General features: G+C 39.9%; 3 protein-coding genes across 3 annotated transcripts in view; 2 read left to right on the forward strand and 1 right to left on the reverse strand.

Annotated features, from left to right (window-relative positions):
- Positions 1-23,470: 23,470 nt before the first annotated feature.
- On the reverse strand, positions 23,471-50,415 carry LOC113201282 (vomeronasal type-2 receptor 116-like). Its single transcript, XM_026414937.2, is given in 7 exon segments — positions 23,471-24,393; positions 26,959-27,082; positions 28,542-28,769; positions 29,675-29,895; positions 29,898-30,432; positions 30,834-31,125; positions 50,345-50,415. Coding segments are annotated over 7 exon segments (2,394 nt in total).
- LOC113201277 (vomeronasal type-2 receptor 116-like) lies at positions 50,414-58,899 on the forward strand. Its single transcript, XM_026414932.2, is given in 8 exon segments — positions 50,414-50,538; positions 51,037-51,109; positions 51,112-51,336; positions 51,718-52,524; positions 53,214-53,441; positions 54,008-54,131; positions 56,843-56,845; positions 58,016-58,899. Coding segments are annotated over 8 exon segments (2,469 nt in total).
- A 7,996-nt stretch (positions 58,900-66,895) lies between these two features.
- Positions 66,896-72,089, forward strand: part of LOC113201279 (vomeronasal type-2 receptor 116-like) — a 13,965-nt gene continuing 8,771 nt past the window's right edge. Inside the window, exons 1-3 of the mRNA XM_077796594.1 lie at positions 66,896-67,201; positions 67,982-68,782; positions 70,425-70,652. Of these exons, the coding sequence (XP_077652720.1) occupies positions 67,079-67,201; positions 67,982-68,782; positions 70,425-70,652 (1,152 nt within the window). The 5' untranslated portion in view covers positions 66,896-67,078. The remainder of the gene's footprint in view (positions 67,202-67,981; positions 68,783-70,424; positions 70,653-72,089) is intronic.

Consider the following 72,089-nt stretch of genomic DNA (forward strand, 5'->3'; position numbering starts at 1 on the left):
ACAGGATGGAGGCGTTATTGGATGGGGCTCCACCTGCCCCTAGTTGGGGAGAGCCACTTCTGGAGTTCTGCTTGTATATACTGTTGGTGTACGCTGGGTGGGTCAGTGGGCTTGGGCTCCCCATTCTCTGGTGTCGAGGGGCAGTTGGAGAGAGTCACTTAGGGAGCTGTTATTATTTATAGTGTTGGAAGTAGCTCTTTATTTAGAAGTATTTTAGACTTAAAAGTTGCAAAACTGTACAGGATTGTTTTATAAAGTCAATATTCTTGAATTTTATGGTTCCTGCTGATTTTCAGTCATTGCTGGAGTTGTTTCCATATGAGATTGTTTTCCTTCAACCCAAAGAACTATACTGTTTCTTGATACAGTTACGTTGGTGATTACTTTGGCTCTCTGAAAAGATCCTTTGGAAGCCATCTTCATTTCTAATGGACATTTTCTCAAGTTATAGAATTTAAGATTTGTGGAGTTTTTTCCACTCTTAGATGCCATTCATTGTCCTCTTGCTTTGTTTCTTCTGAAAAGACATCATTAGTCTAACTGATGTGTCCTCTTTTTTGGGGGGTTGTTTTGAAGATTTGCAGTTTGTCTTTCATTTTTCACAATCCCCCCCTTTGTCCATTTTGACAAATCATCATAGTTATTTTGAAGTTCTTGTCTGTTAGCTTCAATACCTGAATTGTCTGGGTCTGCCTCTATTGATTTATATATTCACAACAGGCAACTTTTCCCTATTCTCTTTAGTATCTCATAATTTTTTGTGTTTGATATTGTGACTATACATTATAGAGCCTCCCAATTTTGCTACTATCATTCTTGAAAGATTAAGTTTTGTCATGGCAGGCAATGATACTGCTAATGAACACACCGAGGCTGTTAAGGCTAGGTTTCTGATTTTATAATGAAAGACCTATTTTAGTTTTGTGCTTAGTCCTGCATCTTTTACTCTTAGTGTATGATACTTGTTCTGAGGGTGTGGCATTTCCAGGATCTTAGTTAAAACAATTTGTTACCAAGGTCAGTCTATTCCAGATAAGCGCCCCAATAATAATCTCCATCTCTCCAGGATATGTGGCCTCTGATATTCCTGTACAACTTTTCAGCTTTCAGTAGCTATTCCCTATAAGGCTCTCAGTCTTTGCCTGGACATACATACTTCAGGTATCATCCACAGACCTGAGCGGAATTTTTAGGCATATTTTTGGAACTTCTTTTCTGTGACCCTTTATTCTTCAAATTAGAGGACCACTCAGGTTAGCTTGTGCTTTCAAAAAGATCCCATCATTTTTTAGCATTCCTTACTTTTTTGGCTCTATCAGATTTTCCAGGATCATCTTAAATTTTTCCTGAACTGGCCCTGAAGTCAACCTTCTTAAAGGAGCTCTGGTTCCTTCTTTTGGGGTAATGGTATTTAGAAACTGAGGTCTGAATGCTACAAATCTCATGTAACTGGGGTGTCATTATTCCTAGGCCTCCTCAACTGACAAATTTAACCTACGGCAGCATTCAATCTGTGTCGTACAGTTCTGTAGTTTTTGGGAAAAGCATAGATGTGTTTATCCACCAACATATTCATGATAAAGAAGTGTCCTATTACTTCTCAATTTCTTTGTGTTGCCCTTTTATAATCATCTCCCTTCCTTTACCCTGGGCAATCATTGATTTGTTGTTCTTCACTGTGACTTTGCATTCTCTGGAACGTCAAGCAATGTGATCATACGACAAAGAGCTTTTTGTCTTGGCTTCTTTCATTCATTCCAAATGAGGCATGAGGAATACAACTGGCCTCACTGCCATCCAGGACTATGCTTCTGTCATAAATCTCGGTACGACCCAGCATCTCTCTGCTTGTTTTACTGGTTTTATGCCACCTTGGGGTTGGTCCTCAGACGCTGGGACCAGGCTGTTTTGGAACACAAACCAGACGTGTAGCTGCCCTCTATTCCTGCTTTGGCACCTGGCATCGTGTTGAATTCTTCTACATTCCATTCCATGCTCCCCTTCCTCTCTGCCAAACCCTTATCTGAATAGTGTTCTTTACTTGAAAGAGTAATCTGAACTCAGGCCAGGTTTTCTAGAAACAGATTTTTCAATGGGAGTTTTGTTTATTGGGGAAAAACTCTTAAGGAGAGAAGGGCAGAAGAGTTTAACCTGTGATTAGCTGAGGTGGCAGTCAATCCTATGGGGAAATATGGAGCTGAGGTTGCTCTTTAGGGTTCTTGAGTTGAGAAAAGCGGCTGGATCTTTGTATCTCCTGCATCAAACAGTCATTGGAAACAGGCCACCCTGGGAAGATGCATATTTTTATGTGTGGCAGTTTCTTTGGCCTAAGACAATTCACAAAGAAGGTGGAAGCACAAGCCATTAACAGTCAATATATCCAGCAGGTGAGGAAAGAATAATCTAGAAAGCACACCACCGCATCCACTACAGTCCATCTTGCATGCCACTCAGATGCACTTGCCTCTTAAAATAAGTGCACCTAGGATATGGGATGGTCCTGTTGCCTGGAGAAACTCAGAAGAGCAGTGGGACAAGTTATAGGCAATAAGAACCAAGAAAGACAGTGCTGTATTTCCAGTCCAAGCTGAAAGGCCTGAGAACCAGGGAGGCCAATGGTGTAAGCCAAACATCTGAGAATGAAAGGGCCAATGGTACAAGGCCAAGTCTGAGTCTAAAGCTTGGAGGGCCAGGAACACCAGTGTCTGAAGACAGTGAAGATGGATATCCCATCTCAAGTGCTTTTGGTGGTTTCCCCACATTCTTTCCAGTAGGCCCTTCATGAAAACTCAAATTGTCCTAATTGAAGTGTGTCAAAAGTTACCTGTGGGATGTTGACATCCCAACTCATTGAAATTACAAGGACAAGTCCTTAACAATAATCCATGTACCCCATCAAGATCAGAATCTATACCTCTTATCATATTTTCATCTATCCTTCCCTCATCACTCCCCACCTGTTCCATCCCAAATTCACATGACTCACCACCTCATTAAGGTCTCTGCTCAATGTCCCTTATTTGAGGGGCTTTCCTTTCCTATTGCATATAAAATACTAAGATCCCAGCCCCCATTAACTCTCCTACAATGATTTATTTTCTCATTAAACATAATAACCTATTGTTGATTTCCTACAAGCTGTTCCTCTCCAGTAGGATATAAATGTCTGAATGACAACTTGAGTCTGATCCATTACTGCAGCTATGGTATCTCAAACTATTTGGACACACAGAATGGACTCAGTGAACAGGGGTTATGGTTATGTGCATGGACTGTCTGGCTTCAAATCAAGCTCTGCAACTTGATAGCTGGTGAAGTTAGGCCAAGTAACTTAACCATCCCATTCCGATTTTCTTATCCTTAAAATGAAGATAATAGTACATACCCCCAAATTCTAAATGAGTATTTAGTTAATATTCATAAGCACTTAGAGGAGTGCATGGTGTATGGGAGTGACAGCAAAGTTTGATTGTTACTGTATTAAAATTCTATGCCATGGGAAAAATGGTCCCTATTGAAAAGGAGTGATTTCCAAGAAAATGTGTAAAGCTGTTTGTATTTCGTTACATTACATGAAAAAAAAATAAAGTGAAAGTGACATAACTACAGAAAGAATTTGTTAATCCACAATCTTAAATGTAAGACTTTAATACACCTCTAGCACTATGTCAGGTCAAGAGAAAAAAAGGAAGTGCACATTATGTGGGGAAACACAATTAATTAGCTTGAGTAGTTGGACATATACTCTGAATGCAAGAAAGAATATACATTGCTTTCATAGGAACACGTAGCATTTATAAAAATGGATCAGTTAATAGACTAATCAGCTATCACACTCAGCTGCAAAATAATAAAACAGCCGCTGAAACACACACTCTCTTTCTCACTCTCTTTCTGTCACACCCCCACTCCCACACATGTTTTGGATTCAACCAGTTTTGGGTTACTTCTAATCATGGAAGAAGAAGTCTACCAATAAACAGTCCAGAGCTGATGCAATAAAATGCTCCCTATTGTGATTATTTTTTTGCATTGTGGTTTCTGTCATCATAGTTATAAATAAAAGGTTCTCCACTTTATGCCCTGTGTCCATGTTCCAAAAGAAGGAATGAAAATAGGTGTGGCAAACAAGACAGATGGTGTCTCCCTAGTGATTTCTACCTTATTATCATGGCCAGAGAGTGGGTCAAAACCCATCCTGGCTTCAGAAAAGTCTGGTACACTGAGTATTTTCAATATTGTTCATAGACATCTTGAATTAATTTGTGGATTTTTTTGCCTTAAATAAATAAATAGGGGAAAATGGACATTGGGAAAGAAACTATCAGTATTCACCACACTAGAATACAAAGAGAAACAGAACCAATATCATAAAGTCCATGCACTCTTACAAAAAACTATTACATTAGAAAAATTTATATTGTAAATATTGCCTAATTTCCATTATGACAAATTAAGCCACTCAAGAGTTATTTGAAAACACCTTTTTGAATATGCAATATTTAAGTTAACTTCAACTAATATGTTGCATGTAAAGTCATGTTAGGTAATTTTAGATGTGGAAGATACCCATGGCCATGAATGTTTATCTACTAAAACAAAAAATGTTAATATACTAAAACTAAAGTTTAATGAGCTAGTGACCTAACTTAAGGATGAGCCACGGACAAAGGTAATCCCACATTCTTAACATTTATAGCCCTTTGTTATTAGTATAATTTATTCTGTGGCCACTTACTGAAGAGCTGAAATCAAGAAACTGCATATTGATTGCATTAGGGTGTCCCGCCAGTATGAGTTCTCATATCTGTAATGAAGGGAGAAATCAGCAAAAGACTTTCCAGAACTAATATACTCATGGGTGTTACATCCAGGGATAATTTTCATATTTTTTCCTAATGTTTTTAATTTTTTTTATTTATGTGGTACTGGGAATTGAATTCAGGGGTGCTTGACCACTAAGCCACAACCCCAGCCTTATTTGTATTTTATTTAGAGACAGGGTCTCACTGAGTTGCTTAGCACCTTGCTTTTGCTGAAGCTGACTTTGAACTTGCAATACTCCTCCTCAGCCTCCCAAGTCATTGAGATTACAGGTGTGCACTACCATGATTCACTTTTTTTCCTAATGTTAAGAGACATCACTGAAAACTTATCATCCTTTCTATTTCCTGGTTCCTTTTCAGTATGAATTCCCAAATTTCTAAGAAACATGGGAAAGTGAAAGACTTTCCAATGCTGACCATTCAATAGGTCTTTCTCTCTCATATGAATTCTCATGTCTGAAACATTGAGAGAGCATTTGAGGCTCTCAATTTTGGGACTGTCCTCCTGGAAGGTCTCCTGCTAGATTAGTCAGCTTTCTTTTACTATAATGAAATTACTGGCACAGGCTATTTATAGCATGGAAAGAGACTTATTTTGGCTCATGGATCTGGAGCTTCAAGTCCAAGACTGGGTGGACACATGGATTTGGGCCTTTGGCGAGGGCAGCATATCATGGCTGGAGTATGTGTCAGAGTGAGTGGTCACATATCAAGCCCAAAATCAGGGTGAGAGAGAGGATAGGTAGGGATCCCACAACCTCTTTTGAGGACACACCCCAAAGACCTAACTACCTCTCATAAGGCTTCACCTCTTAAAGGCTCCACAACATTTCCCAATACCACCACTCTGGTACTATACCTTTAACACAGACTTTTTGGAGAAATTCAAATTGCACTAAAAACCACAGTACCTGTAAACAAGTGGCACTGACTCTCTAGGCATGCAAGTGAGAGGTTCTGGAAATGAACCCTTCATCAGTAAAGACCTCTTCTGACTGAATTCCTGCTGGACATCTGGGATAAAACCTTATAAGAGACCTTGATCTAGGACTCAGAGCTAAGCCATCCCCAGTTCCTGACTTGCAGAAATTGTGAGAAAACAAATATTTCTTATTTGAAGCTGTAAAGTGTGGGGTAATAATTCATTATGCAGAATATGAGTTCTCTCATATTATCCAAAGGATGAGAGTCCAATGAGTGCTGTTCTGTTGTTAATGCATTCACTTCTACCGATTACACATTCCCTTATGCACAGAGAATTAATACTGGCCAAAGATTTTCCACAATGATTGTATTTGTAGGATTTTTCTCTGGTGTGAGCTCTCAAGTGCTTCTTAGCAGATGAGAGATTATTAAAGGCTTTCCCACAATCACTGCATTGGGATAGGATTTTTCTCCAACATGTATTTTCTTGTGCACAGTTAGAGAAAAGGTACTGTTAAAAGATTTCCTACACTTGTTACATTCATAGAATTTTTCTCCCATATGAGTTCTCACGTGTTGTGTCAGATGTGAGCATTTTCTGAAGACTTTCCCACACTCATGGCACTCTTAAGGTTTCTCTCTTACATGAATTCTATTGTGCATAGTAAGGAGAACTTGTGCCGAAGGTCTTTCCACACTGATTACATTCATAATGACTCTTCCTTGTATGAATGCTCTTGTGCCTTTGGAGAATACCTTGATTGCAGAAGATATGGAAACCTGGTTACATTCATAGGGTTTTTCTCCAGTGTTCACAGCAGCACTACTCAAATAGCCAAAAGTTGGAAACAACCCAAATGCCCATCAATTTATGAAAGGATACATGAATATTGGAATAGTATTCAGCCCCGAAAATGAATGAAATTCTGACACATAATAGAATATGAACCTTGAAAACATACTATACAAAGGAAGGTAGGCACAAGCTACACACACAGATACATGCACACACATATGCACACACACATATGCAATATCCAGAATAGGTAAACCCATTGACAATGCATTAAGTGGTTGCCAGTAGCAGTGGGTAGGGAACAGAATGTGTATCAACTGCTGAATGGGGCTGATATTTCTTTTGAAGTGATGAAAACATTCTAAAATTAGGTATTGATGAGTGCATAATAATGGAAATATACTAAATGCTTCCAATTGTACACCTTAAAATGGCTAAAATGTCTCATGGTCTTGTGAATTTGATGTCAATAAAATAAATTGAAAGGAAAGTATTGCTACTTGAGTGGTTAAATAAATGCAGGGATGACACTGGGCTTACCAAGTAAGGCCAGGTTCCTGCAGTTTAGCATCATGTTCCTGTACAGAGTTCTTTGAGATAGGTCCAGCAATGGCCACTCTTTCTGGGAGAACTCCACAACCACATCCTTGAAGTTCACCAAGTCCTAGACCATCACAAACATTATGGCTTAGCTACAGGCCCTGACAACAACAGAAAAAGGATCCCGGACAACAGACCTGTGGAGGGATGAGGAACTTGAAAGGAACCAGACACAGTAGGTCACATATTGTATGATTGATGTCTATGAGCCATCCAGAATAAGTAAGTGCCCCAAGTAGAGGAAAATTGATGGTTGTGTGATCTGAGGGTCAGGATTTGCAAGTGATGCTTAATGGAGAAGGATTTTGATCATGAGGTGATGGAAATGATTTGGAACTGGATGGATATGATGCCTGAACACCAGAGTGAATGTACTACATACATTGTGAATGTGAAGGTACCAGATGCTGTTGATTCATTATCTTTAAAATGGTTCCTATTTGTTATTTGAATTTCACCATAATAAAAAATCATTCTCTAAGTGTGGAATTAGAAAAAGTAAACTTAAAACAAAAAAACAATAAGCCATTAAAACACATGAATTAAGAATATCCCTGCATAAAAGTGCAAATTATATATATATTATATATATATTATTATAATAAATATAGCTTTTCAAAAACATTTGGGAAGTGATGACAGCAGTTTATGGATGTTAAGAGCTATCCAGATAAAAACAGTGAACTTGAACTCGACTAACTATTTTAATCAGGAAAAAAATCCTAATGAATTATGATGTAAACAATAAAATAACCAGCTCTAAAAAGAGTAAAACAGAAAATTAAGCAGGTGTAATGATACATCTTATCAAAATATAAATATGTATAGTGTCTGCCAATTAAAGAATAAAATGTAGCAATTAGTTCAGTACCCACAATTTCAGGGACAGTGATGAATGCAAGATAGCATTTACTGTTTGTACTCTTGAGGGAAGTTTTACATGACTCTTTTAAAAAGTAGGTGGGCCAAAAAGTAAATCAGTCTCATTTCCTTTAGAATAGAAGAAATCAAAATTAGTTTTTTTTCCCCAAAATTCAAGTTCAGAAAGCAAACTGAGAAGCTTGCAGGGCATCGTGAGTGGGTGAGGTGACATTTGCTTGGGTCATACAGTTGCCCAGTGGGCAGATTTGGTTTTCAGTGTTCTATAAATGGGAGGTGCATCATCATATGCACAAGACAGCAAGGTGTCCTCCTCTGTGGATGCAAGTGAGGGCTGCACTCTCCTCTTGGCAAACCCTTTGGCAAAGGCCGTGGTGCTTTCCAACCTGTGGTCTTGAGTCTATTTAGAGGCAGATGCCAAGACACAAGCACTTGGACTCCATATGTCTGCAAGTGTTTAAAAAGGACCGGATTTTCTAGGAACAGCATCTTCTGTAGCCATGGTTACCTGAGCCATTTGGAGTTAGCCCTTTGCCACTCCCAACCAGTGCAGGCAGCTGAACTTAAGATTGCTTGTGTAAATTTGCAGGGGCACCAAATAAAACACAGACACAATTTACCTTTACATAGGCTTCAGGACGGCTTCCCTGCTCTCGGCCTCAGGTGCCCCAAGAGGGAGAGCAAGGGAAAGTCATGAGAGGTTGGCGAGAGACAGAGTACATTTGGAAGTGAGCTTTTATTGGGGGACTCTTGTTCTTAGAAAGTTCTATCCAAAAAGGGGAAGAAGGGAAGGACTACAAGGGACAGGTGAGTGTAACTCAAACCTAGGGGCACATCCCACAAAGAAGATTTTCTTACTATCCGAGCTAGACCCTGCCCAAACCGGAGCGAATACAGTGGTTGGTCAGAATCTGAGGTATCAGGACTGGAAGAGTGTGGTCATTCATTGTGGCTTCCCACATATTACCCCCTTTTTTTTTGTAAAAGCAGGTGATGGGTCACTATTTTGAGTCCTCGAATTCTTGTTCTGAGGGCAAACATCCTTCAGTTACAATATGCTGAGGGCCATTGCCAAGTAGGAATGATATTTCCTTGCCAGCATACCCTATGTTAAATGGACTTGCCTTGGAAATTTGCTGTGACCTTGCATGTGTGTTTGAGAAAGGTGACCCTGCTCAAAGACCACGGCGGATCCGGGTTTAGAGATGATCAGGTTTGAGGAAGTTTTCCACTCCTTGAGTTTAAGGCGTTCCCGGTTTAAGACAAGTTTAGGGCGTTCCCGGTCTGAGACAATACGGGTTTTAGGGAAGTTGGAGGTTGAAGATTATTGCTGCTGGGATTAGGGTGTTCCTGCTGCTTGTTCCTGTTGAGTTCTCGTGAGATTCAAATGGGATTTGGAAAAAAGCCTCGTGGAGTAGGTGATTTTGGGGCGGCGGCTTATTGGAGATTTCACCAGAACGTTGGTAGAGGCCGGTGTGAGTTTGGGAATAAAGGATTGCTGTTTGAATCTACAAGGTGTGTGGTGGCTCGTGATTCTGTGCCAAGCCGAGACCTTGGCAACAATAAAAGGGAGAATTAGTAGCAAAGAGAACAATACAAGGATATACCATGCAGAGTGTTTTAGGATGTTTCCAGGGGTAAAGTCATTCAATTCTCTAAGTATTTGATCAGCTAAAGAAGTAGGATCTGAAAAATCAATCTTACTTTTTTGTATATCTTGAATATGATGACGTAATTCCAAAAGATCCAAGCTGTTATTACTATTTTGCCAAATACCTAATGATTTTTAACCTTCTCCCAATCCTATTAGGAAGCATTGTAATTGGCAGCAGTAACACACACATACTTATAGTCAGCATGCCATTTAAGTCTTTCCTTGAATTTCAGAGCTGAAAGTTCATTACCAATATTTATGACAGTAGCTTCTAAGGCATTTATCTTAGTCTCAATCCTTTCATCAGTGTTTATTTGATTATGAAGAGCCTTGGAAGTATTCTGAGCCAAATTATTAAGAAAATCTGCATGTTGAATATTTTGAGATAGGGCCACTGAAGCTATGACCATGGAAGCAATAAATGAAACTAAAGCAATAACTCCCAATATTACAAATCCAAGAGCATGTTTGGGTCTCACTAGCTGGGTATGTATTTGTTGTAAGACTTGAAAACCAGCATCAGCATACCATGGTTCTGGAATATTAGCTGGCAATAAGACAAAAGAGGGCTGATGAAGTATCAGCATTCCTTTCCCTCTATTGTATCTGGTGATACAATTAGTTAAATTACATTTATTACATGTTACAAGATATCTATCATCTTTCTTTTTTTAAAAAATATTTTTTAGTTACAGACAGATGTAATATCTTTATTTTGTTTATTCATTTTTATGTGGTACTGAGGGTTGAACCCAGTGCCTCACATGTGCGAGGCAAGCGCTATGCCACTGAGCCACAACCCCAGCCCCTCATCTTTCTTTTTAACTTTCACATTTCCAGTAATTAAAATTCATGGAGATTGAACACAGGCCTGTAGGCCATAACAGGAACCCTCCTTACAGTTTTTGCCTACAAAGTCTGGTAGAGGTTTGTCAGTAAAATGTAAGAATTCTGAGGCACCAATTAAGCGCTAAACATCTTTTTGAATGCCACCTTCGCTGAAGGTCAAGATGTTACTAACAGATCCTCTAGGGGTCATGGCAATATCCTTGCACAATTGCTTTTTGTCAATTCTAGGAGACCAGTCCGTAATGTACCTACTATTTCTAGACACCTTATGTTGTACTGGGAAAGTATACAATCCATCCATTTAGGGATTGTTCTGATTTCTATCACAGAATGGTTAGGACAATGAGGTATTGGTGGACGTTCTGCAGAGATGACTGGTTTGCTATGAGAAAGTCCCATTTTAATAACTGATCTGATATAAGGCTTTGAGTCTCCAGGAACAGTACAATTCACTGGTCTAGGTCCTCCAACTGCTGTCTTTCCCCTAAAGGATGCTTTTAGACAGCCAGCATGTTTACTGCAGGACCAACACAAAGGTAATTGAGGACTGTAGCCAGAATAATTAAATACAATCACATGGATGAGAGCAATATGGGTGTCTGTAAATCCTCCCATCATACATGAGTCATTAGTAAATACTGGGATTCTTCAGTCCATACTGCTGGGTGTGCTAAAGGTAGATCTGGAAAATATGTCCAATAGGATTCTCCCTGATTCCCATTTACCTAATATTGCAGCTAATATTGCAGCAAGCATCATCATTGGAGATTTAGCTTTTCCTTTCTGTCGAATCATTTGTTCAGCCTGCAGTGTTAGATTCTTCAATTCTTTCCATGAGCTGGGTCTCTCTGGGCCATCTTCTTTCCTCTCTTCCTTTGAGAGTTCCTCTTTTGGTGGGGTCAGGTCTGGCATCTCTGGGTCGATCCTTAGTCGTTTGAATCTTGGTTCTAGGTCCTCCATGCCTAATGGCGTGTTCAGGTATCCAAACAGGACAAAAAGCACCTTCTGGGAAAATACAAGCATGACCTCTACTCACATAAAAACTGCATCTGGTCCTCTCCATTGGCCAGTGTCCAAATCCTGCCACCAAACTTGGGCTAAAGGGTCTGTTGCTGTGGAAGACATGTGTCACTCAGCTGCAGTGGGCCTTCTGAATCACAGTTTAGAAAATTTAAAATTAACAGGGCATGATTGAGGTTATTTTGGGGGGTCCTAGTTCTACCTCTCCCTTTTTGTTTTTGTAATTGTAGCTTAATATATAAACGAGCTCATTCTACAATAGCTTGACCTTGAGGGCTATAAGGAATACCTGTATTATGGTCAATATAAAACTCTCGGCAATTGTTGAAAACAAGAGCTAACAGAAGCTGGTACATTATCAGTTTTAATCTGTAAAGGACATCCAATATTGCAAAAGCAGCTAAATAATGAGAAATAACATGTTGAGTATTTTCTTTTGCACGGGCTGAGGCAAAGATAAATCTAGAATAAGTATCTACAATTACGTGTACATAACATTGTTCACCAAATTGAGGAATCTGAGTTACATGCATTTGCCATAATTGATTTGGTTTTAATTTATGGGGATTTACCCAAGATGGTAAAGATGGAGTGTGTCTAACACACTGGGGACAGTGACGTACAATTCGATAGGTTTGCTCTCTAGTAATATTAAATTTTTCATGTAAATTAGAAGCATTTTGCTGGTGCAAAAAATGTGAAGCTTGTACACAGTCATACAAAGACATTTGTTTACAAACAGCAACTAATTTATCGATCTTATTATCTGATGTTAAAGGCCTTGGAAGATTAGTGTGGGCCCATATGTGGCCTATAAAACATGGGTGCTTTCGAATTTGCACTATCCTTTGTAAGGTATAAAACAAGTGGAATAGCTCTTGTGATGATGTATACCCAATAATTGAAATTTCAATATTTTTCATAACTCCAACTGCATATAAGCTGTCAGAATAAATATTGATGGGCGATGGGCTCATTTGCAAATTGACTTAAAGCACAAATGAGCTCCTGAAGTTCTGCTCATTGGGCAGAAGTATATGAAGTTTGTATCACCTTTGTATGAGTGTGACTGTAAAAACTGGCTTTACCTGAGCTTGAGCCATCAGTGAATACTGTTAATCTGCCATATATTGGTTGTGCACTTACAATCTTTGGAAAAATAAATGCAGATTGAATAATTTTATCACAAGGATAATGACTTTCTATCTGACTAGGAAAATTACCAGAAGCTACTTGCCAAGTATTAGGAGTTTGAAAAAGCCAATCATTTTGTTGAGCAGAAAATGGAATGATTATAATATTAGGTTCTGAGCCAACCAGCTGTAAAACTCATGCTCTGCCCTTGATAACTAATTGAGCAACAAAATCATGAAAAGGAATTAATGACGTTTGAGGAGAGTGGGCTAAATGAATGCACTCAGTAACTGCCAATATTTGCCATATTGCCCCTGTAGGAGAGTAAGCAGTTGGGAATATCAATAAATATATAGGCTCTTATGGGTTAATTCTAGTAAGTTGAGCATTTTTTAATAGCAGTTTCAACTTTTCTCAAAGCTGTTCTTGCTCTTCCTGTGAGCTAACGCAAAGAAATTGGAGAAGGATATCCCTGTAATATCTGAAATAAAGGACTTATATCTGAAGTAGTTAGCTTTAAAGATGATCTCAGCCAATTAATATCTCATAATAATTTTTGAAAATCATTGAGGGTGTGCAGCTCCTCAAATTGTAAAATTTGAGGACAAATTGTATGTCCTTCAATCACATGACCTAGATATTGAAAAGGAGATGTCTTCTGTACCTTTTGAGGTTCAATGCACCAACCCATTGCTGTGAGTGAAGTCTCTAATTGGGCAAAGATTTTTAAGAGTATATCTGGATTAGCATGAGCTAAAAGTATGTCATCCATAAAATGAATAATATATACAATGAGGAATTTCTCCCTGACAGGCATGATGACCTGTGCCACAAAATTTAGACATAGGGTAGGCTGTTACACATTCCCTGAGGCAACACTTTCCAGCAATATCTTTTAACTGGTTCTTTAAAATTTATTGCTGGGACACTAAAGGCAAATCTTTAGTGCAAAGGTATAGAAAAGAAACAATCTTTCTGAGTGCAAAGATATAGAAAAGAAACAATCTTTTGAATCTATTACTATCAAATGGTAATCCAAAGGGATAGCTGAAGGAAAAGGAAGCCTTGGTTGTAAGGCTCCCATGGGCTCAATAACACGATTTATAGCCCTAAGATCTTGTAATAATCTCTAGCTGCCAGATTTTTTTCTTAATTACAAAGATGGGTGTATTCCAAGGACTGAGCATAGGTTGTAAATGGCCTGGCTGAAGTTGTTACTGAACTAACATGTAGGCTATTTTAAGTTTTTTCCCTGTGAGGGGCCACTGACTAACCCAGATTGGCTCTTCTGTGAGCCAGTTAATTTTTTCTTTTTTTTTTAAAATTTTTTTTTAAAGAGAGAGGAGAGACAGTGAGAGAGAGAGAATTTTTTAAAAATATTTATTTATTTTAGTTATTGGCGGACACAACATCTTTGTTGGTATGTGGTGCTGAGGATCGAACCCGGGCCGCACGCATGCCAGGCGAGCGCGCTACCGCTTGAGCCACATCCCCAGCCCCAGTTAATTTTTTCTGATGTTCTCTGGGGATAACGTCTGGGCTCCTACCAAAAATTTTGGTTGGGTGCATTAGTTAATCTCTGTTGGGAAGATTGGGTTATAGGTAGGTATCCTTCTTGTAAATTTCCCTTGGAATAAATTTTTTATTAAGTCTCTCAGATGACATGATAGAATTTGGAGTTACTAATAACAAACCTAGGCTGCTTAGAATATCATGGCCCCACAAACTCACTGGCAAAGTGTCTAAGACATAAATCTTGAAATTCCAGAATTACCATCTTTATCTTCCCAGTGAAGATGCTGAGCACTTTGTGCCGCTTAAAAAATTTGACCTATCCTCTCCAAGTTGGCAGGTGTGATATGTAAAGGCCAGCTTTTGGGCCAGAATCTACTAGATAGAACAGATCTATCAGCTCCAGTATCTATGATACCCTGAAATTTTTTATGATTGATTTAAAGATCCAGTAGAGGGCGTTCCTGCCAAACTAATTGAGCCCAGTACACTCTATCCGGGGAATTGGAAGTTGAGGTCTCATCTGGGCCATCTGCGGAGCAGCAATTTAGGAGTACTAGCTGTGCCAATACATCTCCTGTAGAGTGCTGAATGGCATGGCCTGTTTGTACAGTGATTTCAATCTCATCTCTAAAATTTGAATCCATCACTCCTGGCAGTACCTGAATTCCCTTTTTTAAATTGTTTTGTCCTGAAGTTAGGCCTATGGTATTTGGGGGTAACGGCCTACAGATCCCAGTAGGGACTCGTTGTGGCCCCATTTCAGGTGGTAAAGTCACTGCTAGGACTGGTTGTAAGAGCACAGTCTTGGTGGAGCCGGCTGGTAGTAGTGACAAGCTGGCATGGCCAGCCCTGATGATGTCGGAGTCTGTGACTCCTCTTCCAATCAGAAGTTGAGGTCTTCCAGCATGTATTGCAGCGCCCCTACTGTTTGGCTGGCTTGGGGCAGGCCCTGCATCCAGTTTGATGAATGTATGATATATCAAAATACATTCTACTATCATGTATAGCTAAAAAGAACAAATAGATTATTATTTTTTTTTACTGGGTGTATTGGCACATGGCTATAATCTCAGTGCCTCAGGAAGCTGAGGCAGGAGGATTACATGTTCAAAGCCAGTCTCAGCCACTTAGGGAGAAGCTAAGAACTTAGAGAGATCCTGTCTCAAAATACAAAAAAGGTTGAGGATGTGGCTCAGTGGTTAAGTGTCCCTGGGTTCAGTCCCTAGTATCGCCACAAAAAATGTGCAGGGAAGGGACAAAGCTGGGCGGGGGCAGGGGCATGCCTGTTTCTCCATGCTGTGGTCTGTCTGCATGTCAGGTTCTGCAGGGTCCCGCTGGGGTCAAACCTAAAAAGTTTGGAGATCAAACTTAAAAAAGAGTGCAGGTGAGGGGGACAAAATGGAGTCAGTGAAGACAAGGACTGGGTCATCCTTTGTGGGGAAAGGAAAGGACAATTTGAAAGGAGCTCCTGATATAGTTTTTTTATGAAGGTAATGTTTTTAAACTTTTAAAATTAATTTCAATTGATAGATAAAAACATACAAATTGCACATATTTGTGGAGTACCATGTGATGTTTTACCACATTATATAAATGTTTAACCTATATTTATATAATGTTTAAATCAGGTTAAACATATCTTCTCAAACATTCTTTAAGGTGAAAACTTTCAAAATCCTTCTATCTTGAAGGATACTATATGTTATGGTTTCCTATAGTTATCCTAGTGTGCAATAGCACAACAGAATTTGCTTCTATCTAATATTGGCTTTAGTGTACTGATTGCCCTCTTCCTTTTTATCCCCAGCCCCTCCTTGCCCCATCTTCTGGTAATTGCCAATCTACTCTCAGATCCTATGAAGTCAACTTATTATAAAAGTCACCACTGTGATGTGACATCACCTTAAAGCTGAGGGGTTATTTTTTCTAAATTCAAGCCTGTGTGATGTTAAATTATTGACATTGGACAAAGTTTATAGACACTCCGAGGACGTCATGAACATCAGAGTTAGATTGTTAGCCTAAAATTTGCAGTTAGAGACTGCTTTACCATTGGTATTTTCTAAATTGCACCGTACAAGTGTAAATAATAACATTTGAAGCAGAAAACAAAATGGAGAATACTCTAGCAGTTTTTCTTGACCCTCATCTTGACCCAAACTTAGAATACTAAGATTTTTGGGCGGTAGATAAAGATGGTAGCTGAGTAAGATCCTGATTGTCTCTCCACAAATGTGCCAATTCAAATACTTATTCTTGCACCAAACTAACTTTACAAGAGCCAAGCAAGTTAGATGAGAGACCCCTGTGCCCTGCTATTTCATAACAATAAGAAAAGACACATTGAGGAACACAAAGGGAAGGAGTTGCTCCTGTCACTACTCTGGCAACTCTCAGCAGCATGGAAAAGGGAGGAGAGGGAATTAAGTCCAGGCCTTAGAGTTGGTTGATGCCCAGTACCAGGCCTGCCACAGTGAAACACAGGGGTGGGCAGAACCTTAAAATCCCTGGACCCAGGCAAATACTAATTGACTGAGCTGCTGGAACTGCATTATTCAGTTGGCTATTTGCCTCTGCTCCTGTCCTTTACCTTCAGGCAGCAAAGTGAGGAGTAAGTCTTTTCCCAGTGGGTAGTAGGTTAGAAAGCTAGAGCAGAACCTGTCTTGGAGCTCAATGAAGGGCCAGGCAGAAAACAAAGGCCCCATGCACTGGGCACATCAAGAACAGGAACTCATAGACCTGCCCTTGCATCAGGCACAGACCTGTACTATTATGGGACAGACTCAAGCTTTGGACTTGGTGCCCAAACCCCTCCAGACCTTGCAGGTTCCTGCAGCTGTGAGACTCGTCTGTGACCCAGCTTAACCAAAGGGATGTCTCTGCCACTTGTCCCCCAACCTCAGACAACCCAGCTATTTCCAAGTCAGTCCTTGCAGAGAGAGTCTCTAGACCTGCCCAGGCACCATGCAGACACCTGTGCCACAGTGGGAAGAGGCATGTTTTGACCTGTACTACTGTCAGCTTCATCATGGGCCTGAGTATACCTCTGAGACTGTGTAGGTTTTATGGCTGTGAGACTCATGTGTTACCCAGCTTAGATCAGCTTAAGTGTCTAAGGGACTTTCTTTATAAAATACTCAAACCTTAAACACTGGCATGGAGCAAGATCCCATTCTCTGGGGTAGGACAGGGTAGTAACTATGGGACTTTGCCTTGAAACTTAGTGTCAGGCTGGTGATGCCCCACATTGGACAAATACTAATGGCCTCCATGCAAAGTCCTGAATGTTAATGGGGCTTGTGGACCATCCCCAATGCCAAGCGGGAGACATGGTCTCAGTAAATTGGATTTTTATTCTAGTCAGCATCTCCTGTGGCTTGTTGAGCAGCCTTGGGCCATGAGTTCACCTCAATAGTAAGCTTCCCATAGCTGTGCTGGTCTTGGTGGGCTGTGGGCTCAGGTGTGACATAGCTTTGTGGAGTTGTTGGCTATAAGCATGCATAGGATCCTGGGGCTGGTCTTCCATAGTGATTCTGTTCAGAGCCAGGCAGAATTCCAGTGTCAGACCACAGGCTGGTGGCTCTGGTGAGGCACCTGTACTTAGCCTGGCCAAAGAGGGAAGCTGATACAGACAGATTTCCCTTGTTAGCTGCTCCCCAAGTTGGTTCGGAATAACACCCAAACTTCAGATTTGGGAAAAACCCAGGCATGGATTGCCCACTGGTGTGAAACCCATGGCAAAGGTGGCCCCACACTGAAATAGTGGAAATGACTGCAGATCTGTGAGATAAGTAGCCTGCTAAGGACCTCTTGGAAGACAGAGCCATATCAGGATAACTGGAAGAAATCCTGAACCTTCAGTGCCCAGGAGACATTGCAGAGCAACCGGGACAAGAGCTCTCAGGAAACCTGACTTCATCTAAAGGTCAAAGTGAGTGTCTGGTACTGACCTTCTAGTAGTCAGTGTGGGAGATCTTGTGGAGAATTTGAAACCAGTAGAGTTAAGTTCTAACAGAGAAATTTAACAGAAATAGAAATTAAGTAAATGAGATATCCTTCAGCTTAAAAATGCATGTACATAAATTGAAAACCTGATGAAAGGTGCCCAAACCAGGGTAGATTAAAGAGAAGAAAGAATTAATGAGCACAAAGACACAGTATTTGAAAATAAAAAGGAGGAGGCAAAAGAAAAACAAAAGCAAAACAATGAAGGAATGAAGAAAACATATAGGAACTTTGGGAGAGCATTAAAAGGGTAAATACCTGAGGCTGGGTACTGTGGTGCATGCCTGTAATCCCAGTGGTTTGGGAGGCTGAGGCAGGAGGATCAAGAGTTCAAAGCCAGCCTCAGTGAAAATGAGACACTAAGCAACTCAGTGAGATCCTGTCAAATACAAAATAGGGCTGGGTATGTGGCTCAGTGGTTGAGTGCCCCTGAGTTCAAGCCTTGGTATCCCCCCCACCCAACAAAAAAATGCCTGGGTTATTTGGGTTCATGATGGGTTTGAGAATGCCAGAGGAATGAGAGATTCTAATCTCTAATTTTATAATAGAAAATGTCCCAAGCCTAGAGAAGAACACCATATCCAGGTACAGAAAGGTCAAATGTCGCAGTCAGACTTAACTTCAACCTAGCCTACCTAAAGGAAAAAATCAAATTCTTGAAGTGAAAGAAAAAGACTCTCAAGATCACAAGAGAAAAGAAACAATACCTGAACATGTTCCAGTTCACCTGAAAGTGAAGGTAGACTTCTCAGCAGAAATCTGATGGACTGGGAGAGAATGGCAAAGGAAAAAAACATCTGCCAGTGAAACACACTGTATCCAGCAAAGCCGGCCTTGGGAAATGAATGAGAAACAAAGACATTCCAAGACAAACAGAAGTGGAGAGAATGCATATAGAAACAATTAGTGCCAAACAGACATATGCCAGGAGAATCCATTATGGGAAGTGTCCAGAATAGGCACAGAGATGCCAAGTAGATGAGTCTGTACCAGGACTGGAGGGAGGGAAGGAGGGAGGAAGGAGGAGAAGCTGCATATGGAATAGGATGCTGAATGCACCAGCTTCTTAGCAAGTACTTAAGAAGTAGTGGCAAATTTATGAATAAGTCTCAGCATTTGATCCAATGATTTTATTTTAACTTAAATAAGAGAAAATATACAAAGTTTATTTAAAATATTCATCATCTATAAATTACCTACACTCATGGCTGATTAACATAAAGAAAATGTAGTGTATGTACTCAGTGGAGTTTTAGCCATAAAGAAGAAAGAAATCATGGCACTTTCTCTTAAATGGATGGAACTGGAGAACATGATGCTAAGTGAAATGAGCCAGACTCAGAAAATCCAGGGTGGAAGACTTTCTCTCACATGTGGAAGCTAGAACAAAATAAGGGAGAAAAGCCTGGGCTGGGGAATCTCTTGGAAGTAGAAGATCAGTGGAGAGAGGAAGGGGAGGGGGAAGGAGAAAGGATGGGAGAAGGGAGTAGGAGTGGAATTAAACTGACCAGACCATGTTATCTATGCACATGTATCAATAGGTCACAGGGAATTCCACCTATATGAATACCTATGAAGCACCGATTTTAAGAAACAATAGTAGGAAGATAGTAGAGAAAAGGGAAGACGGGGAGGGAGGGGGAAGGGAAAGAGGAAGTCTGAAGTGGAGTAAATTATGTTCCATGATTTCCTGATTATGTTAAAATGAACCCAATATTATATGTAACATAACATACTAATAAAACATTAAAAGGAAATATCTGAAATCAATAGACATTGAGCAGGCAGAGTTTCTCACACAGGCGAGAGACAGTAAGGATGTAATTCCACACTAGCACCAGAAGCCTTCCTATCTCCATCTGTGCAGGGACACAGAGAAATGACAGAGATACATGATGCCAAGGTTGGCACAGGGGTAGAGTCCCCCATGGAAGCACATTATGTGTTAGCTGACCCTCTTCTGCATGTGTGGGCATGTTCATTGATCACTTTAGTGTCTCTTTCTTCCTTTGGTCCTGGGGATTGAACTCAGGGGCACTTGGCCACTGAGCCATATCCTCAGACCTGTTTTTTCTTTTATATAGAGATAGGGTCTCACTGAGTTGCTTAGTGCCTCACTTTTGCTGAGGCTGGCTTTGAACTTGTGCTCCTCCTGTCTCAGCCTCCCAAGTCACTAGGATTACAGGTGTGTGCCACTGCGTTGGGCAGTTCATTGATCACTTTAAAAGTAAACTTGAGTCTTGCCACCAAGAAAGCATGCACAGAGCACAGGTGTGTGCTGGTGAGCCCTCACTGGGCAGTGATACAGCAGGTCAGATATAGAGATATGTGCCACATGGTTGCATAAGTGAAGGTCGTGTTTATTTTTTCATGGGTATATTAACAATCAGGATTGAGGAGGAAAGCATGAACTCCTTCTGAGGTAATTTCATTTTTTTCTTCAAGATCAGGGGACTGAATGCCTTCAGGTTTTAAAATAGTCCCTAGTAATCCTGTGGATTTTAGTGATAACTATGGTGATATCTCTTATTTCATCTCTAATTTTATTAATTTGGGTCTTCTCTCTTTCTTTTTGTTCATTTGGCTAAGAGTTTATTAAACTTGTTTTTTTTTTCAAAAAACCAACTCTGTGTTACATTGATCCTGTGTATTAATTATTTATTCTCAATCAGCTCTGATCTTAACTGTTTTACTAGTTTTTAATTGATTTGTTCTTATTTTTATAGACACTAAGGTGCATCCTTAGGTAGTTTATTTGGAATTTTTTTTAAATGTAGGCACTCATAATTATAAACTTCATTCTTAGAACCATATTCATAGTATCTTACTATAAAGCACCAGCAGAATAGTGTAGGGAGGAAGAGAGAGAAAGATGAAATTCTGGAGCTAAAATGGAACAAATTATATTCCAAGCATGTATGGTTATGTCAAAAATGAAATTCACTATTATGTATAACTGTAATGTAGTAATATAATTTGAAAATTTAAACTTCTTACATTCATCTATGATCGCTATGGCCTCCCCAAGTTGAACTCAGAGGATATAGAAAATCTAAACAGACCAATAAAAGCAATGATATTGAAGCAGGAATAAATAGTCTTCTATGAACAACCATAGAAACAACAATGAAGCTCAGGGCCAGATGGATTCCCAACTGAGTTCTCCCAGACCTTTGAAGGACTAATGCCAATGCTGCTCAGATTATTTCATGAAATTGAAAATAGAAATTCCAAATTTACTCTGTGAAGACAATATCATTCTGATACCAACACCAGATAAGGACATCTAAGAAAAAACTATAGACCTGTATCCCAGATGAACATAGATGCAGGAACCTTCAAGACAATATTAGCAATGCATATTCACCAACATATTAATAAGATTGTATGTAATAATGAAGTTTGTTTCATTCCAGTGATGCAAGGATTATTCAATATTTGAAAATCAATAAATGTGTAATTCATCACAGGAATCAAATTAAGGACAAAAATCACATGATCATCTCAATAGAGGCAGAAAAAGCCATTGATAAAATTCATAATCCATTCATGTTAAAAACACCAGTAAAAGAAGGGATAGAAGGACTTAACTCAATACCATGAAGGCTATATTTGACAGACTGAAAGTCAACATTATAGTAAATGGAGAAAAACTGAAAACATTTTCTCTAAAATCAGGAAGAAGACAAAGATGTCCATTCTCACCACTCTTATTCCATATAGTTCTTTGTGTGTGTGTGTGTGTGTGTGTGTGTTGCTGGGGATTGAACCCAGGGCCTTGTGCATGTGAGGCAAGCACTCTACCAACTGACCTATATCCCCAGCCCCTAGTTCTTGAAACTCTAGGCAGAACAATCATTCAGGGGATGAAATTAAATAAGGGTTATAGATGATATGATTTTGTATTTAGAAGAACTAAAAATCTTTTAACAGAAAACTCCTAGAACTATAATCAGATTCATCAAAGTAGTAGGATACAGAGTCAGAAAATTAATAGTTTTTCTAATCACAAATACTAAAACCGCTAAAAAAAAGTAATGAGGAACCAGAAACCCAGGGATTAATATAATTAAAGAGGTGAAAGAACTCTGCAACAAAAACTTCAGAATATTGAGAAAAGACATAGGAGAAGGCAGTAGAAGATGGAAAGTCTTCCCAAGTTTATGGACAGGCAGAATTAATATTGTTGAAATGGTCACATTACCCAAAGTGAGATCTATATTCAATTCAATCCCCATCAAAATATCAATGGCATTTTTCATAGAACTAGAAAAATAGTCCTACAGTTAATGTGGTACAATAAAAGACCTGGAATAGCCAAATAAATCCTAAGGAAAGAAAAGCAATGCTGGAGACATCACAATGCCTGATTTCAAATTATACTACAGAGCTGTAGTGTCAAAGCTGCTTGGCATTGGCATTCAGACACAATGTATACCAGTGGAAGAAAACACAGGGACAAACCCCGAGACAGTTGTCTGATTATTTGAATAGGGTAGCAAAAACATAGATTGAAGAAAATATATTAACACCAACCCCCAATAACCCAATCAATAAATGGGCAAATGGACTAGATGTTCCTCAAAAGAAGAAATTTAAAAAGTCAACAAATATATGAAGAAATATTCAATAACCTTAACAACATCCTTAATAATCAGAGAAATGCAAGTCAATACTATACTGAGATTTTTATCATCCAAAATGAATGTATAAATTCAGTAAATGTCTGTTACAATTTCAATCTTTTTCTTATAGCATGCGATAAACTGACTCTAAAATTTAAGGGACACATTAAAGAAAAATTCTCCAAAGTGATCTCAAGAATACTGAAAAAGACAAAAATAAGAAATACATTATCAGTTTTCAAAACATACTACACTTAGTATATGAAATATGTCTTATTTGATAGAAAAAGGAATCACTGAAATACATAGAGGGATTTTAAAATAGAGCACACTATCTTTGCAAATTTAGGACATTTTATATATGACTAATGTAAATGAAGGAATCGAAACAGAAGCCTACGTGCAGTGGGAACACCACACAGATGAGCAGGATCTGCAGGATGCACTGTAGATTTCATGAATAAAAATCACTTCAGATGCAACCCAATGGAAAAAAGACATAAATACAAGTGGGGCAACTGTTATTAGTGCAGAAAGAGGTGTAGATTGCTGGTTCCTTGAAGGGAATCACATGTAGAAATCCAATATCAAACTGCTGGGAGCTTTAACTCAGACCCTCAATTTTCAGAAACCCAAGTAAAGCTCAAGAAGGCTTATTGCTCCTACAATGAAGTTTCTCTCTGGACCCACGTAGAGAGCTCCTATGTGGCCTTAATAAAATAACATAGCACTTGGGGGCAAAGATGCATCCCAGGAGCCCTGCGCTGGAGGCCAGGATGGAGAAGACCTCCAGGGCCACCATGACCTTGCCCTTGGTGCTGTGGTACACAGGGAGGAAGGTGAGCCAGACACTGCAGAACACCAGCATGCTGAAGGTCAGGAACTTGGCTTCATTGAAGGTGTCAGGCAGGTTCCTGGCCAGGAAGGCCACCGTGAAGGTCCCCAGGGCCAGGGAGCCCAGGTATCCCAGGGCACAGTAGAAGGCAGTGACTGAGCCCTTGTTGCACGTGATGATGATGTGGCCATGTTCAGAGTGTGTGTCTGTGTCTACAAAGGGAGGCGAGGTCCCCAGCCAGACTCCACAGAGAGTCAGCTGGATGAGGGAGCAGCTGGGAATGATGAAGTTAGGTGCCCCTGACACCAGCCACCGCCTCATCCTTCTCCCTGGGACAGCGACCTTGAAGGCCAGAATCACAGTGACAGTTTTGGCCAGGACAGTGGAAACGGCCACAGTGAACACCAGTCCAAATGTGGTCTCCTGCAGGATGCAGGTGGCTGTGTTGGGACGGCCAATGAAGAGCAGAGAGCAGAGAAAACAGAAGGTGAGGGAGATGAGCAGGATGTAGCTGAGAGCCCTGTTGTTGGCCTTGACTATGGGGGTGTCTCTGTGCTTCACAAAGACCCCAAGGACAGCAGCTGTGAGTGCAGAGAAGCAGAGAGCCGTGCAGGCCAGAGCCATGCCCAAGGGGGCTTCATAAGCCAGGAAGGTCACGGCTCTTTGGATGCAGTGGCTTTTCTCTGTGTTAGCATATTGGAGATCTGGACACTTCACACACTGGTCCATATCTGGGGAAGAATGCAAATTAAAAATTGTGTAAGTATTCAACTATGGATTAAATATTATCAATATATATAATTGTTTTTTGCTGTTTTTGCTTGTTTATTTTGTAGTGATGGGGATCTAACCCAGCTCCTCACACATGTCTGGCAAGTAGTCACCATGGAGCCAGCCCCCAGCCCTGGGTCTGTTGTGATCTCCTCAGGTGACAGGTTTTTGACTTCACTAACTTTGTGCGTTTTATGTATATTCTCAAATCTACCAATGTGATACTTCATATTATATTTTTATGAAAAAATATTTTGTAGAATCATAAAATTACCTCCTTTTAGCAATTTTACTCTTTTTTTATAGATTAATTTCATGAATGGTTTGTCAATTTTTATGGGATTTTACTCTAGATTTCTTAATCTTTCTTTGTTTTTTAAGTTTTTGTGTTGCATTAATCTTTTCTATTTTGTCTGCATTTAATGTGCTGTTCCATTTCTACCTCATGACAATTGCTTCATGTATAACCTGCCAAGCATTTTTATCAAAATAGGCATAACAATAATATACTCCTATTTACAGTAAGGGGTTTTAAATTTCTTTCTAATGAGAGTTTTAGTGTTACCCCACAAGTTTCATTAATAATATTTTCAACGTTGGACTCATGATTGTCTTTCTTTAAGTCTCTTGTCTTATTTATGATATATTGAAAGGTGTATTTCCACTGTGTTTCTTTAGAAAGAACTTTCCTATTAAACCCCGATTCTCTGAACAGTCTGTCAGTTTACACTCTAATCAAACCTTATAACATCCCTACTATTTCTCACAATTCTTTTTTTTTTTGTGTGCTAGGGATAGAGGCCAGGGACACTTAAGCATGGAGCACATCCCCAGCCCTTTTTTTGAGGCAGGTTCTTGCTGTGTTGCTTAGGGCTTAGTAGGCTGCTGAGACTGGCTGTGGACCTGAGATCCTGCTGCCTCAGCCTCCCGAGTTACTGGGGTTACCTGCATTGCCACTATGCCTGGCTCTCTCAAAATTTTAAAATCTGGATCTTTACAAAGAAATTTTTTTCATTTGTTTGTTAAAATTTATTTTTATTTATTTTATCTTCATTTAATTTTTAAAATTCTACACAACACCAGGATACATCCTGATATAATCACAAAACATGGAACTCACCCTACCTAGTTTAGATCCCAGCAATTCCCTCAGTGCCCCCAACTTCACTCCACTGATCCCCCACCATTCCATTTACAATTTACATTTTTTTAAAAATTAGTGTCCTGTGGATACACGTGATGCTGAGACCCACTGTGCCACCTCCATGCAAGCACATTCGAATATGTGGTCAGATTCAGTTCATTGTTCTTCCCTTTCCTGTCCCTTCTTCCTCCTCCTCAGTCCACTTTGTCTCCCCTACTGATCTGAAAGGTGAATTTGTTAAGGCATAAGTGTGTGGGTACTGACATTGTTGAGTACATTGTTCTTTATATGAGTTTATGGAATGTGAACATGACCGTCCCCTAAACTTATGTGTATAGAGAAGAATGCAAATTGACTGTATTGCCTTCTATATTGTCAGTCTCAATACATTTATAAACAAACATTTGAATCACATTGTGTTGTGATATTAAGCTACATATACACCACACTGAAATCTGAAAAACCCTGCATGGAGCTGATTCTAGCCATTTGTTACTATAAATCTAAACATTACCAAGATGATACCTAGGAATTATCATTATTACTTTTCTGACATATGACTGTGTCAGAATCCAACCTTCATTCCCACATTCTCTGTGTTTCAGTCAGAAAGAACCTTTTTTTAAATGTCCATGAATATTACATGACTTAAAAATGTGCAATTTTTTGGTTTCCACTAATCCTAAAAGAATTTAATCTACACTTTCTGCATCAGATACCATAGGAATGCTCCCAATACTAATTTCACCTTTCCTGTAACAGTTCCAATATAAATGCCTCCTTGAAGAACACCCTATAAAAAATCAGTGAATATAGCTGTGCAGCCCTTTGGCTCTTCCTTGAATACGTGTCATTTTATCTTGTGTATTCCACTCACCTGTGAATGAGTGGAGAGCAGGGAATAAGACCTACTCATGGGTGCTTTGAAAGCGTGCTTTATAGCACAGTGACACCTGCAGGTTAAACCAAGCACTTTCTGAACCCTGCTATGTGTCAAGAGCAGTGCTAGGCAGTGGGGAGGTAGAGTGTGAAGGATGTGTATCTGCAATGTGGTCTAAACATAGTTTCAAAGGAGACCAAGAAGATTGTGCTTTAAATTCCATGGTGGAGATGAAACTGACGTTCCTGTGCAGTGATGGAAGGGGCTTCTTGAGATTATATGCCCATAGTGTATTTAGAATGGGGTAGCCAAATGTGTAGTTTAGGTCTACAGAGTTGTGTTATTTCAAGGTGAAATACTATTGTGAATAACAATTAAACTCCTACCTGAAGGAAAGAAGAGTTTTATCTCTGAAGTCCCTTCCAGATCTTTTCCATTTGCTTGTGTTGACTGAAGAATATTAAGAATAATAGGGAATTTCTGCACAAGGCACATGCTCACCTGTTTCATTAGAAATCTCGTTCTCCGGGCAAGGAGTGCAACTGAAACAACAGGCAGGCTTTCCCTCCTGTGGGGATTTCCTAAATCCAGGACCACATCTCTCAGTGCAGACAGAACGAGGGGTCTGAGGAAAATCAGATGGGTGTTGGGAACTGCTCAGCCTCATTGGACTTGTCCTCCAGTCAGTACAGAGTGTTAGAGAATGGGACCATTAGAAGGTATAATCTGTATCCAAGTCTAATAAATTGCTTTGATAATGCTATAGTTATGATATCATATGTCTCCCAAAGACCTTGATGCTAAAGGCCAATAGTGCCATTATGAGGTGGTGGAACCTTCAAGTAGTGGCACCTAGTGGGAGGAAGTTGGGGCATAGCTTTGAAAGATGTTGAAATCTCTCTACTTCATGGTTACAATGAGGGTAGCAACTTCCCTGCCTCATACTCTCACCATGATGTACTTCCCTAGCTACAGACCCAAAAGCAAGAGGCCAAAAGACTACAGACTGAAAAACCTAAACTGAGTCAAAACAAACACATTCCTTCTTGTTAAGTTAGATTTTCTTAGGCAACTTGTCACAGTGATAGAAACTAATACAGTTGTCATGTATATTTTATGATATGAAATATACGAACAGTTAGAATCATGTTGGTCAGGGGCTGGGGATGTGGCTCAAGCGGTAGCGCGCTTGCCTGGCATGCGTGCGGCCCGGGTTCGATCCTCAGCACCACATACCAACAAAGATGTTGTGTCTGCCGAGAACTAAAAAATAAATATTAAAAATTCTCTCTCTCTCTCCTCTCTCACTCTCTCTTAAAAAAAAAAAAGAATCATGTTGGTCAGTACATGGGTTTTTGTCCATGGACTGAACATCAAAACTGAGTGAAAATAGATCATTTCTCCTGTGTTAGTTAGGTTACTGTCACAGTAACCAAAACACCTGACAAGGACAACTTAATGTAGGAAACATTTACTTGGGCTCACAGTTTCAGAGGTTCAGTTCATGTTTGATGACTCCATGGCTCTGGGCCGGAGGTGACCCAGAACATCATGGAGGAAGGAATGAGAGGGAGGGAGGGAGGGAGGGAGGGAGAGATGGGGGGAGGGAGAATATGAGTTGCACATGAGAGCCTGAGACTAAATATATAATCCCAAGATTGGCCCCCAGTGACCCCCTTCCACTAGTCACACCCAACTTGCCTACTGTTACCACCTAGTAATCCATTCAAATTATTAATCCACTGATTTGGTTATGGCTCTTATAATCAAGTCATTTCAACTCTTGCATTAACACAAGGGCTTTCCGGGGACACTATATATCCAAATCATAACACCTCCATATGTGTTGATTCTCAGGTGCCATGTGTATTTTATGACATGAAATGTATAAATAGTTACAATCATGTTGTTAAAAATGGGTTCATTATTCAACCACCAAGGTGTGTTCATAAGAAAATTTCTTGAATATGTGTTGTTAAATGTACTTTGTAGGCCCATGAATGAGCAATCAGGGGACATACAATACAGGACAAATTTTTGTTTATACTTGTGTAGTTAAAGCATTTTGATTGAGTCCAACCCACCTGTGTAAATCCTATGCTCCACTGTATCAGGTCCTCATGTAAAGACAGTTGTTGGCCACGTGGAGCATGTGGGGAAAACTTTCCTACTTTCACCTTTCGTCCAAGACCTTCTGGAAAATTCCAAAAGTTTTGAATATCATATTCTCCTTCCATTTTCATTTTCTCATCCAAATTCACTTGTTCTCCAGCAGGATTTTCAAATTTTATTTTCTTGAGAAATGGGTGAAGCTAAAGAGATACAGTATTTTATGAATAAGCATGTCCCAAAGTTAAGACAGAAACCCTGAAGTTGATAAAGTCTCCTGTCTTTAATCCCTGTTTATTTATTTAGGTAACAGAGATTTAACCCAGGGACGACTAACCACTGAGCAACATCCCTAGCCTCTTTTTGTATTTTATTTAGATACAGGATCTTATTGAGTTGCTTTGGAACTTGGCTTTTAACTCAAAGTCCTCCTTTCTAAGCCTCCTGAGCCACTGAGGTTATTGGTGGGTGACACGGCACCTAGCTAATCTCTGTTTTATAATGCAACTTTAACATAAGCATCATAGAGTAGAACAAATGATAGCCCATGGACAGCTAGAGAATAAGGTTTCTAGAATGATAGTTCTAGTAGAAGTCACTCAGTTAAGCACATGTAAATAATCAGAGGATTTGGAAGTCAGATAATACCTTAACTGCCTAGTGAAAGCTCACTGCATCTAGTGAGTCTCAGTCTAAGTCTGCAAAATAATGTGGTTAATTCTTCAAGTGGTGTGAAATGTGTTCACTTATGTAAGTGTCCATTAGAGTCCTAAGCAGCACTTACACACTTCAAGAATGAATTCTGCTCTTATGGTTTAAGACAGTCATGGAAAATCAGAATTTCTTCTGTTGAAAATATCAGCTCAACAGGAGTCATTTGTAATACAAGCTTTGATGTTGGTGTAGAACACATTCTGTCCTTGCTACGGGCACTTTCCTCAAGACTGCTTCTACACAGGCCTACATTTACCTCCAACACTGAAACAAGTACAGTTTCTGTTGTGCTTTCGGAGAAAGGATCCTAAACTACTTTGTTTGCTCCCTTGTGGCCATCCCTTTAGAGAATCACCTTGCAGTGGTGTGTGTCATGAGGCAAAAGAGATATTACCTGCCAAGGGGAAACCAGAAGCCCATCCCCATTTCCCATTTTTGGTGTGTCTGCTTGGTGAAGAAGCACCTCATGAAATGTGTGGGCCACGGCATACACAGCATTGTATACGTTGTAACTCTCTTCACTCATGGCCGTGTCAAAAGTGCTTTCAGGCAACCATTCCAAGGAGGCATTTAGTGGGCAGTTCTCCAAGATGTTACAGTCCAATTGAGAAAAGGAGCCAGGTAAACGTCTTCCGGGTATTTGGAAGGGTTAACTGTGCTGATGAAATTTGTGAACCCAGGAATCTCCCTATGGTGGTGTGAAAACATGAGAGTCCCATGAGATGAATCTAACATGAAATTTTTCCCCTTGCTGACATCTTGCCATTGTGAGTTTGTGACCCAGACTTTCCATGTCATTAGAGTTTGCCCTACATCAAACATCAAGTCTTCTAAAAACTTAGTATCACCATAAATAATAATCACATTTGCTGATGATTCAGTGACCAAGTGATGATTGAACACATGGTTCTCTGGGATCATTTCCACAAAGGCTGCACAGACTCCATTTTGCTCCATTTCCGCTCTCAAGTCTGAGAGAATCTGAATACCTTTGTGATCTTCTGAGATGAGCAGCCCCACCCAGGTCCAGTGGAAATGAAGCAGCAAGGAGACCATACCAAGGGCCAGAGATGTGTCCTTGGGGGCCATCTGATAGAGAGAAGGAAACTGGACAGGATCACTCAGTTTATGATCAAAAGGTCCAAAGGTGAGCTGAAGGGAAAAGAACATTTTGAAGGAATATGATGAGAAGGATTGTCACAAAGCACAGTCTCAGTCCTGAGTGGTATATTTTATGAAGCAATAGGTGGAAGTGTTACCAAGGAAATTTATTCATATCATTTTCAAAGCCATCTCTCATATCCTGAGAGCTTTCTGGAAAATTATTGAACAGCCTCAGGTTTCCAACCCACTTTTTGCACTGCACCAGCCCCTGCCGCTCTTTATTCCAAAGAAAGAAAATGTGAATACATCACCCAGTCTCTGAGCACCTAACCTTTGAGATGACACACTTTGAAAACTGTTGAAAGCTTGTCTCCTCCTGTAACCCTATCCAGGGCCCCAAGATGGGCAACAGAGGAGAATGGCTTAATCTCTTTTCTACCCACTGTTACCTGTGGAAATTTGTAGAGTTCCAGGAATGGCCCAATCTGGTAAGATATCTTCCATGATGCTCCCATCAGTACTGCTACAGACTTGCTTTCTCTTCTACAGGTATAATTAGGAATCATCTTTTCCAGCCCCAACAGCCAAAAGAAGGAAGTCTCCAAAACATTCCATTCAAAATATGAAATATTATAGAGATCAAATCCCAGAGACATGTTGGGTAAAATATGGGGGTTCCTGTTGATCTCCTCAATGGCAAAAACCAGTGCCAGCACAAGCTGGTAGTTCTTCAAATTATAGCTGATTGGAAGAAATAGAAATGCTTAGGGGTGACTTAGCCCTGATTATCTTCAAATTCAATGGAATTACTTATGAACTGAATGCTTTTATTTTAAAATTTGTTTTAATTTAATTTGTTTTACACATGATAGTAGAATGCACTTATGCACTTTAATACATCATACATAGACGGGATATAATTTCATTTTTCTGAGTGTACATGTTGCAGAATCATATTTGTCATGAAGTCATATATATATACATACAGTAGTAATGTCTTTTTCATTCTACTATCTTTCTTATCCCCACATCCCCTCCTCTACCTTCCCATCAGCTCCCTCTTCCTAATCCAAGGTAATGCTATTTTCCCCTAGTGCCCCTCCCCCTGCCTTATTGTGAATTAACATCCACATATTAGAGAAAACATTTGGCCTTTGGTTTTGTGGGGTAGGCTTATTTCACTTAGCATGATATTCTCCAACTCCAACCATTTACTGGCAAATGCCATAATTTCATTCTTCTTTAAAGCTGAGTAATATTCCATTGGGTGTATATACCACATTTTCTTTATCCATTCATCTACTGAGGGACACCTAGGTTGCTTTCATAGTCTAGCTATTGTGAATTGAGCTGCTATAAACATGGATGTGGCATCATCACTATAGTATGCCGATTTAAAGTCCTTTGGGTATAAACCAAGGAGTGGGATAGCTGGGTCAAATGGTGGTTCCATTCTCAGTTTTCTGAGGAATCTCCTTACTGCTTTCCATAGTTGTTGTACCAATTTGCAGTCCCACCAGCAATGTATCAGTGTACCTTTCCCCCCACATCCTTGGCAACATTTATTGTTGCCTGTATTCTTGATGATTGCGATTCTGACAGGAGATGAAATCTTACAGTAGTTTTGATTTGCATTTCTCTAATTGCTAGAGATGTTGAACACTTTTTCATATACTTGTTGATCAATTGTATTTCTTCTTCTGTGAAGTGTCTGTTCAGTTCCTTAGCCCATTTATTGATTGGGTTATTTGGTTTTTTGGTGTTAAGTTTTTGGAGTTCTTTTCCTAGAGATTAATGCTTTATTGAAGGTGCATGTGGTAAAGATTTTCTCCCAATCTCTAGGTTCTCTCTTCACATTATTAATTGTTTCATTTGCTAAGAAGAAGGTTTTTAATTGATTCTTCGTTTTACTTCTTGCACTTTTAGAGTCTCTTCTACTAGGCACAAGTAGTCTGTTCTAGTGCCTAAGTCTTTGATCCACTTTGAGTTGGTTTTTGTGCAGCATGAGAGAGGTTTAATTTCATTTTGCTACATATGGATTTCCAGTTTTGCCAGCACCATTTGTTGAATAGGCTATCTATTCTCCAGTGAATGTTTTTGGAACCCTTGTCTAGTAGGAGATAATTGTATTTATGTGGGTTTTCTCTGTGTCCTCTATTCTGTACCATCGGGCTACAAGTCTATTTTTGTGACAAAACCATGCCATTTTTGTTACTATAACTCTGTAGTATAGTCTAAAGTCTGGTATGTGGTGCCTCCTGTTTAACTTTTCTTGCTAAGGATTGCTTTAGCTATTCTGGGTCTCTTATTTTTCCAAATAAATTTCATGATTATTATTCTATTTCTATGAAGAATGTCATTGGGATTTTAATAGTAATTGCATTAAATCTGTATAATGCTTTTGGTAGTATGGCCATTTTGACAATATTAATTCTGCTTATCCAGGAGCATGGTACAGTGTGACATTTCAACATGTGTTTGCAATGTGAAATCATTTTTTTTGTCTTTTTGATAAAAGCCATTCTAACTGGACTGAGAAGGTATCTTGTTGAGGTTTTTAAATGGCATTCTATGATGATTAATGGTGTTGAACTATCATATGCATGTTGGTCATTTGTAAATCCTCTGTTGAGAAACATCCTTTCAGGTCATATGCCCATTTTTTTGGCCAACATTTCCCCACATCTTGGGACATTGAAACTTGGATGTAAGAGTCATTTAGAACTCAGTAAGCCATTACCAGTAAAGAACCTTCCACAACATTTGATAGTGTTATTTCCAAAAGTATAGGCATAAAAAGAATATTAAAGGATACAAAAGAGAAACTCCAGGTCACATTTATAGGCCAAGCCATCAGAAGAATAGAAGATGTCAGCAGAAACTCTAAAGGCTGGGAGGGCATGGAATAATGTATTTCATGTCCAGAAAGATAATATTGCCAACCGAGATGACTATGCCCAGCAAAGTCACCCTTCAGAATCGAGTTAGAAATGGACACTTTCTATGATAAACATAGAATAAGAAAATTCATGGCCACAAAATAGGCATTTGATAGATAGTTAAGGTAATCATACACCAGACAAGGGAGAAAAGAAGACAATCATGAGAGCATAGCAAATAAAAATGTCTCAGTGGAATAATAGGTACACAAATGAGAATTAGGAAAAAATCAAGCATATTCAATACAGAAAGGCATAAAATTTCTAAGATAAATGAGAGAGGAAAAAACAGAAAGTTAAAACTACCAGAAGAAAACCCTCAATATGGCAAGGACAAGCACGTGCTTTCAACATTAATTATGAATGGAAATGGTCTTGATTCTCGGATTAAGGATGCAGACTGGCTCAATGAACTAAAAAACAAACTTACCCACATGCTGCCTGCTAAAATCTTGGCTGACTGGTCATAAAATATAATAAACCTGAATGCAGCAGGTGTAGCTTCACCTTTAACAAAACCAACATCAAACCAAAATCAGTGAAAAGAGACAAATAAATGAATCAGGATAAAGTGAACAATTCTCCAAGTGGATGTGACAATTTTAAATAATACAACAAACATTATCACACCAGTTTTGTAAAACTAACACTACCAGACATGAAGGGAGAGACTGGTCCTGATACAGAATCAGTGAGTAAATTCAATAACATATACTTACCGAGAGAGAGATCATTCAGACAAAGCATGACAATTAATGAAACCCCAGAGTGCTGGATCAAATAGAGTTGACAGCCATCTACAGAATATTCCATTCAACAGCTACAGGATATACTATCTATGTATTGGCACATGGAACTTGTTCAAAAATAGATCACATATCAGGCCACAAATTAAGCCACAGTGAATTCAAAAATTGAAATAATTTATTTCATTTTATCAGGTCATAAAGGAATGAAAGAGAAATCAACAATAAGAAAAATTATAGAAATGATACAAACACATGGGGATTGACCAATCACTTTTTTTCCTAAAAAACAAAAATAAACAAAAAACAGGTGTCAATGAAGAAATGAATGGGTAAATTTAAAAATTCCTCATATCGAATGGAAATAGGAAGACAAGATACCAAAACCTTAGGGATACAGTGAAAGCAGTAATATAAGGGAAGTTTACACCTATGAGTACATAAATTCAAAATAGAAATCTCAAACGACTTAATGGTGCATCTTAAATTCCTCGGAAAAGAAGAACAAAACTGAAGTCAAAATCATAGGAGAAAAGATATAACAACAACAACAACAACAAAAAAAAACAAGGCAAAAACACAGAGTCTAAAAAAATCATGCAAAGGATCAATGAAACAAATATTTGAAAAGACAAACAAAATTGTCAGTCCCTCATCTAAAATAAGCAAAAGAAAGAGTGAATAAAGTTGGAGATAACAAGTAAAATTTTGTAGGAGACAATGTGGACATTCATAACAACATTAAGGACTATTTTGGACAAATTTCAAGACACATTGTCCTACCAAAATGGAACCAAGAGTATATAAAAATTTAAGTATATCAATAAGAAACTTTGAGAATGAAGCAGTAATCAAAAGTGTCTAAAGAAGAAGTCTAGAACTGGACAGATTCACTGATAAATCTTATAGAATTTTTAAGTAGTATCATCAATGACCCTCAAACTGTTCCATAAAATAGAAATGGAAGAACCTCTCCAAATTCATTCTACAAGTCATTATTACTCTGTGATCAAGACTTGATAAAGACCATACACACACACACACACACACACACACACACACACAAGTAAACTGTAGACTACTATCCTTGATGAACACAGATTCAATAATCCATAATAAAATACTTGCTTGCACATTGAATTCTGAAGCACATCACAAAGGCCATGCATCGTGATCATGGTGTTTGAATTCCAGGGATGCAAGGATGGTTCACCATATGCAAATGCATATAGAGCACACACGTATAATCAAGCATAAATATCATATGATCATCTTAATGCAGAGAAAGACTGGTAAAATTCAGAACCATCATGATAAAAATCCCTCAACAACTTAGGTTGGAAGGATGACACCTTATCATAATAAAGGTATGTATGAGAAACCTATTGTCAATATCTGTCTGAAAGGAGAACACTGAGCTTTTCCCTATGAAATGAGGAACAAGATAAGGATATCTACTTTCATAACCCTTACTAAATATACTAATTGAAATTTTAACCAGAACAACTAGGGAAGAGATATAAATAAAAGGGATACAAATAGGAAAAATGGAATTCAAATCATTCCCATGTGAAGATTATATGATTCCATAGTTGGAAAACCCCACCAAAGACACTTCACTGTCTGACTCTAAAATACAACACAAAGATATAATAACCAAGGCAGCATGCTATTTCCATAAAACCAGGCATGCACATCCAAGCAAGAGAATAATGGCCCAGACACACCCCTTGCATTTATTGGGTTTTGCTCCTCATGAAGATAAACAAAATGTACTTTGGAGAAAGGACAGCTTTTTCAATGAGGGCCTTGGGGAAACTGGATATTCACATGCAAAACATTGATACTTGACCCTTATTTCTCACAAAATACAAAAGCAACTAAAAATGAATCAAATGCTGGAATAAAGTCCTGAAACTATTAGGAATCTATTAGAAGAAAATACAAGGGAAACCTTTGAAGACTTGTACAGGCAGTGCTTTGAAAATTATCCCTGAATTAGAGTAAACAAAAGCAAAATTAGACAAGTTGGATTACATTAAGCTACAAAACTTCTGCACAGGAAAGGAAACAACCACAGAGAGAAGTTAACCTACAGTATGAGAATGAATAGTATGCAAATTAGCCACATGACAAAGGACTAATGAGAATGTAGAATGAACTTACAAAACTCAACAACAATAACAAACAAATCAATTTAAAAAGGGCAAATGATGTGAGGTGGCATTTGTCAAAATTAAAAAATTCAAATGTCATAAAAATTTATGAAAAATGCTCAATTTCTTCTCGTGTCTAGGTGATGCAAATCAAAACCAAAGAGAAATGTTGTCTCACCCCATTTAATGGCTGTTATCAAAAGAAGAAAAAATAACAAATGTTGGTGAGGTTGGGGAGGAAAGGGAACTCATATTGTGTTGGTGCGAGCGTATATTACTAGAGTCACTATTAGGAAGTGTCCAGAGGTTCCTGACAAAAGCTAAAAATAGATCTACCATACAATCCACTTTTCCCAAAGGAAATGGCATCAGCCTACCAAAGATACTCCTGCAAGCCAAAGTATGGAATCAGTTTACACACCCATGAATGGATGACTGGATAAAGACCATGTGTGTGTTCACACAATGGTTATGAGCCATAGAATGGTATCCTAACATTTGCAGCAAACTGTATGGAATTGGAGGACATTACACAAAGTAAGGTGGACACAGAAAGACCAATGGAGCCTGTTGCCTCTCATATAGCCATGTGAAAGTGTCAGTATGAATCTATAATAGTGATTTCTAGAGGCTCTGAAGGGTAGGGAGTAGGAGGAAGAGAGGGAGATTGGACATGGGCTTCCAGTGTAGGGTGGAGGAAGAATATCTTCTGGTGTTCTGCAGCACAGTGGGATGGCAAGAGTTCACAGTAACCTATTTTATGTTTCATGAACACTAGGAGAGGTGTTTGAATGCGGCAAAACAAAGTAATGATAAGGAGAGGAAAAGTGTAAGCACTCCAATTTGATCAGCACATATAAAATACATGTTTTGAATTATCACAGTACCTTATAAAGGCATACAATTAGTGCATGAAGAACTACTGTTAATAAAATTGTAGTTGAAAATGTTTAATACCCTGATTTGACCATTACAAAATACATTGATAAATCCAGTTATCCCACTGTAATCCATTAAAATGTATAATAATTAATATTTAATAAATTAAAAATATTCTGTAAGAGGCTTTTATGTCTATGGCAAGTTTACTTCAGAGGTTTCTGAAAATATAAAATCTTCAGAAAATTAGTGAAAGTCATTCAGATTGACAAAGGGAGAGTGTGACTCTGTAGAAATGATGACTACGTGTTCCGATTGGCTTCAGTATTTTAAGCAGAGTGTTAATTGCACCAGGGTATGTAGGTACATCATGTAAAATAAAGTTGAAAATCAAAACAAATGAATTCACTTACTTAAAATTGGTGAGAGGAAACCTGTAAATTTAAAAGTACTATGTATAACTGCATTGTAGTAATAAAAACATTAAGATGATTTTCATATGTTTATTTTTGGGGCAAAATTAACTCCAAAGCCTCTAAATAACTTGTGAGGATAAATAAAATAAAAACAGTGTTTCAAATTAAAATATTGCACAGCAGATATACATTCCAAACAATGAAAGACTAAGATAAAGATTATTAGATTTTACCCAACCTAAAAGTTTATGCTCTGTTCTCCTTGAACATGGCTTGTAACAAAATCTTGAAAACAAGCCACTGCATGACCATGTATTTTTAGGATACTGCCAATGAAAATTTCTGTCCCATAACATGTAAGATGTCCTTAAAAAAATAAAGGGCCTACAGCAAAAGAGCAAAATGTTAAAATGCAAGGTAGCAAAAATATATTCTTATGACAATACATAAATATTCTATCAATTCAACTCTTTGTATGAGAAATGTAATGGTAACCAATGGGAAAACATTTTCTCACGTCAGATCAGACCGTATTGTACAGGAAATATGAAGGAAACAGTCCTTTGATGATGGCTTGTGAAAGTATCCTTGGGTCTGGTTCTGGAGAGTCATTGTCAGGAGTCATAAAAAGACTTTGATATGCATGTAGCCTTGAGTCCTGCCACTGTAATTCTAGGAATTAATTTGTGTTAATCAGAGAACAACATATATGGACTGTGTTCTACCACCTATCAATAACCTGTTTACCATCTTCCTGATTATGCTAACATGAAAGTGAAAGCTATTAGAAAACTAGGACCATGTGAGAGTTAGTGTGTGGGCAAAATTATACCAGTCCCATGGATTATGGTATTCTCTATGTGTAAGATAATACATGGAAGACACGCATGCAGAGGCACTTATGGCATTTGTTATGTAAGGAAATAGAGGAATAGAGACAGCAGGTGGTTTAAACATGCTGTTGTTTTGTATCCAACAACATGAAGACTGATCAAAGCTATGAAGTAACTAAGGACCTTGAAGGAGATATGCCTTCCCATCCTCTAATAAAAAGTTAAAACTGTATTTTGCAAATGTATTACATAAAGGCAAACATCTTTCTTATATATTTGCACATTTTCCTTGCTGTGAAGTATTTTGGTTTCTACTTCCAATTTTATAAGGAATTAAGGCATTCTGATCAGCCCCTAACATCCTGTGCCCAGTGGACAAGTGAGCTGGGACATAAAGGTCATATGATGGCAGGGATGTTCCTTCAGACACAGGCAGGTTTTCAGGCTCAGGTCTGAGAGAGCCACCTGCTAAAGCTCACTAGACTCTGAGCTGCTGAGAGTGGAGAGCAGGGAACAAGAGCAAGATGGCCTCACCTCATCTCCTAGGGAGAGAGACTAAGTCTCCCTCTAGCCTCCAGGAGCCAGGCTCCAGGGAGATATAACTAATTGTTTTCTTTTTCCCAGACATAGATTTGTTCCCTGGGTATACCTGACTCTCCATAAACTTTTTTTAAGTGGGCTTCACAATTTGATCTGCTGGGTGGTCCTTACAAAGTCCATGTTAAACAAATCTGCTAAGATGTCCTTACTATCTGGTGAAATTTGGTATACAAGCAGTTCCTCATCCTTCTCTGTCCCTGAGGTGAGATCTGATCACCTTGATATGCCTTTTGGAAGAACTCTGCAAGGGAAGTTTAAGCAGAACCCCCCTTACCCCGATGATTCCTCTTAATCATTTCCATCCAGGGACTCACCCTGATTGCCATGTCCATGCCGTGTGCAGAAGTAGGTCCAATTCCTCTCTCCAATGCAAACCTCAGTGCAGTGGTCCCTATATGTATGGAAGTGTCTTCATGGAGTAACAATCTACCTACTGTCTTTAACATGTACCACACACGACTTCATATTTTAGTAAGTCTCAGGACATTAGGACCAGAATTCCCTGAGAGCCATCCCCATATAGCTTGCAGATCTGACATGACATAAAAAACATAAGTGGTAAATATCAGAATCAAAGTGTTTACAAAAATACATCAGTAAAAGTGTACAAGTGCCCCTTGGAAAGTTAGGAAAAGAAAAAATCTTGATGAACATGGGGAAACTGTCAGAGAATAGAAAATATAGCAGACAAACATGTTGATGTGAAAATATAAGATAGGTGTGGGCATCTTCTACAGCAGGGAGGAGAGCCCAATTCCTAACTGCCATATCTGCCGAGAAATGTGGACAGTCTCCAAAGGCAATACCTGTCACTCCAGCATCACTCTTTTCAGTGACATCCATTCTTCTCACAGGAGCACACAAATAACTGCTAGAATTTCCTGAATTTCTGACTCAGGTATTGACTAATTAAAGGGTTGGCTGACCTGATATTGATAGTTTCCAAAACCTGAGGCTTGGTAAATATACAAGTGAAACAGATCAAATGGGAATGCATAAAAGTATCAGATGACTGATCTCTTATTCCTGGGCTGACTTGCTACTCCAGGAGGCATAGAGCATCCCCTGGCTTGAAATAATGACCTGTAGTTTATTTGAAAGAGTATGTGGATGTCAATGGTTAGAATTGTGTTCATGCAAATAGCAGTGGCTTCTCTGCAGGGATTTTAGGTATTATATATGTGACAAAAGAAACATTACTAGCCTTTCTGGGAAGGATGCTTTGTGGTACTTCCTAGTCAAGACCACAAGCCAGTGGCTTGGAGGACATTTTTATGGAAAACCTCTTGATCTCATGGAATGACAGCCCAGCTTGGATAGGGATGTTGAGTTGAGCCCTAAATAGGGAAGATAATAGGAAGAGAAGCAGAATACTCTCTTCCACATTGAAGGAAGAAAAATTCTCAACAGGAAGTCACAAAATAAATAAGAGACAGTTCTGGGTAGATGGGGCAGGAGACAAGGAATGCTGATTCACAGTTGTCCTAGTATTATCATCCTCATAACCCAGAAAATGAAGAAATGAAAAAGGTGCTTACTTAATGCTAGAAGACATGAGGTCCAGATCATCGCTTCCTTGGCTTAGAAAGACAGTATAAAGGGGGAAATGTGCGGTGATCACCCCATCTCCATCCTTGTACATACTGGCTTTCCTTATGACAAGGCATGTGGAGTTGTCAGGGGAGTAAAGCTGGAGAGGAAGCTGCAGGATCAGCAAGATAATAATCCAAGGGAGCATCACAGACGTGTCTTCAAGGCTCTAACTCTGGGTGTAGGTGGAACCTGCATTGTCAGGCAGGTTCATACATATGCCGTGTGTGTGTGTGTGTGTGTGTGTGTGTGTGTGTGTGTTTTGATGGAGAGGTCTCTAACCCCCCTAACTTTTTTCAGCTCAGCTTCCTACATTCCCTTGAGGGAGTCTGAAACTCTTTCTGCCTAGGGCTCTGCATCTGAGGTCTTATAATCAGGTTGAAAACATGTTTGAGGATCATCCTCTCCATCCCCAGGTGACATGATTTCACCCAGGAACAGAGATAGCAAAGCCCCAGGGATGACCCTCCCTTGAGCAGATTTGGTCCCAAGCCTGTGTCAAGAAACTGTTTACATGAAAGCTATTTGGGATGATGGACATCAGAGGACGCATTTCAGGTGTACAGTGAAAGTCTCAGAGGGGCCTGTGCCCATCAGGTCCCAGCTAACATCTTAGGCGCAGCAGTGATCCCTTTCTAAGATAGAGAGATTCTGCCTCACACACCAAGGTCCAGAATCTTCCTTGCATGACTCATACAGGTCTGCATACAAATTTCATGTACAGAGGCCCCACAAACACATGTGGTTCCTATGGTTTGTGGCAGCATATGACCATGCTTAATTCAGAAACCCTAAATCAGCAACACAAAGTCCATGCAGAATCCAGTTGCATATTTCTGTTCTGACCTTTGACCTTCTTTGCTCCTGTTCTCTTCTTTATGCATGTTACACCTTGGATCAAAATATTGTCATAACCTGCCTCTACATCCACAGCATTGGGGTTTTCCAATACTTATGCTTTTATGTGAATAGGGGGCTATGTGGGAAGACCTTGTATTTACCCCTAAAACAGAAGACAATAAAGATGATAAAGCATTTTTATTTTTTTCTATCTCCCCAAATACTGAGGTCATCCACAGATGTCCTAGTGTTATTCATCCCCTTATCCCAGCAAAGGAAGAAATGGAAAAGGTGCAAAGTTACAGGTTGCAGACTTCTCTGGCCCTGCAGCACATGAGAATTTCAAGGCAGTGAAGCTATTCTGTATGACACAATTATAGTAGATGCCATGTTATACTTTTGCCAGAACCCACACAACGTATAACAGAAAAAATTGGAATCAGAATATAAATTACAGACTTGACTTAGTAAGGAGGTACTGATAATGACCCATCAATTGTGGTGTGTAGAACACTGATATAAGATGTAAGTAAAAGTAGAAAAGAGAAGGTGGGCAGGTGTTGGGTGCCTGGTATCTATCTGTGCTTCCACCTAATTTCCTGTAATCCTTATATAGTTCTGAAAATATTATTTAACAGCCAAGAAAATCACACTTTCTAACCAGGTAGCTTCTAGTCACATGCTACTAGGGAACATTTGAAATGTAGTTAGCCTAAATAAAAAAGTGCTATGAGTATAAAAGAGAGAATTAGAGTCAATATTTTCTCTGAAAGATGAATATTTCATACTTCCATTATATTTTTAAAGTAAGTTGCATATTATAATGCTAAAACTTGGGCACTATGTTGGTAGAATATACATGAATCAATGTTTTCAGATCCTACATGAGTGAGATCCATGATGTCTGTCTGGGTGGCTCACTGTGCATAGCATGATGTCTTCTGGCTCCACTCATTTTGATAAAAATTATAGGATTTCACCATTTCTTATGTCTGTATAGAGCTTGCTGTGTATAGAGACCATATTTTCTTCATCTATTGGATGAATGTTGATCATTTAGGTTGATGCCCAATCTTGACTATTATGATTAGTGTTGCAATAATTCTGAGTATGAAGATACGTCTTTGACATACTAATTTCCTTTCCTTTGGAAATACTCCAGTAATAGGATTGCTTTGTTGTATAATAATTTTATTTCCAGAGTTTTGAAAAAATGCTTTAATGGTTTCCATAATGGCTCTTCTAATTTACATTCACGTGGTTAAACTTTCATGACTATAATTTGGCCTACATTTTTAGATATGACACTAAAAGGAAAAGCAATAAAGGAAGAATTTGATATGTTGGAATACATCAAAATTAATCACTGTTTTAGTATCAAATGACAGTACCACCATGGTGGAAATATAACCTACTGAAGGGTAGAAAATGTTTGCAAATTACTTCAGAAGATCTAGTACCTAAAATATATGAAAAATCAATAAGGAAGAAAAACTTAAAACTAGACAAAGATTATTATTTTTTCTTTCTTTTTTTATGCTTTTTTTAATATTTATTTTTTAGTTTTCAGTGGACACAACATCTTTGTTTGTATGTGGTGCTGAGGATCGAACCCGGGCCGCACGCATGCCAAGCAAGCACACTATCGCTTGAGCCACATCCCAGCCCCGACAAAGATTATGAATAGACAGTTCTCCAAAGAAAATATTCCTGAGTCTGAAAAGCAAACATCAAAGAAATTAAGGAAATGCAAATGAAAAGCACCAAGGGATAACACCTCATGCACATTTGGATGTCTCCAGTACTGTAACATGAAAACAAGTGCCAGAGGGGATATGGAGACATTCAAGTCCTCATATATTGCCAGCATGATGTAAACCAGTGCAACCACTTTGGAAAACCATTTGGTGCAACCTCAAAGTTTGAACATGGAATTACCATGACCGAGCCTTTTGACTCCCATATGTGTGTGTTGAAGAAACAAACTTGGACCCAAACAAATCCCTGTGCATGAGTCCTCAGGGCACCAAAATCCCAAATCCCAAAGGCCAAAGGTGAGCACAGTGTGAATGTCTTTCTTCAGATGCATGGGGAGCAGGGTATGATACTTGGAATGGAATGCTCTTCATGCACAGAAGGCAATGGAGGATACCTGCTATAACCTGGATACACTGGAAAATTCAATGTTAACTGAGAGAAGTAAGACACAAGAGGTCAAGTATTGTATGATTTTATTTCAGCAGGAAGAGTTTGAGGATATAGCTCAGTTGGTAGATTGATTCCCTCATATGCACAGGGCCCTGGGTTCAATGCCTAGCACCACATACACACAGACACAAATTAACCCATTTCAGCAGGAGGTCAGGAGGACTTGCAAGTGCCTGCTTAATAGGGGAGCAGTTGACTTACCAGGTCATGAAGGTGTTGAGAGCTGGGCAGAGATGACCATTGCACATTTGTGAATCTAGTTCACAGAATGTGGACATGATGTATTAATGTCACTGATTTGTTCCCTTTAAAATAGTTCAGATTTGTGAAGCAAATTTCACCTAAATAAAAGAGTCATTTTCAAGAATCAAATTGGAAAATTAAATTTTAAGCCAAGCCAAACCCCCCAAACAGGAAATCATTTGAACAGGCATGATTTCAGAATCAACTCTGTATTCATGCAAATTATGCACAATCAAGAAAGCATTTAAGCCTAGGTCCAGGTCAGGCCCAGGACCACCCGACCAACTAGCAGACCCACTCCAGATCCCAGGGTCCAGCTTAGGACCACCCCCACTGACCTGCACAGGAGCTCAGGCCTAGGTCAAGCCCAGCATAGTCCCCATTGACGCACCCTGGGGTCCAGGCCCAGGTCAGCCTCAGTACTGTCCCCACTGACCTGTGTGAGAGTCCATGCCCAGGACTGCCCCGGACAGAGCAGAGGAGCAGGTGGGGCTCCCCATTTACCAATGTGTTGCTCCCTCAGACTGCCTCCATCTTGGGACACAGCAGCTATTGCCATAGCCCTACCCACATAGTAGCCTCCACATTGAGACAACAGACAGGGCCTGAAGGCAGCTGCCTGCTGCAGCAGGTCAGGCCAAAGCACTGCATCTCTGAACAGGCAACCCAAAGCCATTGTAAGGCCCACCCTTCAGCCCCATCTCTGAAAGTGATTGTATCCATCTTGGGACACCCCCACTTCTAGCTTGAGTTACCTCCACTATTGCTGCCACCACCTTTAGTTGCAGTAGCATCCATCTTGGGACACTGGCCAGGACTGGAAACCCAACACAAAGGTGAGGTACAGGTAATCTGCAGGGACACAAACTGCAATACCTCAGATCTGCACTGCAAGAAAGAAGACACATAGACAACACAAAAAAACAAGGGAAGAAAGTGCCCCAAATGAACCAAGATACTACAATAATAGAATCCATTGACAGTACAATTGATGAAATATCAGAGAAAGAGTTCAGGATGTACATAATTAAAATTATCTGCAAATTAAAGAATGACATAAGAGCAAATAGAGGAAAAATTGATCACTCAAAAAAGAGATAAGAGAGCAAATACAGGCAACCATTGAAGACACACACCAACAAAGAGATAAAGGAGCAAATTCAGGTAGCAAAAGATTACCTCAGGAAAGAAATAGAAATTCTGAAAACCAACTAATCAGAAATCCTTGAAATGAAGGAAACAATAAACCAAATAAAAAATTCAATAGAAAGCATCACCAACAGACTAGGTCACTTGGAAGACAGAACATCTTGAAAATAGTTGACCACACAGTGAAGATGGTAAGAAACCGTGAACAGAATATCCAAGAATTATGGGATAGCATCAAAAGACCAATTATAAGATTTATTGGGATAGAGAAAGACACAGAGACTAAAATCAAAGGAATGCACAATCTCATCGATGAAATAATACCAGAAAATTTCCCAAACATGAAGAATGAATTGGAAAATCAAGTTCAAGAAGCTTACAGGACACCAAAGGTACAAAATTACAACAGATCTACACCAAGGCACATTATGATGAAAATGTCTAGCATACAGAATAAGGATAGAATCTTAAAGGCTGCAAGAGAGAGGAATCAGATCATATATAGGGGATAGGTGGAGACCAATTCATATCTCAGCAGATTTTTCAACCCAGATCCTCAAAGCCAGGAGATCCTGGAACAACATACCAAGCTCTAAAAGAAAATGGATGCCAACCAAGAATCTTAGGTCCAGCAAAATTAAGCTTCAAATTTGATGATGAAATCAAAACCTTTCATGATAAACGAAAGTTGAAAGAATTTTCAGCAAGAAAGCCTGCACTACAGAACATTATCAGCAAAATATTCCACGAGGAAATGAAAAACAACAATGAAAATCAGCAAAGGAATGAACTACACTAAAGGAAAGGCCAATTAAAGGAGAAACCAAGTCAAGTTAAAAACCAATATATATATATTTCAATAATAACTTGAATGTGAATGGCTTAAACTCATCAAGTAAAAGACACAGACTGATAGATTGGATTTAAAAAAGACCCAACAATATGCTGACTTCAAGGTACTCATCTGACAGGAAAATACATCCACAGACTAAAGGTGAAAGGGTGGGAAAAAATGTACCACTCACATGGACCATATAAACAAGCAGGGGTTTCCATCCTCATATCAGATAAAGTGGACTTCAAACCAAAGCTAGGGAAAAGGGATAAAGAAGGACATTTCATACTGCTTATGGGATTCATACATCAACAAGGCATAACAATCATAAATATCTATGTCCCAAACAATGGGGCATCTATATATATCAAACAAAACCTTTTCAACTACAAGAACCAAATAGTCAACAACACAATAATACTGGGTGACTTTACTACACCTTTCTCACCACTGGATAGATTTTCCAAATAAAAACTAAACAAAGAAACTATGGAACTCAATAAAACAATCAATAATTTAGACTTAACAAACATATATAGAATATTCCATCCATCAATAAGTGAATACACTTTTTTCTCAGCGGCCCATAAATCCTTCTCTAAAATAGACCATATGTTATGCCACAAAAAAAGTCTTAGCAAATACAAAAAACAGAGATACTACCCTGAATTCTATCTATCCATATCATATAATGGAATGGAATTAGAAATCAATGATAAAATAAAAATAGAACCTACTTCAGCATCTAGAGACTAAAAATATGCTATTGAATGATGCATGGATAACAGAAGACAACAAGGAGGAGATAAAAAAAATTATTGCAGGTAAATGAGAAATCTGATACAATGTAAGAGGCAGTGTTAAGAGGAAAGTTCATTTCTTTAAGCTCATTTATTAAAAGAATAAAAAGTCAACAAATAAATAACCTGACATTACATCTCAAATCCCTAGAAAAAGAACAAACCAACACCAAAACTATTAGAAGACAGAAAATAATTAAAAACAGGGCAGAAATACAGTGAAATTGAAACAAAAGAAACAATTCAAAATATTGACAAAACAAAAAGTTGGTCTTTGAAAAAAACAAAATTGACAAACTCTTAGCCACCCTAATGAAAAGAAGGAGAGAGAAAACTCAAATTAGAAAAAATCGTGATGAAAAAGGAAATAACCCAAAAGATAATATTGAACTACAGAAGACAATCAGAAACTATTTTGAAAATTTATACTCCAGTAAAATAGAAAACCTCAAAGACACCAACAAATTTCTAGGGGCATATGATCAATCCAAACTGAGTCAAGAGGACATGCACAATTTAAACGGAACATAAGGAAATAGAAGACACTATCAAAAGCATACCAACCAAGAGAAGCCTGGGACCAGATGGATTCACAGCTGAGTTCTATAGGACCTCAAAGAAGAATTAATACCACTGCTTCTTGAATTATTCCATGAAAGAGAAAAGGCGGGAACCCTACCAAACTCATTCTATGAAGCTAGTATCATCCTGATATCAAAACCAGGCAGAGACACATTAGGAAAGAAAATTTCAAACCAATATCCCTCATGAATATAGAAGCAAAAAATCTCAATAAAATTCTGGCAAATTGCATACAGAAACATATTTAAAAAATAGTGTACCATCATCAAGTGGGATTCATTCCAAGGATGCAAAGTTGGTTTAACATACATCAATAGACTTAAAGATAAGAATCATGCGATTATATCAGTTGATTCAGAGAAAGCATTTGACAAAGTACAGCACCCTTTCATGTTCAAAACATTAGAAAAACTAGGGATAGTAGGAACATATCTCAACATTGTAAAAGTTGTCTATGCTAGACTCAAGGCCAACATCATTCTAAATGGAGAAAAATTGGAAGCATTCCTCTAAAAACTGGAACAAGACAGGGATGTCCTCTTTCACCACCTCTATTCAAAATAGTTCTTGAAATTCTAGCCAGAGCAATAAGACAGATGAAAGAAATTAAAGGGGTACAAATAGGAAAAGAAGAACTCAAACTATCATTATTTTCTGACAACATGAGTGTATACTTAGAGGATCCAAAAACTTCACCAGAAAACTTCAAGAATTAGTGAATTCAACAAAGTAGCAGGATATAGAATCAATACCCATAAATCAAATGCATTTCTACTAATCAGTGATGAAACCTCTGAAAGAGAAATTAGGAAAAATACCCCATTCACAATAGCCTCAAAAAAAATACTTGGTAATCAATTTAACAAAAGAGGTGAAAGACCTTTACAATGAAACTATAGAACACTTAAGAAGGAAATATAAGAAGACCTTAGAAGATGGAAAGATCTCCTATATTCTTGGACAGGCAGAATTAATATGTCAAAACGGTGATACTACCCAAAGTGCTTTATAGATTCAATGCAATTCCAATTCCAACATCATTCCTTATAGTAATGAAATTCATTTGGAAAAATAAAAGCCCCAGAATAGGCAAAGCAATCCTTAGCAAGAAGAGTGAAGCAAGAGGCATCACAATAGCAGAACTTAAACAATACTGCAAAGCTATAGTAACAAAAATGGTATGGTATTGGCACCAAAATAGACTTGTAGACCAGTGGTACAGAATAGAGGACATAGACACAAACCCACATAAGTACAGTTAGCTTATACTAGACAAATGTGTCAAAAACATATATTGGAGAAAAGATAGCCTTGTCAACAAATGGTGCTAGGAAAACTGGAAATCTATATGAAGCAAAATGAAATTAAACTCCCAATTCTCATCATAAACAAAACTCAATTCAAAGTGAATCAAGGACCTAGGAATTAGACCAGAGACCCTGCGCTTAATAGAGGAAAAAGTAGGCCCAAATCTTCATCACGTCAAGTTAGGTCCCAACTTCCTTAACAAGACTCCTAAAGTGCAAGAAATAAAATCAAGAATCAATAGGTGGGATGGATTCAAATTAATAAGCTTCTTCTCAGCAAAGAAAACAATGTGGTGAAAAGAGAGCCTACATTTGGGGAGCAAATTTTTGCCACACACACGTCAAAGTACTAATCTCCAGGATATATAAAGAATTTAAAAAACAATGTCCCCCCCGCAAAAAAACCCCACCTAATCATTTATGAACAGACACTTCTCAGAACAAGATACACAATCAGCAAACATATGAAAAAATGTTGAATGTCTCTAGTAACTAGAGGAATGCACATCAAAACTACTCTAAGATTTCATCTCACTCCACTCAGAACGGCAGTTATCAAGAATATCAACAAAAAAGTGTTGACAAGGTTGTGGGAGAAAAGGCACACTCATACATTGCTGGTGGGACTGCAAATTGGTGCAACCCATCTGGAAAGCAATATGGAGGTTCCATAGAAAACTGGGAATGTAACCACTGTTTGACCCAGCTATCCCAGTCCTCAGTCTATACCCAAAGGACTTAATCACCACTCTATAGTAATGCAGCCACATCAATGTTCATAGCAGCTCAATTCACAATAGCTAAACTAGAAGCAAGCTAGATGCCCATCGATAGATGAATGGATGAAGAAACTGTGGTATAGATACACAATGGAATATTACTCAGCATTGAAAGAGAATAAAATTATGGTGCTGGCAGGTAAGTGGATGGAGTTGGAGAATATCATGCTAAGTGAAGTAAGCTAATCCCCAAAAACCAAAGGCTGAATGTTTTCTCTGATAAGTAGATGATGATCCATAATGAGGGGGGCATGGGAAAAATGGAGGAGTGTTGATTGGGCAAAGGTAATGAGTGGGGGATGTGGGCAAGAAAGATGGTGGAATGAGATGGACATGATTACCCTAGGTACATGTGTGACTGTATATATGGTGCAATGCTACATCGAGTACAGAGAAATGAAAAGTTGTGCTGCAACTGTGTACAATGAATCAAAATGCATTCTGCTGTCACATATACCTAATTAGAATAAATAAATACATTTATATAATAAAGAAAACATTTAAATTACTGGACAGTAGAGGTTTAATAAGAGGTATATCTATAAATATTAGTTTATCTATGTAAAAACAATGTACTTGGCTAATTGAATTTTATTTAGGTAAAATATCTTAAGGAATTTATGAAGCAAACAATAAAATACCTAGTGCATAAGAGAGAAAAACAGAAAATGAAGCAAGCATAATGTGTTATTTTATCAAAATATAGATATGTAAAGTGTCTGCCAATTAATGAACAGAATATAGCAATTAGTTCAGTACCATAATTTCAAGGAGAGCCATAATCATGAGATACCACTGTGGTTTGTAGCCTTATGGCTAGCTGGGGGTGCTTTTACAATAATGACTCCTCTTAAAAAGGAGGTGGGCCAAAAAGTAAAATAGTTTCTATTGCTTTAGAGTATAGGAATTCAACACTGGGTTTCTTTTTGATTCAACATCCTAAAAATGTGAAAGAGACTTAAGAGATAAATCCACAGAATGTCTATTTCCAAAAAACTTTTCTATTCTTTAAACCTTTCAGAGAGTTCTCATCAGGTTTCTTGAGAATTATGTAGCACTTGGGGACAAAGATGCAGCCCAGGAGCCCTGCGCTGGAGGCCAGGATGGAGAAGACCTCCACGGCCACCATGACCTTGCCCTTGGTGCTGTGGTACACAGGGAGGAAGGTGAGCCAGACACTGCAGAACACCAGCATGCTGAAGGTCAGGAACTTGGCTTCATTGAAGGTGTCAGGACTTCAAACAACTGATTGGTGAGGACTTCAAACAACTGATAAGGTCACCTGTTCCCATAATTATACTTGTGTAGGCCTTCACCCTTGTTGGTTTCACTGCTGTAGAACAACATACCAAATACTGGGTGACTTCAACAACCATCATCTAGTGTTCACCTTTGTCAAGGATGAGGATTCCAAGATCAAGGAATGACCTGATAGGTTGTCAGGTCAAGGTCTGCTTCCTGATTCATGAATGGACAAGGATCTTCTCGGTGTGCCCCCATAGAGCAAGCCCTCTGGACCTTCCAGGGACACTGATAAGAGACGCATCCTCATGACCCTATTTCATCCTAACTACCCACCAAGATCTCATCTCTCACAGCATCACATTGGGTGGAGGATTTCAACATATGAACTGGGTGTGGGGGCAAAGATAAGCATTCAGTACATACAAGTCACTGTATTAGATTTGAAGAAATCATTGTTGGAGTCTTATCCCTAAAGACCTCTATGCCCTCTGTGCCCTCTATGCAGGTTGCAGTCCAGGAACTACCAGTATGTTCTGTCGTTGGTTTTTGCCATTGAAGAGATCAACAGGAACCCGTATCTCTTACCCTCTTACCCAACGTATCTCTGGGATATGAGTTCCATAGTGTCCTGCACACTGATCGGCGGACACTAGAGAGCTCTTTAACTTGGCTTACCGGAAGGGTCAAGTACATCCCTAATTACACCTGTAGAAAGGAGAGCAAGTCCGTAGCAGTAATTACAGGACACACATGGACATCTTCAGCCCAAATTGGAATACTGTTGCAGTTCTACAGATTTCCACAGGTGAGGGTGGGAGGGATGGGGAGAGATGAAACCATTGTCTATGGGTGCCATGGCCAGGGGAATAAAGAGAGTGACAGGAGAAGACTGAGTTATACCTGTTATCAGAGTGTATTGTCTCTAAGGGGGTACTCCAGCACTGGAGGGAAATTACACATACTTGGTTTGAAATATACAGGGAGAAGTGGGGGAAACATATAAAAGGGCTTCCCTGAACACAGAGATGAGTCAGTTCCTTTATAGGTTAGTGTGAGCAAGTAGGGGTTGATTAGAAAACTGGGACACTTGTACCACTTAAAAAGGTTGTACAACACCTGTCAGTTCTGAGAGGGTGCCTGGCGCCAAGCCTCTTCTTCACATGGCTTCCATGTCCTTCCCTTTCAGCTCACCTTTGGGCCTTTTGAACCCATCTTGAGTGACAATGGCCAGTTTCCTTTTCTCTATCAGATGGCCCCCAAGGACACAACTCTGGCCCTTGGCGTGGTGTTCTTGATGGTTCATTTCAGCTGGAACTGGGTGGGGCTGATCATCTCAGAAGATGAGAAAGGCATTCGATTTCTCTCAGATGTGAGAGGAGTGATGGACAGGAACGGAGTCTGCATGGCCTTTGTGAATATGATCCCAGTCACCATGCTGCTGTATTTCACAAGAGCTCACCAACATTACAACCAGATCATGAAATCCTCGGCACAGGTGGTTATCGTTTTTGGTGACACAGAGTCTCTTCTGGCTGTGGGATTTAATGGATGGGACAATGTAGTCACACAGAGAGTTTGGGTCACCACCTCACAATGGGATGTTACCAATAGTAAGAAACCTTTCATCCTGGACCCATTCCATGGCGCACTCATTTTTTCTCACCACCATGGGGAGATTTCTGGTTTGAAACATTTTATCCAGACAGTGAATCCTGCCAAATACCCAGAGGACACATACCTTGCTAGGTTGTGGTGGATGCATTTTAACTGCTCAGTCTCAGAGTCTGAATGTAAAACACTGGAGAGCTGTTCTTCCAAAGGCTCCTTGGCATGCTTACCACGGCACCATTTTGACATGGCCGTGAGGGACGGGAGCTACAACATATACAATGCTGTCTATGCCGTGGCCCACACACTTCATGACATGCTCCTTCAACAAGTAGATGGGCAACCAGTGAAGAAGGGGAAAGGCCCAGTGTTCTCCCCCTGGCAGGTAATGTCTCCAACTGGGGGGTGTGGACTTCACCAAGGCGTCATCCTGAAGGGCTCCACAGGGGCTCCAACCAAGGAGTGCAGGATCCTTTCCCCAAACACAAGCACTTCTGTACCCTTGTCACTGCTAGCAGGTAAATCAGTGCCTGGATGGCAAGCAAGAACCAGATGCCACTGGCCAGGGGGAAAGGAGCTAGGAATGAAGATCCGTGTTCAGTTAGAGAGCGCCTCACCGTCCTGCCCGCCCACTGCTCTCAACAGAAGCCCCCTTCCAGGACGCCCTTCACTGACAAGCAGAGAACTAGCTCCCTAACTGCCTGGAGGACACTGAGCACGATGGACAGTTTGCAGAAGGGGTCTCATGCAATTCTGCACCACTTCAGGCTCTGGTGGCCTGACCTGGCTGACAGGTGCTCTGAGGCCCAGGAGAGGAAATGGGTGTGGAATAGCATGCCCACTGACCATGCAGGTGTGCCTGTGTTTGGGCCTCTCCTCCTGAGCCTGACCCATACTGTAGAAACACTCTGACCATACCAGTCAGAATTCATACCATGTCCATGTTTTACTCCATCAGGTGCCTGTAATAAAGTTGAATTTTTAGGAAGGGATAAAAGAAAATGTGCAGCATTCAGTAATCCAGGTTTCTTCTTAACACTGGATCCCTCTCTTAACTTGGTGCTTCTCTTTCAGCTGCACCCCTTTCTGAAGAACATCAAATTTAACAATCCTGCAGGGGACCCAGTGAGTATGAATCAGAAAGGACAATTGGACAGAGAGTATGACATTCTTAACTTTTGGAATCTTCCTGAAGGCCTTGGACATAAGATGAAAGTTGGAACATTTTCCTCTTATTTACCACAGGGACAACAACTGTCTCTATCTGAGGACAAGATAGAGTGGGCCACAGGAGATAGACAGGTGGGTTGGTCCTGATCATAGTTCTTTGCACTACACTTAGAGAACCGAAAGTGTATGGTGGGTCATGTGCCTCTCCAGAGGTTAGTAAATGGCCACATCTGGATGTTTTTTGCATCATATTTCACATTCCAAGATTTCCTTAGTGACTCTCTGATGGGTGGGAAACAAACATGTGCATTTGACCATGGGTTTCCAAATGTCCATATGTATCACATTTGCCATGTAGTTGGTCTTTTATCAATTAATTTTGGTCTTTTATCAATTAATTTTAATTAATTTAATATGCAAAGTATATTTATTTATATATTTATTTTTGAGAGAGAGAGAGAGAACTTTTTAATATTTATTTTTTAGTTTTCAATGGACACAACATCTCTATTTTATTTTTATGTGATGCTGAGGATCAAACGCAGGGCCCAGCCCATGCCAGGCAAGCGCGTTACCACTTGAGCCACATCCCCAGCCCACAAAGTATATTTATTAGTGGTCGAATACTCTAAAGCATTACAGTTATTATGGGACTGGGTCAAAGTCCTCTCTTGCCAACATGTATTTGAATTTCCTAGACTCCCAACTCAGCCTGCAGTGCGAGCTCTGGACCTGGATTCAGGAAGTCCCCTCAGGAGGGAAAGCCTGCCTGTTGTTTTGACTGCACTCCCTGCCCAGAGGACGAGATTGCCAACCAGACAGGTGAGTGCATGCCATAGGAGAAATTCCTGGGATCTCCTATATCCCCCAAGCCATGCAAGGAACTTCCAATTGATATGGAAGAGAAATGCAGGGACAAAATTCTTCCTTGCTTAAGTTAAAAACTCAGGTGTGATAATCAATAGTACCACCCCATGAAATAATAAACCTCCTGTCCCTTGAACCACATGCTTTGACTCCACACTCTAGACCCACCTCACACAATGTAGTCCCAGGAAATTTCTTTTGACCAAGAACAGTAGCCTAAGTTTCATTTCCACCTGTGAATTTAACACATAGTGCTATATGTGTCCACTTTCAGCTTCTTTGAAGGTACATTTGGTTCACATTGAAGATGAGGGTCTTGCATAGCCTCACTTTCTCAGTACACAGCACTCTTCTTGATGCAGGGCAGGTGCTCAGAAAGGTTGTATTTGAGTTGAGGAGTAAATATTGCTGCAATGTAGAATGGCTATGGTACAGCGTACTCCCAGTAGGTAGGCTGTACTTCCTGCTCTCCCCTAGCTCACCTGAGTGAGAAACAGCACACAGAGAGGTGAACTCAAGGTATCCGTTACACTGCACTAGACGCAATCACAAAAATTATAGTGTGTCATGGGTAATGCCATCTACATGCTTGAAGGTTGGCATGGACTTCCTGAAAGTGGTGCAGTGTCTACTAATGATGATCACTAAGGGTGTGCACTAAGAATTGGTGGAGGATTAGAAATGGCTAATTACAGGGAGTCACCACTTCATCTGATAGCCAGAGAACCTAACAAACATACACAGTGCAACCTCACATAAAAAGGTGGTTGGGAGAGTTGGGAGAGGATGTGAAAAAGGAACACAAGTCTACTTTGAGCTGCTCAGATTTGACATTAAATGGTGATACAGGAAAACCTAGTCTAGAGTGGGGGTTTTCTACTTTTTGAGACTGATATGTAGCCTAATTTGTAACACATTTCACATTATTTCAGTTGATTTAAAGTATACTTATTCTGACAACATCGTCCAGTAAATGAGCAGTTTGAGTGAAGGTTCTCTCTTGCACAGTCGGTATGTGGTAAGCTAGTTGCTGGCTCGTGTGCACAGCTCCCAGCAGCTTCAATCCCTATGTGCTTGGGAATTTAAACATACTCTTCTAAACAGACCAGGGGTTATAAAATACCAACTATGTGAGAAAAACTAATTCTCTTTCAAGAAAAATTTCAAAAACCAGACAGAAAGTGGGTCCTCTATAAAGGTCTACCAAGAATTGTTAGCGTCATGAAGACTTAAGTCAACCTGAAAAGCTGCAGTGTCGAGAATGGTTGTCAAAGATGTCAAGAAATAATCTAATAATAAATAATATTTATTTATTAAATAAATAAATAATATTTATGTCTTAGAAGGGTTTTTTAAATGTTTTACATGAACTATTGTCTAAAACCTCAAACACATTTTTATTGTGGCTAACCACTTCACTGGTGAATGCTATCAAACATTCAAGAAGACACAGCAGCCACTTAGTCAGAAGCCTCAAGGAAGTGAAAATCACAATGGCAACGGGCTGCCACCTCACCCCAGTTAGAGTAGTGCTATCCAAAATAAATAATAGCAAACTCTGGCTAGGATGCCGGGAACGTGACCACTTATCCATTGTTGGCAGGAAGTACGTGAGTACAGCCAGCGTGGAAAACAGGATGGAGTTTTCTCAAAAACTAAGAGAGAACTACATATGATCCAGCAGCCCCAGGACTGAGCACATGCACAAGGAAATAAAATTAGCTTCCTTAAAAGATATTTTTACTCCCATGTTTTGCACTTTTCATGATAGTCATAATCTGGAGTCAGATTCACATCAATGTGTGAATGGATAATGAAAATGTGGTACACGTGCACAGTGGAATATTACTCAGACAAAAAGAAAAAGGAAATCCTGCCTTAGAAGGAAATAGATGGAGAAGGAGGACTTCATGTCACATTAAATAAGCCAGTCCCAGAAAAATAAGCATCTCATTTCTCTCTCATAAGTGGAAACAAAACAAACAAAACAAAACAAACAACAACAACAACAAAAACCAAGAAACAAACTTGACCTGAAAATGGAACAGTGACTATTTGAAACTGGGATGGTTACCTGGAGAGAGAGGGCAGAGGATGGAAGAAGGGTGGATGGATCCAGTTCCTGCAGACTGGATGCACATGAGGGAATATCACAGGGAATCCCATTAAAATACACAATTAATATGCACAGACAAAAGCAAGATATACAAAGGAGTAGGGAAATTGAATTTCTTTATGCTAATAGGTTTTTGTTGTCAACACTGAAAAGCTCATTAGAAGAAAGGAAACATACAAGTCACTCTCCTTGAACGAAATTCACATGATTAAAAACGAAAAGAAAAGAAAAGCAATCCCACCATACTGTAGCAATCCTACCATGAGCAAAACTGGTTTATACAATGTAAGTAAACAGAGTCCCAGAAAAAGAAACAAATTATAACAAACACCTGCAAACGGTTAATAAAATGCAGTTCCCATTCCTTTTGCACTAAATCCAGAGAAACAACTCTTAGCACAGGAGTAAGAAAGATGGGTTAAAATCCTACCAAGGGTGTCCTAGAACAGCACGGCAGGCACAGTGCACCTGAGGTCAGGTTGAGGACAAGAACAGGACGAGGACACACAACGCCACACCTGCTCGACCCCACACCAAGTCCTATGCACAGCTGGTCCCAGGGGACTGAGGCAGAAGGAAGACCATATTGGAAAGGAAGTGACTCATGGTGTTCATTCAGATGATATTGTTGCATGAACAAAAAAATCCAAATGATTAAGGAATTAGTCATTTATTTTGGTGGGAAGGGACTTTCTATTTCCTGGGTGCAAACTGCTTGTTTCCATTACTAGTCTTGTTGTTCTCAAAAAAGAAAATTTAAAAGATAACACAACATTTAAGCTTGTGAAATATATAGAAATAAGTTTAATGGGCAATCTTGAAAGAACGAGAAAAATGAAAGAAGACTGAAGGAAGTGGACAAATAAGGCCCGTCCCTGGGGGGAAAGACACAGCACTAGGAAGGTGGCGGGGCTGGCTGTCAGAGCTGGTCTGCGGGCGCCATGCCGTCCACTCCACACCTACATGTTCTCGGTGGACATTGTAGCTTTGGGCTGGGAGGACTCACTCCCCGTGAAATCGAGTACTGTCATCTCTAGATGCTTGTGACTTAGCAATTCATTTCCTTCCGATGGTCTAACAAACTTATCCAGACCATATTTGGGGAGAGAGGCAGGTGTTTTATGTCCTCCCAAACCCATATGTTGAAACTTAGCCCTAAGGTGGTGGTATGAGGATGTAGAGCTTTGGGTGCTGTAGGATCATGCGGTTTCCACCTTCCTTAATAAGATTAGTGCTACCTTAACCAAGGCCTGGGGACTTGCACTGACAACCAGGTGGGGACACAGCAACACAACCTTCCTTGCAACAGAGAGAGCCTGTGTCAGACCATGGACAAGAAGCTCTCCCAGCCTGAACTTCCTGGGTTCCAGAAGTGTTAATGGTAAATGTGTGCTTTCATGAACTGTGAGCTCAAAGTTAGTTCATTATTGTATCTTGAACACAGTAAGAAGTAGGTATGGCTTTGTTGTTAGATAAGCAAGATGGTCTCATGAACATGCAATGCAAGGTAAGTGGATGAAAGAAACAATAGCTATGTTTTCCAAACCATAAAGAAGATGGGAGTGTTGACTGGGAATCATTCCTCACACAGCTCTTTCATTCACCATCCAAAGCAACAAGGAAGGACACTTTGGCTAAGATTGTTCAGTGCTCTACTTTGAGAGGGCCTAAGAGTAAGAGAATTACTGACCCAGGACCGATGACACTCTGCATTTCTCACCAGACATGGACCAGTGTGTGAAGTGTCCAGCTCATCAGTATGCCAACACGGAGCGAACAACCTGTCTCCAAAAGTCTGTGACCTTCCTGGCCTATGAAGACCCCCTGGGGAAGACTCTGGCCTGCACGGCTCTCTGCTTCTCTGCACTCTCAGCTGCTTTCCTTGGGGTCTTTGTGAAGCACAGAGACACCCCCATAGTCAAGGCCAACAACAGGGCTCTCAGCTACATCCTGCTCATCTCCCTCACCTTCTGTTTTCTCTGTTCTCTGCTCTTCATTGGCCGTCCCAGCTCAGCCACCTGCATCCTGCAGGAGACCACATTTGGACTGGTGTTCACTGTGGCCATTTCCACGGTCCTGGCCAAAACTGTCACTGTGATTCTGGCCTTCAAGGTCGCTGTCCCAGGGAGAAGGATGAGGTGGTGGCTGGTGTCAGGGGCACCTAACTTCATCATTCCCAGCTGCTCCCTCATCCAACTGACTCTCTGTGGAGTCTGGCTGGGGTCCTCTCCTCCCTTTGTAGACACAGACACACACTCTGAACATGGCTGCATCATCATCACGTGCAACAAGGGCTCGGTCACTGCATTCTACTGTGCCCTGGGATACCTGGGCTCCCTGGCCCTGGGGACCTTCACGGTGGCCTTCCTGGCCAGGAACCTGCCTGACACCTTCAATGAAGCCAAGTTCCTGACCTTCAGCATGCTGGTGTTCTGCAGTGTCTGGCTCACCTTCCTCCCTGTGCACCACAGCACCAAGGGCAAGGTCATGGTGGCCGTGGAGGTCTTCTCCATCCTGGCCTCCAGCGCAGGGCTCCTGGGCTGCATCTTTGCTCTCCATTTCTACATTATGCTCATAAGACCTGAGAGGATCGGATCGTCTGAATGATTTAAAGAATAATGAGATTTCCAGGGAAACAGACATTCTGAGAGTTTATCTCATAAGTCTCTTTCACATTTATAGGATATTGAATCAAAAAGAAACCCAGTTTTGGATTCCTGATTTTAAAGGAACAGTAACTAATTAAAATAAAATAAATTAAAATAAATTGGCCCAGCTCCTTTTTAAAAAGAGTCATTTTGTGAAAGTACCCTCACTGACCATCAGGCTGCAAGCCACAATGCTATCCTACAATTAAGGCTGTCCTTGAAATCATAGTACTAAACTAATAGCTGTATTTTATTCATTAATTGGCTGACACTTATACATATCTATATTTTGATAAAATATCTCAATATGCTTGTGTCATTTTCTGTTTTCCTCTCTTTAGAACTGGTTATTTTATTGTTTGCATAACTTTTACCTGAATAAAACTCGATTAGGATAAGCCATAGCTAAGCAAAGAAAGGGGCTGAAAGTAGGAAAGTGTTAGAAATAATGGACATAATCAGTTTTTGAAGAAGGCAAGAAAGATTGGACTCCAGAATTGATAAAACTTGACCGTGGCCCAGAGATCCAGAGGAGAGGCCTGCCCGCCACACTGCAGCTGGAGATAGGGAGGAGGATATTGAATCAAAAAGATTCACCACACCATGACCCAATATCCAAAGGAGAGGCCTGTCCCAGGCCCAGAGATACACAGTGAGCCACTCCACGCTGGGGTTCATTATTCACCAAAGCGTGGCTGCACAGCCCAACATAAGGGTACAAATAGGCTCGAAACTACCACTGCCACAAAATTGGGGTATCACCACTTGTATCAAGGGACAACAATAAGGACCTTGTAACAAACCACCAAGGTCCTTGTGGGCCTGACTGCACCAGAGGTTTCTCTACTAGGGGTGATAGCAGTTATCCTGTTGCTGAGGTAACAGGGAGTCTTGCATAGGGTTGCCTATCTTTTGTTTTTCCTACTAACAGCCAAATTCTTATGATTACCCCTTCACTTGTCATATAATCTAATTCCTCCATATTCTAACATCCTACCTCATAAACATCTCAGCCAACCTCCCAGTTCCCCCTTCCACCATCAGAAACTATAAACCATTACATAAACCTTTTGACTATAAAGTAGAAGATAACCTAACTCATCATTTCTGATTATAGTAACAAATGTGTAAATATAAAAATAGAAGCCAACTGATTCATGGCTGCACGTTGGATACATTGAGTGCTGTAATATTGATCTCTCCCTTAAAAGTGAGGTATTGGAAACCTGTAGGCTCACTATAAGACAATAAGGCAGAAGCTGTAATACCTCAGATCTACACTGCAAGAGAGAAAGACTCAGATATCATGAAAAAACAAGGGAGGAAATTGCCTCAAACAAACCAAGATACTACAACAATAGAATCCATAGTGCAGTAGGTGAAATGTCAGAGAAGGAGTTCAGAATATACATAACTCAAAATGATTTGGGAATTAAAGAACAACCTAAGTGAGCAGATACAGGCAAAAATCTATCACTCCTACAAAGAGGTAAGAGAGCGAGTACAGGTTGCAAGAGATTACTTCAAGAAAGAGAGATACTAGAGAAAAAATAAATAGAAATCCTCAAAATGAAAGAAACAATAAGCCAATTTAAAAACTCAATAGATAGCATCACCAACAGACTAGATCACATGGAAGTCAGAACCTCAGACAATGAAGACAAAACATACAATCTTAAAAATAAAGTTGACCTCACCGTGAAGATGGTAAGAAACCACCAACAGAACATCCAAGAATTATGGGATACCATCAAAATATCGAATTTAAGATTTATTGGGATAGAGGAAGGTTCAGAGATTCAAACCAAATTTCCCAAGCATGAAGAATGAACTGGAAAATCAAATACAAGAGGCCTATAGGACACTAAATGTACAAAATTACAACAGATCTGCACCAAGACACACTATAATGAAAATGCCTAGCATACAGAGTAAGAATAGAATTTTAAAGGTTGCAAGAGAAAAAAATCAGATTACCTATGAGGGAAGATCAACTCAGATCTCAGCAGATTTTTCAACCCAGACTCTCAAAGCTAGGAGATCCTGGAACAAGCTCTAAAAGATAATGAGTGGATGCCAACAAAGAATCATATATCCAGCAAATTTTTAATATTTATTTTTTAGTTGTAGTTGGACACAATGCCTTCATTTATTTATTTTTATGTGATGTTGAGGCTCGAACCCAGGGCCTAGCATGTACCCAGGGAGTATACAAAGTCAAACTCAGAAACAGAGTCAAATGGTGGTTACCAGAAGCCGAGCAAGAGGGAACTTGGGGATTATGGGCTAAAGGAATTAAACTTTCATTTACACAGGAGGAATGAGTTCAGGAGATCTGCTAGAGTGCTCATTACAGCTAATGAAAAATATTTTATACTTAAAATGTGCTGAAAATGCTAGATTTTCAGTATTGGAATCTTGACTAATAAGTATGTAAGATAACATATATGTTAAAGAGCTAGATACAGTCATTCCTAAATACGTAATCTCAAAATATCTTGTGTAGAATATAAATGTATTCAGTTTGTACTTGTCAACAAAAAATTTAAATAAAAATGAGTAAATAAAATGCTATCACAAATGTTTTCTGTGAAGAATGGTATCAGGAAAACATGACCAGGGCAGACGAGTGCTGTGTGAAGAGCAGGCCATGGAAGCTGGGCCACGTGGAGCAGACAACCATGAGACTTGTGCAAGAATCCCCAGGGGCAGAGCTCAGAACAGCAGGCTCAGGGGTAAGTGGTCTCAGTTCTGTGCAGAGGTCAAGGTGAGCTTCCCAGCTTGTCCTCCACGCAGCCTACGCCCTGTCAATCACGAAGCCCATTTATTCCAGGAGGGCACTGAGACCTGAGAGTGCTATTAGATGTGAGTGGCACAGGAAGTCTTCACTGACTGACCTCAGCCCTTCACCCTCTTGCTAAAGCATCATGTGCAATCACACTCCTGGGTGTTTGGTTGATTCCAACACCAGCTCATTCAAACATGCCCAATTTCTCACACAACTCGCCCTGGCCCCGAGGTCACTGGGTTGCAGGGCCCACTGTCTCGGGATGTGGTGGTCCCCAATGCCTTGTTGAAACATGATGAAATCGCAGGCCCCATAGGAGGAGTCCCAAACATGTTTTTCAACTATAGTTTTCACCAAGTTCCAGGGTGACAGGTGCAGAGCCTCAGGGCACCGATCCCCAGAGCTCCTGGATGGACTAAAGGGAAGCAGAGAAAAGACAGGGACACCAGAGCTGCCTTGACCACAGGACACTAAGGGCAGGGTCAGAGCACCAAGTCTCCCTCAGTAGTCCCCTTTGCTCCTGGCTGTGCCCAGGCCTGGCCAGCTGCTCCTGCATGGGCTTTCCCAGCCGGAGGGCATGGAGTGAGTGGGGATTTTCTGTGCCTTACTCAGGGTCTGACCCTCCCTGCAGAGCTGAGACTGGGGACATGATCCAGCCCCCACTCCTCACCTCACACTGTGCATTAGGCTCTGTCTCTGTTTGGGCAGAGCCGGGCATGGTGTTCTTTCTGGTTCTTCTCTTCCTGCTCCCACAGCCTGTACATACTTCATGGGTGGAGATTCAGAATTGTTTACAATACTTGAGGCCAGCTGTCTACAGAGATGGAGACCTGGTCCTCAGTGGGTTTTTCCCCCTTTACTACATGAACCAGGATGCAGACTTATCCAGGATATCCTTTTTACTCCAACCGAAGACTGAGGTGAGAGCTACTAGGTAAGTTTCTAGACCGTGTGTGTGTGTGTGGGTGGGTGGGTGGGTGTGTGTATGTGTATTAGGTATGGTCATGATTTTGTGTAACTGGATTTTTTTTTTGCTTGTGTGTGTGTGTGTGTTTCCCCCATGAGTTATGAAAACTGTGCACAGCAATGGCAGAAACATGAAACAGTGAATTCTGAGGTCCTTTCCTTCTTTTTTTAGTTTTCTTTTATTTTGTGCATTATAATTATACATAATAGTGAGGTTCATCCTGAAATATTCGTAAATGCATACAATATAATTTTCTCCATTCCACTTGTCTTTTATCTTTCCACAACCTTCCATTTTCATCTTTTGCTCTATGATACCTTTTCACATTTCTATTGGTGCCTTACAGCTGTACATAATGGTGGCATTCGTTGTTACATATTCCTACCTGCACACGAATATCAGTATAATTTGGCCACTATCACCCTCCAGCACGTCTTTCTCCTCCCCTCCTCCCACCCCTTGGGCCCTTTCCTCTACTGATCTCCTTTCCATTTTCATAACATCTCCCCACATTTCTTTTCATTTTTCCTGTCTAACTTTTAGGTATGAAAAAAATGTGACCCTTGACCTTCTGAGTTTCTCTTATTTCACTTAACATAATGGTTTCAAGTTCAATCCATTTCTCTGTAAATGACATAATTTCATTTTTCTCTATGGTTGAATAAAACTCCATTGTGTGTATGAACCATATTTTCTTTCTCCATTAGCCCATTGATGGATACCCATGCTGGTTCCATAGTTTAGCTATTTTGAATTTTTCTGCATCACTGAATAAGAGGACTTTAGTTCTTCAGGGTAAATACCAAGGAGTGGTATACCTGGATTCCATGCCTAGTCTTTTTTTTTTTTTTTTTTTTAAAGAGAGAGTGAGAGAGGAGAGAGAGAGAGAGAGAGAGAGAGAGAGAGAGAGAGAGAGAGAGAGAGAATTTTTTTTTTAAATATTTATTTTTTTTTAGTTCTCGGCGGACACAACATCTTTGTTGGTATGTGGTGCTGAGGATCGAACCCGGGCCGCACGCACGCCAGGCGAGCGCGCTACCGCTGAGCCACATCCCCAGCCCCATGCCTAGTCTTTTGAGGAACCATACTGATTTCCATAGCGATTGTACAATGAACAGTCCCACCAACAGTGTAAAGTGTTCGTTCCTTTTTCTCCCCATCCCCTCCAACATTTACTATTATTTGTGATCTTGATGACTGCCATTCTGACTAGTGTGAGATGAAATCTCAATGTAGACTTGTTTTGCATTTCCATAATTGCTAATGACATTGAAAGATTTTTCATATATTTGTTGGCAGTTTGTATTTCTTTTTTTGAAAAGTGTTTGCTTAATTAATTTGCCTATTTATCATTTGTGAGGTTTTGGTGTAAAGTTTTTTTTAGTTCTTTATACATTTTCTGTATTAATCCTCTGTCAGAAAAGTAGCTAGCAAATATGTTCTCCCATTCTGTAGGTCTGTGCTATAAAGAAGCTTTTTAATTTGACACTATCCCATTTAGTCACTCTTGCCATTATTTCCTGAGCTTTAGGGGTCCTATTGAGAAAGTCGTTGACCGTGCCTATTTGTTGATGTGTTGACTCTATGTTTTCTTTGAGAAGTTGCATATTTTCTGATCTAACTCCTAGGTCTTTTATCCACTTTGAGTTTATGGTTGTGCAGGGCGAGAGATAGAGGTCTAGTTTCGTTCTTCTAAATATGGAGAATCTGTTTTCCCAGCACCATTTGTTAAAGGCTGTCTTTTCTCCAAAGAATGTTTTCAGCACCATTGTCAGGGATCAGATGACTGTAGATGTGTGGATTTGTCTCTGAGTCTTCTGTTCTCTACCATCAGCCTATCTATCTGCTTTTAGGCCACTACTGTGCAGTTTTTGTTACTATAGCTCTGTAGTCAAATTAGAAGTCAGCTATCGTGATGCCTCCAGCATTGCTTTTTTTGGTTTAGAATTGCTTTGGTTATTCTTGGTCTTTTTTTCCTCCTAAAAAAAAGACTTTAAGACTTTTTTTCTGGGTCTGTGAAGAAAGTCAAAGGTGATTTCATTGAAACTATATATTGTTCTAGATAGTATGACATTTTAACAATACAAATTCTACCTATCCATGAACATGGGAAGTCTTTCTATCTTCTTGAGTCTTCTTTAATTTCTTCCTTCCATGTTCTATAATTTCCATTGTAAAGACCTTTCATTTTATGGTTAGTTTTATTCTTAGGTATGTCATTATCATATATTACGTCTTTTTTTTTTGAGACTTGTGAATCTATACTTTTTTAAAGACATAGGATAAAAATTCAGCATCTATTGAGACCACTCCTTCAGTCTTTTTTTTTTTTTTTTTTTTTTTTTTTTAAACACTCCTTCAGTCTTATCCCATTGATCAGGCACTGGGGACATTGGAGGGAGTTGAATTTTTTTCAAAAGGTGATCCCATAGAAGTGGAGAATAAATCAGTTTATCAGAGGCTGAGTGAACAGGGACTGGTGAGGGGTGGGAGAGGTGGATCTATGGTGCTAAGTTACAGTTAGACAAGCAGGATTGACTGGTGTGCTCTTACCAGGAGGATGACTACAGACAACGATGATGACTGTGTCCTTGAATAACTCAGAGAAAGGGTTCTGCATGTTCTCACCATGTAAAGAGAGAAACAACTGAGTAGACATGTGTAACTGAAACTAGACACTAAACAATGAAAACCTCACGTGGTACCTCATAAATATGGACAATTTTTATATTTTATCTCTCAGTTAAAACAATAAGTTTAATTTAAATTTAAGCCTTTGAAAATATTTCCTTTATTTAAAGTATCAGAACAAGTAAGACAAAATGCTTAAAGGTAAACAAAATTATTGATTCATTGTTATTAATTTAATAGGACAAAGATAGAAATCAATAATTGGACAAACTCCAGCTGTAAAATTTCTCTGCTCTATTTAGCCCATATCAAAGTCCTTCATGGACTGAAAAAATATTTTTATCAATTATTTATGGAAAAATAAAAACATTTGACCATATGTTTTAGTGACAGAAAATATCCTTGAATAGCAACGATACAGATAAAATTATTGGAAATAATGGGAAAACAGATGGAATTAAAATAAAACATTGTTACTTGGTAACTGCTTAAAAATGTTTCACCAATATTCAGTTATAGAGTTCCTACAAAATAAATGATTAATAAAAACCGTATATGGAAAATCACAGAATCAAACCATAAGCAACAATGGATATGAACTAAAACACCAATAGTATAAAATATTAAGTCTAAATAATTCATGAAAAGGTGAAGCTTTTTGAATATTTAAATAAGATTGCAATTTAAGATATTCTAAAAAAACTAGGTCAATTCTAAACAAAGAAAAGAAATTCATAAAGATTAAACAAAATATGAATTCTGTTAGAAAAAAAACAACAATGGCCATATTACAATTCAACAACCAATATTTTTGGAAAATCTACTTAGAGAAAAGCTTCAAATGTTCAAACATAAAATGAGAAAGAATTTACTAAAGAGAAAGGGAAATATTTTAAGTTGAGTAATCAGTTTGAAGACTATGGAAATAAATTGGATGTTCTCATCAAATATTAACTTTCATAGAAAATGTAATTGGATAAAACAGCTGTGATAAGATGAAGGAGAAGAATATAGAAAGCATCCACTCTAAGTGCCCCCTGTGGAATGGTGGAGGATCCTGATCCCAGTGGTTTGAAGAACTGGCAAGTGTGCCCCTTTGAAACACTTGCAGACACATGAGTCCAAGTGCTTGCGTCTTGGCGTCTGCCTCTAACTAGACACAGACCACAGGTTGGGAAGCACCACGGCCTTTGCTAAAGGGTTTGCCAAGGGGAGAGTGCACCCCTCACTCACGTCCCCAGAGGAGGACACCTTGCTGTCTTGCGCATGTGATGATGCAACTCCCATTTATAGGACACTGAGAACCAAATCTGCCCACTGGGCAGCTGTATGACCCAGGCAAATGTCACCTCACCCACTCACGATGCCCTGCAAGGCTCTCAGTTTGCTTCCTGACGGGGAAAGAGCCATTGCATGGTCTTCCTGTGCTGGGAAACCTTCCTCACACCAGCTCCATCTCTCAGGGAAGGAAAATCTCTGAGGTGGATGCCTGAGTCTAACCCAGATTGTCTCTGTGCTTGACAGAGGAGTTACCCTGGATGACATGATTGGACCATTTTCTCTAATTCTTCTTCTGTGTTTAGCTGGCTTTGGAAGAACTATCAGTATGTGCTGGCTTTCTACTTTGCCATCGAGGAGATCAACAAGGACTCCCACCTGCTCCCCAACCTGACCTTAGGTTTCCATGTCTATAATGCCTTTTCCAGTGACCAGTTCACCTTGTGGAGCACTCTGCTTTGGCTGTCTGGGAAAATGCAGACTCTCCCTAATTACAACTGCCAGACACAGAGCAAGTCTGCTGCCGTCATTGCAGGGACCGTGTCAGCATTCTCGGCGGAGATTGGAACCCTTCTAGAGCTCTACAGGACCCCACAGGTAGGTGGCTATAAATTCTGGGGAGAAATTTGGGTCTCTTCCAATCACAGTCCCTCACATCTAATCAAAGGGAAATTTGACTGCTGGGATTCCATATCCCATGAGGGATAAAACAGATCCCAAGGAATTGTAGAGGTTGCAAGATACCTCCTTTTATTCCACCTTTATTCCCACTACTTGAGATGAAAAGCACATGGGGATCTTGCGCATTGACTTTAAGGGAAGTCACGTGTCCTTTCCCGAAGGATGTGGGGCAGGATATCATGGTCTTCCCTGTGTTCAGAAGGAGGGAACTGGGCAATTTCTACAGCATTTGTTATGGTTTAGATATGAGGTGTCCCCCAAAAGCTCATGAGTGGGATGATGCAAGACATTTTAGAGGTTAAATGATTGGGTTATGAGAGCCTCAACTTAGTCAGTGCATCAATCCACTGATGTAACTGGGTGGTGACTGTTGGCAGGAAGAGTGGCTTTTCTGCACCACACTCTTCTTCCATGATGTCCTGCCTCACCTTGGACCCAGAGAAATGGGGCTGACTGTCTATGAACTGAGAACTCTGAAACCATGAGCCCCAAAGTAAACTTTCCTCCTCTAATTGTTGTTGTCAGATCTTTTGGTCACAGCAGAGAACATACTGACTGAAACCGCACTCCTTCCCTTTCCCCGGCAGTAATCCATTTGTGAGCCCTCACCTAGAAAATTCTGCTGTGCCATGCCCTAGAAAGCAACCCCATGTCCAGTTGAACTTAGAATCTTGATATTTTTCTTTGCTCATTCAGGTCACGTATGGACCTTTTGATCCCATGCTGAGTGATAAAGACCAGTTTCCATCGCTCTATCAGATGGCCCCCAAGGACAGCTCTCTGGCCCATGCGATGGTCTCCTTATTGCTGCACTTTGGCTGGACGTGGGTGGCGCTCTTCCTGTCTGATGATTTGAAAGGAGAGCAGTTCCTGAGGGATCTGAGAGCAGAGATGGTCAAGAATGGTATCTGTGTGGCCTTAACAGAAAAGCTCCCTGTCACTAAGATAATGTATGGGACAGGGGATATCACCTTCATGAGTAGGATCAGAGTCTCCTCTGCAAACGTGCACATACTCCACGGTGAAGCAGGGAGCCTCATCACCGTGGACATGGCAGCAGACTTCTTTTTAACCACAGGGAAGGTGTGGATCATGGCAGGGAAGCAGGAGATCGTCCTGCACGAGATGAACCACATGCTGCACTCTTTCCACGGGGGCTTCTCCTTCTCACCTCACAAGGGGGAAATCCCTGGCTTCAGACACTTCCTCCAGACAGTGACCCCTTCCCACTACCCGGAAGACTTTTACTTCTCTAAATTGTGGTTGCATCTCTTTCATTGCTCACCGGCTGGGTCACTATGTGGACAAATTTATAATTGCCCTCCAAATGCATCCTTGGAGTTTGTGTCGGGAGTAATTGACATGATGACCCTGTCTGACTCCAGCTACTTCATCTATAATGCTGTGTATGCAGTGGCCCACGTCCTCCATAACATGCTTGTTCAGAAAACTGAAATGGGATCTTTAGAAGACCAGCTTAGGCTTCATCCCTGGCAGGTAAACCTCCTTCAGAACCAGGTCATGCCTGCAACTGAGGGCATCCGTGGGTATTATACTGCAGATCGCATAGCCTTGTTTTCATCTTAACATCAAAGTATCAGGAAAAATGAAATATCAGTTCTTTGACACTGGATATATTACAGGTAATTGCCATATACAGATAATTGGATATGTACAGATACTTGTTATCTGTATCAGGAGAATTCTGCTAGAGGAGGCTGTGGTTTCCTGAAATTAAAAAAAAAAATGTTACATCAAAAATACTTGCACATGTAAGATAAAATTATGTAAAGTATCCAAACACAGCCCATGACAGAACAGATAGGGCAATAAGTAATCAAACCTATACATTTCCTTAGAGTGCACACAAATGTAGAGAATACTGACATGGTGGCCACATCTGTCAACAGCTGTTCCACCTAAAATACTATGTCCCAAGTCCTTTAGGAGATACATTCAGTGAAAAGAGAGATGAGAAATGGCTCCTAATAGTATCCTAAAATGACTCTGCAGAATGAATCAGGTTTTGACATCACTATTCATCAAAAACTTGGAACAAGCTTGGGAAAGGGATTATGGTTCCGTTTTTAGATGTTATGCCACCAATGATGCCTGTCAGCTCAGGCTATTTCCCTGGGTCCTGTATGGGTTTTTCTGAATTTCCACTTGGCTTATCTGAATCAATAACCCATTCAAGGAACACATTTATAATCTCTCATGAAAAGGGACAAATTGTTTAATGAAATTTATCAAGTAAATCAATTAAATTTTATTACAGAGGTGTGAAATGTTATGCCATCGAGTTTAATTTACCATCTGTATATTTTGAATAACAATAATATTTGATATGCCATATTGAGTTTATTTAGATGTGATTCTAAGAAAACTAGTTGACTTTAACAAGATAAACTCAATGACATAATTGTGGATTATTTAGAATGCTTCAACTCCACAAAACTGAAGACTTAAACAACATTTATTTAAAGAACAACAGGCATTTACCTTCCCAACGTAGTGTCACAGATCCCAGAGATTCAGTGTTACCACACTCTATGAAAGATCATTAGAATCTGGAGTTTCAATTTTTCTATTTTAAGGCAAAGACCACTACCTGCAATATTACAAGATGGCGACATTTTCCAAAAAAAGGTTGAGGGCATAGAGAGAAAACAACTCACATCATGCTTTCTTAATCATTATCGAAGTATAATTGACACATAAGCAATGCTCGTATTCAATGTAAACATTCTCATGATTTTTGACATATTCATGCACTCATGCTACTAACACCAGCAACACATCAGTCCATGTTGTGACCATTTCAGTGTGCAAAGATTGACCCCTGAGAAGCCCTAAATGGATCTGATTGGTCAAGATTGCAAGGAGTCCATGCCAAGGCCTCCCTGGTGACATCATCCTAGAATTTTTTTGACTGGATTCATTCACTCCAACATTGTTTTCAGAGAAAGAAGGGTTTTTCCCAGTTGAATCCATGAGATGGTAGCCACCAAACAGAACTGAGACACTAATGCCAGTGACTTCAGAGTGAGGGGAGGTAGAAGAGATGGACTTCCTGGCACATATGGTTTTCCATCTTTCATTTAGATGCACTCCTCATGTCCAACTCTGCCTCCTGCAGCTGCATCCGTTTCTGAAGAACCTCTGGTTTACCAACAGCGCTGGGGACCACATCTCCCTGGATGAGAAGAGCAGCCAGATGGCCCAGTATGACATCCTCAACGCTGTGAATTTCCCTGCTGGTCTCGGGCTGCTGGTTAAAGTGGGACAGTTTGTCCCCAGGAGTCCACTGGGTCAAGGCTTGGTCATCAGTGAGGAGATGATAGAATGGCCTATTGGATTCACAGAGGTACGATCCCAGTTCAGTGTTGGGTTCATGGGAGGGATCCGGATGGGGCCCTGAGATGAGCCTGACCGTGACCTTTAACCTGGCACTAAACTCACCCCTGCCATCTGTACTTGTAGTATGTTTCTTCCGTTTGCGTATTTTAAGCTGAGCTCTATACAAAGAGCAGGTTTATAGAAGCCATCACTTTTTTAGTTTTTGTAATTAGTTCAAACAGCAAGTGAGAGAATGAAATGAACAAAGTTAATGAATGGAGATAAAGGGGTAACAATGGAGATGAATAAATACCAAAAATGTCCCTCCATAGATCCTGAAACCCTTTATTAAATATGGCCTGGATCTTCATTGTGCTTTTATGCCCTAAGAATATGAGTGAACTATGGACTCACATCTTTGCAGAGACCATTCCCATCCTCTTTTGGCATTTTATACCATTCAGTCCTCAGCCTTTCTTCTACTCAACATCCCAATGTATTGGCAAGACTTTATGTCAGGTTTTGGCCTTGGGATGATCCCACCAAGTGTTCCAGGAGACTGAAGTAACAATCATGACGCATTGTTCATTGGTACCAGTGGTGCCCAGCTGGGTGGGGTGGTGCATGCACATAATCCCAGTTACTTGGGAAGCAGAGGCAGAAGGATCACAAGTTCAAGACCAGTGAGCAACTCTTCAAGACACCATTTCAAAATATAAAAATAAAAATGGCCTAGGAGTATAACATCATTGTATTTCAGTTGCCTAGAATTCACAAGACCCTGGCTTAAGTCCCCCATACTGCAACCAACCTACCAACCAACAATCCACGCCAGGATGATGATGCCCGCAGCAGAATAGACCCAAACCATGGTGTTAATGCCCTCTCATCACTTCTCTCTTGACCTTGCTCCTTTCAGCAGCTACTGTCAACAGTACTCCTGCTCGGCTTTATGGGTTCATTCTTAGCATGCCTAATAGTGGGATTCATTATCCATGGCCACAGCATAGTTCATCAGTCTCCTTCCCCAGTGCCTCCCTTCCCCCCTCCCGATTCCTTGTCACTTGCTCTACTCTACTGGTTTCCATTCTCTTGTCATAGTCATTCATTATTATTTTAATTAATGCATTCTACTACCACATGAATGCCGGGTTCATTTGGGGTGTATTCACATATGGACAGAACAGACTGACAGAATTCATTCCCAATACTTCCCATGCCCACTGCCCCTCCTCCCTGTCCATCCCCCTCTCTTCTCTGTAGGTCTCCCTTCTATTTTTGTAAGTTGCTATTTTTGTTCTCCCCACCTCCCAGCCTCTCTCCACACATGAAATAAAAATTTCAACCCTTGACTTTGAGTCTGGCTTATTTCACTTAGCATGATGTTTTCCAGTTCCAGCCATTTACCAACAAATAACATAATTTCACTCAACATTATGACTGAGTAAAACTCCATCATGTATAT

Source organism: Urocitellus parryii, chromosome 3 (assembly GCF_045843805.1).
Source record: "Urocitellus parryii isolate mUroPar1 chromosome 3, mUroPar1.hap1, whole genome shotgun sequence".
NCBI lineage: Eukaryota > Metazoa > Chordata > Mammalia > Rodentia > Sciuridae > Urocitellus > Urocitellus parryii.